General features: G+C 40.9%; 2 protein-coding genes across 2 annotated transcripts; one reads left to right on the plus strand and one right to left on the minus strand.

Moving 5' to 3' along the window:
- The first annotated feature begins 34,750 nt into the window (after positions 1 to 34,750).
- On the plus strand, positions 34,751 to 35,692 carry Olfr403 (olfactory receptor 403). The gene has a single exon (NM_207622.1). The coding sequence runs from the start codon at positions 34,751 to 34,753 to the stop codon at positions 35,690 to 35,692; it is 942 nt and encodes a 313-aa protein (NP_997505.1).
- Positions 35,693 to 45,443: 9,751 nt separating this feature from the next.
- Positions 45,444 to 46,535, minus strand: Olfr43 (olfactory receptor 43). Its single transcript, NM_146711.2, has one exon. The coding sequence runs from the start codon at positions 46,458 to 46,460 to the stop codon at positions 45,519 to 45,521; it is 942 nt and encodes a 313-aa protein (NP_666922.2). The 5' UTR covers positions 46,461 to 46,535; the 3' UTR covers positions 45,444 to 45,518.
- Between the last annotated feature and the right edge of the window lie 25,420 nt (positions 46,536 to 71,955).

Raw genomic sequence — 71,955 nt, forward strand, 5'->3', positions numbered from 1 at the left:
TGTCTTTGAGTTTGTTTATATAGAAGATTATGTTGATGGATTTCCATATATTAAACCATCCCTGAATCCCTGGGATGAAGCCTACTTGGCCATGATGGATGATCGTTTCGATTTGTTCTTGTATTCTTTTTGGGAACATTTTATTGAGTATTTTTGCATTGATATTCATAAGGGAAACTGGTCTGAAGTTCTCGTTCTTTGTTGGATCTTTGTGTGGTTTAGGTATCAGAGTAATTTTGGCTTCATAGAATGAATTGGGTAAAGTACCTTCTGTTTCTATTTTGTGGAATAGTTTGAGGAAAGTTGGAATTAGGTCTTCTTTGAAGTTCTGATAGAACTCTGCACTAAACCCATTTGGTCCTGGGCTTTTTTTGGTTTGGAGACTATTAATGACTGCTTCTATTTCTTTAAGGGAAATGGGACTGTTAAATTGTTTAATCTGATCCTGATTTAACTTTGGTACCTGGTATCTGTCTAGGAAGTTGTCATTTCAAAATGGTTTTCCAGTTTTGTTGAGTATAATCATTTGTAAGAGGATCTGATGATGTTTTGGATTTCTTCAGGTTCTGATGTTATGTCTCCATTTTAATTTCTGATTTTGTTAATTAGGATACTGTCCCTGTACCCTCTAGTTAGTTTGGCTAAGGGTTTATCTATCCTGTTGATTTTCTCAAAGAACCAGCTCCTGGTTTGGTTGATTTTTTGAATAGTTCTTTTTGTTTCTACTTGGTTGATTTCTGCCCTAAGTTTGATTATTTCCTGCCATCTACTCCTCTTGAGTGAATTTGTTTCTTTTCGTTCTAAAGCTTCTAGGTGTTCTATCAGGCTGCTAGTGTATGTGCTCTCTAGTTTCTTTTTGGAGGCACTCAGGGCAATGAGTTTTCCTCTTAGGACTACTTTCATTGTGTCCCATAAGTTTGGGTATGTTGTGGCTTCATTTTCATTAAACTCTAAAAAGTCTTTAATTTCTTTCTTTATTTCTTCCTTGACCAAGTTATCATTGAGTAGACTGTTGTTCAGTTTCCATGTGAATGTTGGCTTTCTATTATTTATGCTGTTACTGAAGATCAGCCTTAGTACATGGTGATCTGATAGGATGCATGGAATAATTTCAATATTTTTGTATCTGTTGAGGCCTGTTTTGTGACCAATTATATGGTCAATTTTGGAGAAGGTACCATGAGGTGCTGAGAAGAAGGTATATCCTTTTGTTCAAGGATAAAAAGTTCTGTTCATATCTGTTAAATCCATTTGTTTCATAACTTCTGTTAATTTCACTGTGTCTCTCTTTAGTTTCTGTTTCCAAGATCTGTCCATTGGTGAGAGTGGGGTGTTGAAGTCTCCCACTATTATTGTGTGAGGTGCAATGTATGCTTTGAGCTTTACTAAAGTTTCTTTGATGAATGTGGCTGCCCTTGTATTTGGAGCACAGATATTTAGAATTGAGAGTTCATCTTGGTAGATTTTTACCTTTGATGAGTATAAAGTGCCCCTCCTTGTCTTTTTTGTAACTTTGGGTTGGAAGTCAATTTTATTCAATATTAGAATGGCTACTCCATCTTGTTTCTTTGGACCATTTGCTTGGAAAATTGTTTTCCAGCCCTTTACTCTGAAGTAGTGTCTGTCTTTGTCCCTGAGATGGTTTCCTCTAAGCAGCAAAATTTTGGGTCCTGTTTGTGTAGCCAATTTATTAGTCTATGTTTTTTTATTGGGGAATTGAGTCCATTGATGTTAAGAGAAGTCAAACAAAAGTAATTGTTGCTTCCTGTCACTTTTGTTGTTAAAGTTGGGATTCTGTTCTTGTGGCTGTCTTCTTTCAGGATTGTTGAAGGATTACTTTCTTGCTTTTTCTAGGGTGCAGTTTCCATCTTTGTGTTGGTGTTTTCTCTTTATTATCCTTTAAAGGGCCGGATTCATGGTAAGATAATGTGTGATTTTGGTTTTGTCATGAAATATTTTGGTTTCTCCACCTATGGTAATTGAGAGTTTTTCTGGGTGTAGTAGCCTGAGCTGGCATTTGTGTTCTCTTAGGGTCTGTATAACATCTCTCCAGGCTCTTCTGGCTTTCATAGTCTCTGGTGAGAAGTCTGAAGGCCTGCCTTTATATGTTACTTGACCTTTTTCCCTTACTGCTTTTAATATTCTGTCTTTATTTTGTGCATTTGTTGTTCAGATTATTATGTGTCAGGAGGAATTTCTTTTCTGGTCCAGTCTATTTGGAGTTCTGTAGGCTTCTTGTATGTTCATGGGCATCTCTTTCTTTAGGTTTGGGAAGTTTTCTTCTATAATTTTGTTGAAGATATTTGCTGGCCCTTTAAGTTGAAAATCTTCATTCTCATTGACTCCTATTATCCGTAGGTTTGGTCTTCTCATTGTGTCCTGGATTTCCTGGATGTTTTGAGTTAGGATCTTTTTACATTTTCCATTTTCTTTGATCGTTGTGCCAATGTTCTCTATGGAATCTTCTGCACCTGAGATTCTCTCTTCCATCTCTTGCATTCTGTTGCTGATGCTCGCGTCTATGGTTCCAGATTTCTTTCCTAGGATTTCTATCTCCAGAGTTGTCTCCCTTTCAGTTTTTTTTCTACTTTTCTTTTTAGATCTTGGATGGCTTTTTCAATTCCATCACCTGTTTGGTTGTGTTTTCCTGTAATTCTTTAAGGGATTTTTGTGTTTCCTCTTTAAGGACTTCTACTTATTTAGCAGTGTTTTCCTGTAATTCTTTAAGGCCTTCTACCTGTTTAGCAATGTTCTCCGGTAATTCTTTAAGGCCTTCTACCTGTTTAGCAAAATGTTCTCCTTTATTTCTTTAAATGAGCTATTAATACCCTTCTTAAAATCTTCTACCACCATCATGAGATGCGATTTTAAATCCAAGTCTTGCTTTTCAGGTGTGTTGGGGTATCTGGGTCTCACTGTGGTGGGCATGCTGGGTTCTGATGATGCCCAGTGGTCTTGGTTTCTGTTAGTAAGATTCTTACATTTGCCATTCACTATCTGGTAATCTTTGGTATCAATGTTCTAGCTGTCTCTGGCTGGACCTTGTTCCTCCTGTGATTCTGTTAGCCTCTGTCAGCACTCTTGGGAGTTCAACTCTCACCTGAGTCCCAGTGGTCAGAGCATTCTCTGCAGGCAATATCTCCTCTTACAAGGCAGGTGTCCAGAAGTCTGGAGCTCTGATCCACCTCCTGAGTCCTGTGGTCAGAGCCCTCCCTATAGACCGACTCTCCTCTGGCAAGGAAGGTGCCAGGGGTCTGAGTCGCAGCTTCACCTCCTGGCTGAGAATGAAGGCCCGAAAGGACCCCCTCCAAGAAGCTCTGTTGCTTCTGTCGCCCATGTGCTCTCCCATGATCTGAAGTCCTGGGTGTGCTAGGGGTCCTGCAGCATGGAGAGTCGTGGAGAGTCCTCTGTGGCCCTCAAAGCCCTTGGCTGGATTCACAAGGAAGACCACAGGGCTGGCCCCAACCAGAAAGGATCCCAGCCTCTGGTTGTGCAGGATTCCTTTGACCCTGTTACTGCTGGCACAAGACCCTCCTCAATTCTTTGGAGCTGATGTTGTGTTCCACTCACCCGAGATCCCAAGGTGATTCCGAGGTCCTGAGACACAGAGAGTACTCTGCAGACCTTGGTGGCCTCCCCCAGGTTCAGGTGGAAGATCCAAAGAAGCACTTCTAGCATTGAACTTACTTCTCTGTTTACAAAAAAAGATTGTGGGGGTTCTTGAACAATTTGGAATCCTTTTCCTTTTAAATCTATGTCCTGTTTATTTTTATTCCAAACTAGAAATCTCTTCACAATTTAAATTTGTTAATAGCCATGAAATATATTCTGTTGTAAAAGTTCAATTGGTGCAGAATGTCACCACTGCCTTTCTACACAAGGACAATGTTCCATACACACGAACTCGAAAACAATCAAAACATCACATAGGTTTGCAAAGAACTTTCCTCTTTTACATTATACAGTTCCTGAAACCAGCATACAAGCCCTTCTTATCCATTTTTAAATGTACAAAATATTCTACTTTATATATTAACTGTGATCTACTTTACCAGCTCATTTATACTTTTCCTTTTGTATATGTTAATAACCCTAAGATAATATTTATCTGTGTTTTCATACTACCACCAATGGTAAAATTCCTACAGGTAATGTATAAGTGTGGTTGCTCCCAGCAAATATGTAACAGACGAATGCCTTTTCTGGCCACAGTTAGAGAGGATGTGCCTAATCCTGTAGAGACTTGATGCCCCAGGGAAGAAGGCAGCCTGTGGGGCACCCTCTCAGAGGCAAAGGGAAGGGGTAATTGGATGAAGAATTCAAAAAGAGAGAGAAATATCTGGAATATAAATAAATACAACAATTAATGATTATAAAATACTTTGAGAAACAAAAGCAAATATAAACTTTGATAAGTATTTTGTATTTCTTATGAAATTCCTAGGCCAATGGATGGACCTGGAGGGCATCATCCTGAGGTAACCCAATCACAAAAGAACTCACATGATATGTACTAACTGATAAGTGGATATTAGCCCAGAAACTTAGAATACCCAAGATATAAGATACAATGTGCAAAACACATGAAACTCAAGAAGAACGAAGACCAAAGTGTGGACACTTTGCCCCTTCTTGGAATTGGGAACAAAACACCCATGGGAGGAGTTACAGAGACAAAGTTTGGAGCTGAGACGAAACGATGGACCATCTAGAGACTGCCATACTCAGGGATCCATCCCATAATCAGCCTCCAAATGCTGACACCATTACATACACTAGCAAGATTTTGCTGAAAGGACCCAGATATAGCTGTCTCTTGTGAGGTTATGCCCGGACCTAGCAAACACCGAAATGGATGCTCACAGTCAGCTATTGGATGGATCACAAGGCCCCCAATGGAGGAGCTAGAGAAAGTACCCAAGGAGCTAAAGGGGTCTGCAACCCTATAGGTGGAACAACAATATGAACTAACCAGTAGCCCCCAGAGCTCGTGTGTCTAGCTGCATATGTACCAGAAGATGGCTTAGTCGGCCATCATTGGAAAGGGGGGCCCATTTGTCTTGCAAACTTTATATGCCTCAGTATAGGGGAATGCCAGGGCCAAGAAGTGGGAGTGGGGGGGTAGGGGAGTGGGGGGGGGTATGGGGGACTTTTGGGATAGCATTTGAAATGTAAATGAAGAAAATACCTAATAAATAAAAAATATTTAAACCAAAAATCAACCAACTAACAAACAAACCCAAACAACCACACAACCAACCAAACAAACAAACAAACAAAAGAAATGAGTAAACCCAAGCCATGTCCTCTCTGGAACACACTCTCATGGCCAAACCCTCATTGGGTCAAGGTTATCCTTAATTTCACTGATCCCTCCTTTAGTGCCACCCAATGCTTCCTTTGCACCTCTCTCCAACACCATCTGTTAGCTACAGTCCCTCTTACCACTGATACCCCATTTGCTAGTGTCCTACCCCCACTACCAACCACTTGTTCTATTAACCATCCAACTCCCCCTTTGGAAACCAAAGCCAAGTTCTCTCAACCTTTCTACACTAATCCCCAAAATCCTGTTAGAGATTGTCCCTCTTACAATTTGCTAAAGGCCATCCCAATCATCTATATTCCTAAAATGTTTCAATTTCAGAACCCACCTGAACACTCTAGGAAAGACTATTCTAGTATGACAGAAGCTTTTCAAATTTTAGTCTCCTCAACACAACCAGACTCTGCTTTCAGATTATATCTGTTCCCCAGTTATCCTTATAAAACTAATTTAAGTTTCCCAGACTCCTCTAAAGAACTTTCAAACAAACTTCAAACTAGTACTCCTGCCAAACAACAGCTTAAGTTTTCATGCTCATAGCCTATTCTTAGGGGTGTGATCTCTCCCCACTTCCCTGGTCTTGGGGTTCCTCTTCTCCTAATGTCCAATTTCCCCCCTGTATTGGCTAGTTTTGTGTCAACTTAACACAGATGGAGTTATCACAGAAAAAGGAGCTTCATTTGAGGAAATGACTCCATGAGATGCAACTGTAAGGCATTTTCTCAATTAGTGATTGTACTGGCTAGTTTTGTGTCAACTTGACACAGCTGGAGTTATCACAAAGAAAGGAGCTTCAGTTGAGGAAATGCCTCCATGAGATCCAACTGTAAGGCATTTTCTCAATTAGTGATGAAGGGGGAAAGGCCCCTTGTGGGTGGGACCATCTCTGGGCTGGTAGTATTAGTTCTATAAGAGAGCAGGCTGAGCAAGCCAGGGTAGGCAAGCCAATAAAGAACATCACTCTATGGCCTCTGCATCAGCTCCTGCTTCCTGACCTGCTTGAGTTCCAGTCCTTTGATAAACAGCAGTATGGAATTTAAGCTGAATATATTCTTTTCTCCACAACTTGCTTCTTGGTCATGATGTTTGTGCAGGAATAGGCAGGAATAGTAACCCTGACTAAGACAGTGATCAAGGGGGAAAGGCTCCTTGTGGGTGGGACCATCTCTGGGCTGGTAATCTTGGTTCTATAAGAGAGCAGGATGAGAAAGCCAGAGGAAGCAAGCCAGTAAAGAGCAAGCCAGTAACAAGCATCCCTCCATGGCCTCTGCATCAGCTCCTGCTTCCTGACCTGCTTGAGTTCCAGTCCTGACTTCCTTGGTGATGAACAGCAGTATGGAAGTGTAAGCCAAATAAACCCTTACCTCCCCAACTTGCTTCTTGGTCATGATGTTTGTGCATGAATAGAAACCCTGACTAAGACAAATTCATACCAGACGTGGGGTATTCATGTGACAACCTGACCATGTCTTGGGGAAGACTGTGGAAGGACTTTGGAACTTTGGGCTAGAAGATCCATTCGGTGTCAAGAGCTTTGTCAGATGTTGTGTAGGAGCTTGAAAGATAATGTCGAGAACAGTGCAGAAGATGGAGGCCTGGCTTGTGAAATTTCAGAGGGAAGATTAAAGACTATTTTAAGGGCAATTGCTAGTTTGATTGTGAAGGATTAGTGGTTCTGGTTAGCTAGGGCTGAAGAATCAGCTGTGATTAACAAGATACCAGAACCTGAAATAAATACCTAATAAAATAATAGCCAATATCTTTTAAAATCCAAAGTCTTTTTACAATTAAAAGTCTCTTAACTGTGGGCTCCACTAAAATAGTTTCTTCCTTCAAGAAGGAAAATATCAGGGCACAGTCACAATCAAAAGCAAAAATCAATCTCTAACCATCCAATGTCTGGGATTCAACTCACGATCTTCTGGGCTCCTCCAAGGGCTTGGTTCACTTCTCCAGGCATGCCATTTGTAGCACATGCATCGTCCTCTAGACTCCAGATGCCTGTACTCTACTGCTGCTGCTCTTGGTGGTCATCTCATGGTACTGGCATCTCCAAAACATTGCTTAATCCTTTCATTCCTGGGCCATCAATTGCAACTGGGGCTGCACCTTCACCAATGGCCTTCCATGGCCTCTCATAGTGCTGAGCCTCAGCTGCTCTTCATGACACCTTCAAGCCTTCAAAGCCAGTACCACCAGAGGTTCTTTTATTATTGATAAGAGTTTTTGCTATCCTAGGTTTTTTGTTATTCCAGATGAATTTGCAGATTGCCCTTTCTAATTTGTTGAAGAATTGAGTTGGAATTTTGATGGGGATTGCATTGAATCTGTAGATTGCTTTTGGCAAGATAGACATTTTTACTATATTGATCCTGCCAATCCATGAGCACAGAAGATCTTTCCATCTTCTGAGATCTTCTTTAATTTCTTTCTTCAGAGACTTGAAGTTCTTATCATACAGATCTTTCACTTCCTTAGTTAGAGTCATGCCAAGGTATTTTATATTATTTGTGACTATTGTGAAGGGTGTCATTTCTTATGTGGGTGTAGGATTTGTTCTGGATGTTTTATGTCTGGGGATATCTGGACAGTTATTGAATTAAGGGGAGTCAGTTGGTCCTGGATGTTTAGCAATCCTTTGGCAGAAGAAAAGTCAGAGTGTGAGAAGAGAGATTGGATTTATGGGGAATGGGTGATCTTGGGGTAATAGGAACTGGAGAGTATGAATATAGAAATGTATCAGATGCTGTCTCATTTCTGATTGTTTGTAATGGAAATCAGAAGGCCAACAGCTAGGGCAGGAAGGAGGAAGGCAGAACTTCTAGGAAGAAAGAGAGAGGGAGGGAAGAGTGGAGGGAGGGAGGGAGGGAGAGAGAGGGAGAGAGAGAGGTAGAGAGAGAGAGAGAGAGAGAGAGAGAGAGAGAGAAAGAGAGAGAGAGGTGTGATTAGAGAGTGACATGACATGGAATGGAACAGACATGGATCTGAGCAATGCATGGGGAGGTATAGAGCTAGCCATGTGGCAAGTTGTAGAGCAGATAGTTGGGATAAGTTACATAAGCTAGCTAAGAGATTGTCCCAGTCAGAGGCCTGAACTTTAATTTATAACAGAAGGCTTCTTGTCTTATTCATTCCCCTGGTGGGTCCAAAAAAGTCCCACTGTAAGTCTCTGTTGCTTTAATTGACACAAAGCACATTTAAATGGTAATTCCTACTAAAATTTGTCTTTCTCAGATCTCTGAGGACATTTATGGCTACCTGTGGCTTCAACACCAGTAAAAACTTGCCTCTTACTGTGATACAAACACAAAATAAGAACAATGTATGGACACTGGAGTTCATTGTAATAAGGATGTAATTCAAGTCCCTCACATCACCAAAGGATTTTACCTCCATAGTAGATAAGCTAAGAGTTGACAGTTCTGTTGCGGCAAGGAATAAATTGTAGGCACAATTTTTGGATACAGATTTCCTGGTATGGTCAAAGCTATTTGACTTGAGTGGTTGTCGTCATTCTCAGCCCTCAAGGAACAGGTTACATTGATTTAAGAAATAGTGTGAGTATTAAGATGCTCTATCCAATGAAGTCATTAATCAACTGTGTCAATGAAGAATGGTTCTGCTTGGAGGGTGGCACAGATGTTAGGTGAGGGTAAGATTCTGGTGCACTGGCTGTGATGATTTTAAAAAGCATTCATCTCAGAATAAGAGTAACTTATAAAGTCCTCTTCTTCAAATTGAAACAATAATTATTAATATCAAGCAAAGCCTTCGTTCTCACTCTTTGCAGTTCTCTTACAAACTACCTCCCAAATTAATTGTCTACGTTTCTTTGGCTGTATAAATAATGTTGAAATATGTAAGCTGGTCTCTTGTGAGACTATGCCGGGGCCTAGCAAACACAGAAGTGGATGCTCACAGTTAGCTAATGGATGGATCATAGGGCTCCCAATGGAGGAGCTAGAGAAAGTAGCCAAGGAGCTAAAGGGATCTGCAACCCTATAGGTGGAACAACATTATGAACTAACCAGTACCCCGGAGCTCTTGACTCTAGCTGCATATATATCAAAAGATGGCCTAGTCGGCCATCACTGGAAAGAGAGGCCCATTGGACTTGCAAACTTTATATGCCCCAGTACAGGGGAACACCAGGGCCAAAAAGGGGGAGTGGGTGGGCAGGGGAGTGGGGGTGGGTGGATATGGGGGACTTTTGGTATAGCATTGGAAATGTAAATGAGCTAAATACCTAATAAAAAATGGGAAAAAAAAGAAATATGTAAGCTGTTCTGAAAACCATAGTATAGTGTAAAAACATCAAATAAACAATCCTACTAATAGAGAGGCTGAGATAGGAGAAGCATGATTGCAAGACCATAATGTGGCACACAAGACCCTGTCATGTAAAAACAAGCAGAAAATATATATGGATTGTACAACGTTGGACCTATTTCTCCCATTACCAAAATAGAGAGACCACACTTGACAGCTGACAAATTTCTAATTCCTCATATTTTTGAATTTCAATGTATTAGGATATGTTGATAATATTAATTTTCATATTAAAAGATATTAAGGAAAAGTGATTGTTACTTCCTGTTAATTTACTTGTTAGAGGTAGAATTATGTTTGGGTGGGTTTATTGAAAGATTACTTTCTTGCTTCTTCTAGGGTGTAGTTTCACTCCTTGTGTTGGTGTTTTCCATCTATTATCCTTTGTAAGGCTGGATTTGTGGAAAGATGTTGCATAAATTTGGTTTTTTCATGGTATATCTTGTTTTCTCTGTCTATGGTGATTGAAAGTTTTGCTGGGTGTAGTAGCCTAGGCTGGCATTTGTGTTCTCTTAGGGTCTGTATGACATCTGCCCAGGATCTTCTAGCTTTCACAGTCTCTGGTGAGAAGTCTGGAGTAATTCTGATAGGTCTGTCTTTATATGTTACTTAACCATTTTCCCTTACTACTTTTAATATTCTTTCTTTGTTTAGTGCATTTGGTGTTTTATTATGTGGCAGGAGGAATTTTTTGGAGGGGTCGAGTCTATTTGGACTTCTGTAGGCTTCTTGTATGTTCATGGGCATCTCTTTCTTTAGGTTAGGGAAGTTTCCTTCTATAATTTTGTTGAAGATATTTAGCGATCCTTTAAGTTGGGGATCTTCACTCTCTTCTATACCTATTATCCTTAGCTTTGGTCTTCTCATTGTGTCCTGGATTTCCTGGATATTTTGGGTTAGGAGCTTTTTGGTTTTTGCATTTTTTTTCACTGTTGTGTCAATGTTTTCTATGGTATCTTCTGCATCTGAAATTCTCTCATCTACCTCTTTTTTTATTTAAATATTTTATTATTACGTATTTTCCTCAATTACATTTCCAATGCTATCCCAAAAGAACCCCATAACCTCCCCCCTCCACTCCCCTACCCACCCATTCCCACTTTTGGCCCTGGCATTCCCCTGTACTGGGGCATATAAAGTTAGCATGTCCAATGGGCCTCTCTTTCCAGTGATGGCCTACTAGGTGAACTTTTAATACATATGCAGCTAGAGTCAAGAGCTCCGGGGTAATGGTTAGTTAAAAATGTTGTTGCACCTACAGGGTTGCAGATCTCTTTAGCTCCTTGGATACTTTCTCTAGCTCCTCCATTGGGGGGGCCCTGTGCTCCATCCAATAGCTGATTGTGAGCATCCACTTATGTGTTTGCTAAGCCCCGGCCTAGTCTCACTAGAGACAGCTATATCAGGGTCCTTTCAGCCAACGCTTGCTAGTGTATGCAATGGTGTCATCGTTTGGAGACTAATTATGGGATGGATCACTGGATATGGCAGTCTCTAGATGGTCCATCCTTTTGTCTCAGCTCCAAACTATGTCTCTGTAACTCCTTCCATGGGTTATTGTTTCCAGTTCTAAGAAGGGGCAAAGTGTCCACACTTTGGTCTTCGTTCTTCTTCAGTTTCATGTGTTTTAAAATTCTTTCTTATATCTCGGGTATACTAAGTTTCTGGGCTAATATCCACTTATCAGTGAGTACATATCACTTGAGTTCTTTTGTGATTGTGTTACCTACCTCAAGATGATGGCCTCCAGGTCCATACATTTGCCTAGGAATTTCATAAATTCGTTCTTTTTAATAGCTGAGTAGTACTCCATTGTATAAATGTACCACATTGTCTGTATCCATTCCTCTATTGAGGGAAATCTGGGTTCTTTACAGCTTCTGGCTATTATAAATAAGGCTGCGATTAACATAGTGGAGCATGTGTCCTTCTTACCGGTTGGGGCATCTTCTGGATATATGCCCAGGAGAGGTATTACAGGATCCTCCGGTAGTACTATGTCCAATTTTCTGAGAAACCACCAGACTGATTTCCAGAGTGGTTGGACAAGCTTGCAATCCCACCAACAATGGAGGAGTGTTCCTATTTCTCCACATCCTGGCCAGCATCTGCTGTCACCTGAATTTTTAATCTTAGCCATTCTGACTGGTGTGAGATGGAATCTCAGGGTTGTTTTGATTTGCATTTCCCTGATGATTAAGGATGTTGAACATTTTTTCAGGTTTTTCTCAGCCATTTGGTATTCCTCAGGTGAGAATTCTTTGTTTAGTTCTGAGCCCCATTTTTAATGGGGTTATTTCATTTTCCGGAGTCCACCCCTTTGAGTTCTTTATATATATTGGATATTAGTCCCCTATCTGATTTAGGATAGGTAAAGATCCTTTCCCAATCTGTTGGTGGCCTTTTTGTCTTATTGACGGTGTATTTTGCCTTGCACAAGCTTTGCAGTTTCATGAGGTCCCATTTGTCAATTCTCAATCTTACAGCACAAGCCATTGCTGTTCTATTCAGGAATTTTTCCCCTGTGCCCATATCTTCGAGGCTTTTCCCCACTTTCTCCTCTAAAAATTTCAGTGTCTCTGGTTTTATGTGGAGTTCCTTAATCCACTTAGATTTGACCTTAGTACAAGGAGATAGGAATGAATCAATTTGCATTCTTCTACATGATAATCACCAGTTGTGCCAGCACCATTTGTTGAAAATGCTGTCTTTCTTACACTGGATGGTTTTAGCTCCCTTGTCTAAGATCAAGTGACCATAGGTGTGTGGGTTCATTTCTGGGTCTTCAATTCTATTCCATTGGTCTACCTGTCTGTCACTATACCAGTACCATGCAGTTTTTCTCACAATTGCTCTGTAGTACAGCTTTAGGTCAGGCATGGTGATTCCACCAGAGGTTCTTTTATCCTTGAGAAGAGATTTTGCTATCCTAGGTTTTTTATTATTCCAGATAAATTTGCAGATTGCCCTTTCAAATTCATTGAAGAATTGAGTTGGAATTTTGATGGGGATTGCATTGAATCTATAGATTGCTTTTGGCAAGTTAACCATTTTTACAATGTTGATCCTGCCAATCCATGAGCATGAGAGATCTTTCCATCTTCTGAGATCTTCTTTAATTTCTTTCTTCAGAGACTTGAAGTTCTTATCATACAGATCTTTCACTTCCTTACTTAGAGTCACGCCGAGATATTTTATATTATTTGTGACTATTGAGAAGGGTGTTGTTTCCCTAATTCCTTTCTCAGCCTGTTTATTCTTTGTGTAGAGAAAGGCCATTGACTTGAGTTAATTTTATATCCAGCTACATCACCGAAGCTGTTTATCAGGTTTAGGAGTTCTCTGGTGGAATTTTTAGGGCCACTTATATATACTATCATATCATCTGCAAAAAGTGATATTTTGACTTCATCTTTTCCTATTTATATCCCCTTGATCTCCTATTGTTGGCTAAATACTCTGGCTAGGACTTCAAGTATTATATTGAATAAGTAGGGAGAAAGTGGGCAGCCTTGTCTAGTCCCTGATTTTAGTGGGATTTCTTCAAGCTTCTCACCATTTACTTTGATGTTGGCTACTGGTTTGCTGTAGATTACTTTTATCATAGTTAGTTATGGGCCTTGAATTCCTGATCTTTCCAAGACTTTTATCATGAATGGGTGTTGGATCTTGTTGAATGCTTTTTCCACATCTAATGAGATGATCATGTGGTTTTTGTCTTTGAGTTTGTTTATATAATGGATTACGTTGATGGATTTCCGTATATTAAATCATCCCTGCATCCCTAGAATAAAACCTACTTGGTCAGGATGGATGATTGCTTTAATGTGTTCTTGGATTCAGTTAGTGAGAATTTTATTGGGTATTTTTGCATCGATATTCATAAGGGAAATTGGTCTGAAGTTTTCTATCTTTGTTGGATCTTTCTCTGGTTTAGGTATCAGAGTAATTGTGGCTTCATAGAATGAGTTGGGTAGTGTACCTTCTACTTCTATTTTGTGGAATAGTTTGTGCAGAAGTGGAATTAGATCTTCTTTGAAGGTCTGATAGAACTCTGCACTAAACCCATCTGGTCCTGGGCTTTTTTTGGCTGGGAGACTATTAATGACTGCTTCTATTGCTTTAGGGGATATGGGACTGATTAGATCGTTAACTTGATCCTGATTTAACTTTGGTACCTGGTAGCTGTCTAGAAATTTGTCCATTTTGTCCATGTTTTCCAATTTTGTTGAGTATAGCCTTTTGTAGAAGGATCTGATGGTGTTTTGGATTTCTTCAGGATCTGTTGCTATGTCTCCCTTTTCATTTCTGATTTTGTTAATTAGGATGCTGTCCCTGTGCCCTCCAGTGAGTCTAGCTGAGGGTTTATCTATCTTGTTGATTTTCTCAAAGAACCAGCTCCTCGATTGGTTGATTCTTTGAATAGTTCTTCTTGTTTCCACTTGGTTGATTTCGCCCATGAGTTTAATTATTTCCTGCCTTCTACTCCTCTTGGGTGAATTTTCTACCTTTTTTTCTAGAGCTTTTAGGTGTGTTGTCAAGCTGCTAGTGTGTGCTCTCTCTAGTTTCTTTTTGGAGGCACTCAAAGCTATGAGTTTCCCTCTTAGAAATGCTTTCATTGTGTCCCATAAGTTTGGGTATGTTGTGGCTTCATTTTCATTAAACTCTAAAAAGTCTTTAATTTCTTTATTTATTCCATCCTTGACCAAGGTATTATTGAGAAGAGTGTTGTTCAGTTTCCACGTGAATGTTGGCTTTCCATTATTTATGTTGTTATTGAAGATCAGCCTTAGTCCAGGTGGTCTGATAGGATGCATGGGACAATTTCAATATTTTTGTATCTTTTGAGGCCTGTTTTGTGACCAATTACATGGTCAATTTTGGAGAAGGTCCTGTGAGCTGCTGAGAAGAAGGTATATTCTTTTGTTTTAGGATAAATTTTTCTGTAGCTATCTGTTAAGTCCATTTGTTTCATAACTTCTGTTAGTTTCACTGTGTCCCTGTTTAGTTTCTGTTTCCACGATCTGTCCATTGATGAAAGTGGTGTGTTGAAGTCTCCCACTATTATTGTGTGAGTTGCAATATCTGCTTTGAGCTTTACTAAAGTGTCTTTAATGAATGTGGCTGCCCTTGCATTTGGAGCATAGATATTCAGAATTAAGAGTTCCTCTTGGAGAATTTTACCTTTAATGAGTAAGAAGTGTCCCTCCTTGTCTTTTTTGATAACTTTGGGTTGGAAGCCCATTTTATCCGATATTAGAATGGCTACTCCAGCTTGTTTCTTCAGGCCATTTGCTTGGAAAATTTTTTTCCAGAATTTCACTCTGAGGTGGTGTCTGTCTTTTTCCCTGAGATGGGTTTCCTGTAAGCAGCAGAATGTTGGGTCCTGTTTGTATAGCCATTCTGTTAGTCTATGTCTTTTTATTGGTGAATTGAGTCCATTGATATTAAGAGTTATTAATGAAAAGTAATTGTTGCTTCCTTTTATTTTTGTTGTTAGAGTTGGCATTCTGTTCTTGTGGCTGTCTTCTTTTTGGTTTTTGAGGGATTACTTTCTTGCTTTGTATAGGGAGTGATTTCCATCCTTGTATTGTTTTTTTTCTGTTATTATCCTTTCAAATGCTGGATTCGTGGAAAGATAGTGTGTAAATTTGGTTTTGTAGTGGAATACTTTGGTTTCTCCATCTATGGTAATTGAGAGTTTGGCCAGGTATAGTAGCCTGGGCTGGCATTTGTGTTCTCTTAGTGTCTGTAAAACATCTGTCCAGGCTCTTCTGGCTTTCATAGTCTCTGGTGAAAAGTCTGGTGTAATTCTGATAGGCCTGCGTTTATATGTTACTTGACCTTTCTCCCTTACTGCCTTTAATATTCTCTCTTTATTTAATGAATTTGTTGTTCTGATTATTATGTGTCGGGGGGGAATTTCTTTTCTGGTCCAGTCTATTTGGAGTTCTGTAGGCTTCTTGTATGTTCATGGGCATGTCATTCTTTAAGTTTGGGAAGTTTTCTTCTATAATTTTGTTGAAGATATTTGCTGGCCCTTTAAGTTGAAAATCTTCATTCTCATCAACTCCTATTATCCGTAGGTTTGGTCTTCCTATTGTGTCCTGGATTTCCTGGATGTTTTGAGTTAGGATCTTTTTGTGTTTTGTATTTTCTTTGATTGTTGTGCCGATGTTCTCTATGGAATCTTCTGCACCTGAGATTCTCTCTTCCATCTCTTGTATTCTTTTGCTGATGCTCACATTTATGGTTCCATATTTCTTTCCTAGGGTTTCTATCTCCAGCATTGCCTCACTTTGGGTTTTCTTTATTGTGTCTACTTTCCTATTTAGGTCTCGGATGGTTTTATTCAATTCCATCACCTGTTTGGTCGTGTTTTCCTGCAATTCTTTAAGAGATTTTTGTGTTTCTTCTTTAAGGTCTTCTACCTGTTTAGCTGTGTTCTCCTGTATTTCAAGTGAGTTATTAAAGTCCTTCTTGATGTCCTCTACCATCATCATGAGATATGCTTTTAAATCTGGGTCTAGCTTTTCGGGTGTGTTCGGGTGCCCAGGACTAGGTGGGGTGGGAGTGCTGCGTTCTGATGATGGTGAATGGTCTTGATTTCTGTTAGTAGGATTTTTACGTTTACCTTTCGCCATCTGGTTATCTCTGGAGCTAGTTGTTATAGTTGTCTCTGGTTAGAGCTTGTTCCTCAGGTGATTATGTTAGCCTCTATCAGCAGACCTGGGAGACTAGCTCTCTCTTTAGTTTCAGTGGTCAGAGTACTCTCTGCAGGCAAGCTCTCCTCTTGCAGGGAAGGTGCCCAGATATCTGGTGTTTGAACCTGCCTCCTGGCAGAAGTTGTGTTCCACTCACCAGAGGTCTTAAGATCCCATGGAGGGTCCTGTGGGGGACCTTGTGGGTGTCTGGAGACTCTGCGTGCAAGGAACCCCAGTGCTGGCATGGACCGAAAGGGACTTGTGACCCTGATCAGGCCGGGTTATCTGCTTCCCTAATTAATGAAGTCTCAGGTGCCATGCAATTGGATTGGAGCAGATGCTGTGTTCCACTCACCAGAGGTCTTAAGATCCCGTGGAGGATCCTGTGGGGTTCCTTGCTGTTGTCCGGGGACTCCGCGGGCAAGGAACCCCGGTGCTGGCGTGGACCGGAAGGGCTCTCATCTATCTCTTGTATTTTGTTGGTGATGCTTGTATCTATGACTCCTGATCTCTTTCCTAGATTTTCTAACTCCAGGGTTGTCTCCCTTTGTGAATTCTTTATTGTTTCTAGTTCCATTTTTAGATCTTAGATGGTTTTGTTCCTTTCCTTTGCCTATTTGATTGTGTTTTCCAGTATGTCTTTAAGGGAGTTTTGTGTTTCTTCTTTCAGGACTTCTAGTTGTTTACCTGTGTTCTCCTGTATTTCTTTAAGGGCATTATTTATGTCCTTCTTAATGTCTGATCTGGCAGAGTTCCTGTGTGCCTGGGTTCAACGGGTCCCAGTTACTCCCGATGTTGGGACAGATGTTGTTGTCCTCCTCACCTCTGATCCTCTGATCCTGGGCATTTGGAGTGCCTGGGAGTGGAGCTGCCTCACGGTGTTGTAGGGCTGTATGTTCCCAAGGTCTGCTCAGGGCACCGGCCCAGACAAACTGGTGAAAATTATTGTTTTTAAACCTCTGCTATTTACAGAATGCTTTCTATGAAGATTTGAAGTTCCTAATGTATTGCCAATTAATAATTGATCTATATCCTCATTTCCTAGTGCCAATGGTCCTGGCAAATCTGTATGAGATTGAATGTGGTTTATTTATAATAGATTATCTCTGTTTCTAATTTCCTGTTATCGTTATATAAATAACAAAGTTAAGTTTGAATCATCTGGATTAAATTCAGCAGTTTCTATATGCAAAACAACTCTTAAAACTAATGCCTCTGGAAATTTAAACAGCATTAGTACTTTATGAATTGATTGTATTTGATTTTGCACTAGAATTTTAGCTTGCCCAATGTTTTTTTCACCCATGAAGGAATCATTGATGATGAATTATTTCCCCTACTAGGAAATGAAAAATGAAAGGGACCTTGAATATTGAGTTATTCCCACTAACAAAGAAAAACAAAAACATTTAAACAAAAACCAAGCAAAGAAACAAGAACATTGTAAGTTCTGTGCCAGCTGTGGTATCTCATGCTGCTGCAGCAGGGCCCTGCCCATCACACTTTGAATTCAGGTGTTGTTGCTCCATGGTAGTGAGCCCTTAGGAGAAGTTGCTGACAGGCACCTTATACCCAGAGAGCTCTGAGTTCCAGCTACCATCAATTCTACTTTTTTCTATGAGGAAGAGCATTTTTCTTTTATCTCTTCCTACGACTTGCAATTTAGCACTCCCTCTCTGTTCTCTCCTTAGCTATGCTTGCTTGAGTCTGATCTTTCTTAGAGAGGGCATAGAAAACTGCAATCATTACTGAACATATTATACCTAGTTCCATGACAGCAACAACTAAAATGAAGCTATATGGAGTCGAAGTATCTTCTTCCAAAGTGTTTCCATTTTTTAACATGGAAAGTATTTTTTATCATTATTATTATTAATCATTCCATTTATTTACATCTCATATGATATGCCCCTTCATGGTTACCCCTCCTCAACCCCCTCATTCCATATCTGCCCTTTGCCCCCTCCCCTTTGCCCCTATGAGGGTGCTCTCCCACCCACCCACTCCTGCCACACCTACTCTGGGGCATCAGTCCTCTATGGGATCAAGGGCCTCCCCCCCCATTGATGTCAGACAAGGTCATCCTTTGCTACATATGTATCTAGAGCCATGGATCCCTCCCTGTACACTCCTTGGTTGGTGGGCTAGAGAGATGGTTCAGCAGTTTAGAGCACTGACTGCTCTTCCAGGGGTCCTGAGTTAAATTCCCAGCAACCACGTGGTGGCTCACAATCATCTGAAATGGAATCTGATGTCCTCTTCTGGTGTGTCTGAAGACAGCTACAGTGTACTCACATATATAGAATAAACAAACAAATCTTTTTTTTTAAGTATTTTCTTTTTTAACATCTCTCTTTTCTTTGTTTGGAGATTTTACTTTATTATTTAAAGTTAACATTTCTTTCTACAGCTGTCCACAAGAGATTTCTTTCCTTTCTTCAGTGTCTACATACATACATAAAAAAATTTACCCATTTCTCTTTCTCTCCTTCTTTTGGATATTTAATATCCAAACTTTAATATTTATTTCTGTACCTAAATCTCTCTACACTCTGTCCTCTGATAATTACTCACTCCAACATACATTACTGGTTCAGAAGTCCTCTACTGGTGTCTTTGCTGAAGATTTCTGGGCTTCTAAATTCTGTCTCTTGTGTACCTGCAGCTCACATTAAGTTCCAGCAGCCAGCTATAGGGCCTGCCAAAGAGAGAGGTACTGAGACTCCAGTGCCTGCCCACTGTGATGGCTGTTCAGAGGCATAACTCTCCCATGGGCATTGCCTGTGGCCATCAGGTTCTTGGCTTCTTGTTGCATGTTGGTATGCTTATGGTTTCTGCAAAACAGCCTGTCAGATAGCTCGTCTAACTTAGCCTGAGTATCTAGCCTATGACCCACCACATGACTAACTCTATCCCTTCCTCTGCTCTTCTCTGATCCATGCCTGTCCCTTTCTGTGTTCCTCTCTGAACCTCTCACTTCTGCTTCCTTCTCCTTAGGTCACTCTCTTCCCCAGAAATTTTGCCCCCTTTTTCCTGCCCTAGTTTTTGACCATCAGATTTCATTACAACCAATTAGCAGCAAGACAATATCCGATTCACTTCTAAATTGCCTTTAGATGGTGAGGAAGGATGAATATTCACAAAATAAAAAACCGAGTGATTGACTATAGAAATGATAATACCAAAAATCCTGCCAGCACTTAGCTCTCTGCCAGAATTAATAATGGAAAATACAGAGACACACTTTCACACAATGTGATGAATTGTTACCCCAACAGACTTAGTTGACACTTATGTATGTCATTGAAGAAGCAGTTGGTCTTCAACTGTCACCCAAGAGAAGCAATTAATCTTCAGTTGTTGCATATATCAGTGGACAGTTGCTTGGCTATCAGACTCACATCTGAGGAATTTTTTTTCCTGTGGGGGAAGAACTTAGAACAAGTGACATTACTTTGATGTGGCCAAATACACCAGTCCAAATTTTGTGTAGGTTCCCAGTGGCAGGTGTAGTGTAGTGGGCAGTTTTCCCAGTGGTCACACCCAGATGAAATCACCAGTGAGATGTACCATCTGTCTGCTTTGGAAAAAACTTCTTAAGGTTTTAGTTAGGATATTTAGTGGCACTATGAACCCCAAGTGTTATTTACTGAAAAAGATCTGTTTTTAGTTTGTAGTATAACTATACCTTTAATCCAAGAGTTTTCTGCTTGAATATTGTAAATAGGATTAAGTAAAGTCAACTGTAGATCAAGAAGCTGAGCAAGTAACCAGTTGACAAGAGGTGAACATAGGATTATTAAGATTAAAACCATAGAGAGTAAGGGGAAGTCAGGAGGAAGGATAAAGAGAGCCACAGGAATTAGAAAGTGCAAGGGAGGGGGACATTCAGATTGAAGGATTTTTTTTTTGAGACAGTGTGAGAAAGGGGATTTATGGTGGGATGTTGGCTGAGGAGGAAGGTCAGCTGGCTGCTTCTTCTGCCTCTCTGAGCTGTCAGGCTTTCACCCCAGCATCTGGTTCCCAAGTCTTCATGGGAAAATTGAGTGATTGAGATTTTGTTAAAGGGAAGTTTCTTATTGAACATTTTAAATGCCATATGCAGCAGATCTCTGAGGAGTTTGAGAATCAAGTATTTATTAAGCATACCTGATTAGGCCCAACCTTGAAAATATATAGAGAAGCAAAATAAAGCTTATTTCTGTAAACCATGAATATAGTGAACTTTTACCATTACAGAATATACAAAATATAACAGGTTTGCTTTTAGTTTTGTTTGTTTGTCTGGGTTTTGGGGGAAGGGTTGGTTTGGATTGGTTTTTGTTTGATTAGATTTAAGCTGAAAGTGTAATATCCATAAATTCAAGACTACCCTGTACCGTCTCCCTTCAAAAGAACTTTCCAAACTGTACTAGCAGCCCAAGTACAGAGCCAGATAAAAAGCTGGCTGACTAAACAAATATAGAAACATAGTTTTAACGGTCAAAAACAAGATCAACAATTTCCCTGCCCTTCCTCACTCTAAAAAAAAAAAAAAAAAAAAAGACAAAGACAGACAAAATAAAAGTCACCCTATAGAAAGCAACCAATGTCTAAAAAGGTTATTGGCTATACCAATTAAAATAAGGCAAACTACCCTGGTGCCTATAACCGGCCCTTACAAAAGTATAAAAAGTATGTTCTTTCTTTGTTCTGGGTCTCTCCTCTGGCCTGCATGCTGAGAGGGGATTCCCCAACATGCTGGATAAGTAAAATCCTCATGCATTTTGCAACTATGGCAGTCTCTGTGCTCTTTTTGGTTGAGGGTTTTTTGACAAGCTATTACAAAAGCACTGTAACTATAGGGAATAGCTATGTTGGAAAAGTTGTTGTGGAATAAGGTTGAGAGATGCAGGGTTGTAGAGAATCTGGCTTCCAGAAGAAAGGAGGAAGAGATGCCAATGATGGCCTCAGCCTTAACAGTTCCGGTAGAACCAGTCTGACATAAAGAAACCATATCTCAAAACAAACGAACAAGAAAGATGTGAATTATGGAATAAAAATGTATCCTTGTATAGGGTGAAGGACAAATAATCTGATCCAGTGGCCCCAACTTCACCTCAGGGGTACTGATGTGAGCTTTAGTTTAAAAAGATGAACCGAGTTAGAAAAAGAAGAGGTTGTGTAGTTTACCAATCAGGGGTACTGATGTGAGCTTTAGTTTAAAAAGATGAACTGAGATAGAAAAAGAAGAGGTTGTGTAATTTAGCAATCCTGGACAAGAGATGGTCTTACTCTTCACTTGTTCATCTCTGGTTTTCCATGGTGATGCAATAAATGGTCCATCAGCTGTCCTTACCCAAGAGGAGCAGTTTTGTTCCTGTAAGATTATCTTTGATCTTCATGCCACAATTGATAACATCAAGAATAAAACAATAACTTGTGGGGCATTGGGCTATACATAGACAGCCTGGTCTCCAGTCGAGCTGAGATCTGAGCCCTGGGACCCGGTGGTGATAATTCACCTACATGGAACAGTAGGCATTCCCTCATGTCTCCTGGAACTCAAGGCTTCGGTCAAAGTTACCGCCCCCACAGCCCCCACAGCCCCCACAGCCCCCACAGCCCCCATAGCCCCCACAGCCCCCACAGCCCCCACAGCCCCCACAGTCCCCACAGCCCCTACAGCCCCCACAGGAGAAGCATGGCTAGTAGTCACGTAGACAATGTCCAAAGCATCTGACCTTCAGGCTAGAATCCTCCCAGTTACCTAGCAACAGTAAAGATAACATTCCACCATAAGAGGGGCTGCTTGGCCCCACCCTACTCTTTAATCCTCTTACTCTCTTCTCTCCTCTTGCTCTCCTCACTCTATCCTCTCACTCTCTCTTCCTCTTGTTCTCTCCCTCTTACTCTAGCCTTTCTTCTCTCTCTCCTTTTCCCCTTTCTCTCTTCTTGGTAATGGCTGGTCTCTCTTTTACCTTCTCTCTTTTTCCCTGCCTTTCTACAATAAAGCTCTAAAATCATAGACAGTCTCTGTTCACCAAGGCCCACTGCACTTAGACAATGGGATATGCTTTCCTCTAATGAGCTGCATCTAATCTCCTGTCATAAAGCCTTCCTGTGCTCCGGTCAAGGACTCTGGCCTGTGTAGAAACCTCTCTCCCTCAGCCCTTTCTCCCATAACCCTGGGACCGAGGGTGTTACCCTGGGACCCCTGGTTTCAGAGGCTGCCCCTTGTCCACCCCCTGCTGAGTGGAGTCAGTGGCTTAGATGTCCACCCAGGGCTGAGTGGAAAGCAGCCAAGTGGAAAGCGTCTTGCAGCCCTCCCACGTCTGCCTGCCCAGAGCATATGAGGAACTCTAGCCAGATGTGGGCTCCTCCTTTCCCCCTCTTTCCCCTGCCCCCCTTTAGTTCCTAACAATAACTTAAATGAAATAACTTTAATGAAACTCATTGAGTCTCCAAGAGGAGACAAGAAAGTAGAAGGAAGATTAGTCAGGAAGAGGGAGATGAGCAGGAGTGGGACGGCGGGGAAAAAGAAAGTAAATGCATGCTGTATACATGTATGTGTGGAAATGTCATTTCTGACACAGGGCCAGAGTGAGAATGAAAATGTGTAACATAGAAACAAAAATACTAGGCCTTTAGGCCCAGGCTTGAGAATGTGACCTTTGTGACTCAATGCTCCAAGGCATGCTAATCATAAAACAAATAGTGACATTCTTCCACCCACCCGTTTCCTTGGTTCAGAGAGTGTTTGCTCAAAAAAGAGGTTACCCTGACCATTGCTGGAACCTGCTATGCAAATGTGTTATTGTTAGAGGCTCATAGAAACTGTCTTGGGAAATAACCACACAATTACCAGGTATTTTTCCTTGTGACTCCCACTTCCTCATGACTCTTGATTGGTATTTTCGGTATTTTCCAATAACGCCCTCCCCACCCCCTTGAGTTGTGTTTTTTCCTTTAAACACCCCCTTCTCAGCTACTCAGGGTTCCACGGCTCTCTACCCCTGTGTGGTGTATTATTGTGGGCCCCAGAGCATGCCTGAAATAAAAAGTCCTCTCACGGTTTGCATCAAGGCCATTTCTTGTGAGCGATTTGGGGTGTCACCTCTCCTGAGTCAAAACGTGGTGGGAGGGGTCCTCACTTTGTGGGTCTTTCAAGAACTAGTATCAAAACACAATAATAAACAATAAAAATAAACTAAAACCTAATATTGTGTGATTACTATATGAAAACAAATAAGCATTTTAAAGAGAACCAAGTTGGATGGCTCCTGAGTAACAAAGAGCAGATGGCCAAGTGTGGTCCATGAGAGTTCCTTAAAACACAGACCTTTGCACTATGTCCAGTAACACACAAAGAACACTGAGGCTTTAAACTATCACCACAGGCTTTTAGTGTCTATAATGTTATTCTACTCTCAGCCTATTATTGGGTTCCTTTCTGTGGAACTACTGTTCTGTTAAAGCTGCATTTTCCCTCTCAGCATTTCTTGTTGGTGTGAGTCTCTGTTTTTTAGTATTCCTTTCAGAAATAAATCTGATGTCTATCTTGTGTGTTCATTTATTTTGTGGAGTGTAAATTCTAACCACATTACTTATTTAAGTCATTTCTATGCTTATTAAATGCAGTCTGCTGTTTCATTTTCATCTATATTTCTTCATGATGTTATCATTCTTTTCAAGGTCAGCTCATTTTTTGTTGCTCTTGGTAACTTATTTTTGACTGGACTCAGAGTTAGAAGTAGAAGCTCTTGGGAGGACACTGAAAATACATAAAACATTAAAACTTCTAAACATTAGAAGACTAAAGCACTATTTCTTCTATGCCACTAAATAATTCCTTCCTTTTCATAGATACTCAGGAGATACAAACACAGAAGAGTTACTGAGAAGGATATCAAAACTCCTAAATGTATTAATATTTAGGATACCATGATATCTGTGTCTGATGATCCATGGGCCTGACATGAGACCACAATCTAGATAGAGAACAGCTAGTAACAGAGCCAGAAGTATGGTGTGATCTCTGATATATCTAGAAAAATACCATTTAAAATATTTCAATATTTATTATATACACAGATAAAGGAAGTAGAGATCTGTCACATGACAATCCATAAAATAGGAGGTGAATATGTAGTAAATCCTATATAGATTTATACAGAAATAATAGAATAATAAGGGAGTTGAGAATTTGGCTCAGTGTTAGAGTACTTCTCAAGCAAGTACAAAGCCTCCAGTTTAGTCCTGACCTCTGAAAAAAATACAAGTGGTAAAATGAATTGATATATCCTAACTGTTAATTATGTGCTATGCACTATTTTAATACATATAATTTTAAAGTTCATACTATTTTAGGAATTACATACAATTCATTCAATCATGATGGTGTGTTAATTCTTATTACTGTTTTCATTTCAATGGTATATAAAATAAGTAAGCAAATATTGGCCCAAGGCAAGTACAACTAATATTCATCAAAGTCAGCAAGTGGTAAGCCAATCTGGGCTCACAGGCATTCACCACCACTTTCTGTAGAAGGCTGTGAGCTCTCTGCCACAAGAGGTACAAAAATCACAGGACAACATCAATCATTAGAGTTGCTGTAAAGGTAGCATATGCATGCAATGCTCTGATGACTTAGACTCTTTCCATCTCTCAGAATCTAGAAAATATGGATACCTGCTCTCAGCATGCTACATTAAAGAAAGCATAGATTGTATAAATCTACATTATAGAAAGCACTCTAATGCTTCTCTGGCCAACTCCTAGTGAAAGATGCATTGTTATTCTCTTTCTTAGAGACACTAGACAGCAGAAAGACCTATGAATACCTATGCAGAAATACCAAGATCTCAATGCCAGGCTCCTTACAACTCCCACATGGTGGTTCCTAATAGAGTCTGAACAACAGAGGTAAGGAGATCCCAACAGAGAGGGTGGAATAGGTCAGCCTAGAGCTTGAACCTTGGAGACAAGCTCTCCAGGAAACTCCAAATCACTCTTGAGAGCCAGTGTTCCCTAAAGGCACATGAGGAGGAATTTCCATGGGCATCAACAATTACTGTGACTTGAATTTGAATGAAGACCTGGGAGAATGGTGTTTCAAGAGAATATATAACCTGCTGGCAAATTCCCAATCTTCTCTCTGCTAAGGTCTATCCAGCTGTAATTTGAGAGATCCTTCCTTTTCAGACTCCAGCCAGGACATCACTTTTTGTTCCTTCTGCTCATGGGCCAGAAACTAGAACCCATCTAAAACACAGCACTACTATGCTTCTCTGCATCATGCCTCTCCCCCAAAAGGAATGCTAGTAGGTGCTAGATCAGCTGCTGGGACACTTTACAGTAATACCTGATCAGGTAGAACTGAGTACTCTGAAGCTCGTATCTGTGACTGTGGCTTTAAGCAACAGAGCACCAATGAGTGCATCATTGTCATTGTTTCCTATTACTCCCACAAAGTTCCCACAAGGTAAGTTAAATTATCACATTTTTTTTTCTCTTAGAGGTCTGTCATCAGGTGAAATGAAGTGCCAAAGTCACAAAGTAGCAAGTACTGGGCACAAATATTACACACACACACACACACACACACACACACATCACATCACAGAGAGAGGGGAGGGAGATGGAAGGAGGTATGTGCACATAGATAAGAAAGAAAGAGGGAATTCTAAAGTAAATATACAAAAAAGTAACAGAAGAAGACGTTTAAAACAAAAACAACAAAAACCTTCCTGGAATTAAAAAATAATAATAAGGGAAGCAGAAGTCAGGTATGACAAGGGTCACCTTTATTCTCAGCACTGGGAAGACAGAGGCAAGTCCTCTGTGCAGCTCCTGAGCACTGGGATTACAGGCATGGGCCAGCACTCTCACTTTAGGGAGTACTGAAAAGATGGAGCCTAGGGCTTTGGGAACCCTAGGCCATCAGTCTCACCCTAGAATATGCATTCTCAAGACATGTCAGACAAAAGGCAGTGTAAGAGAATCTCATCTGACCACATTTTTCCTAGCTCCAGCCATTTATACAGGACCAAGCAAGAGCATCTGTGCTCTTGCAAGTAATATTGTCTGTTCTCTGTCGTGTGGATAGGCACTCATACAAGCATATGGTTTCAGGGAAGAGCTACAAAGACACCTTCTGCCCCACACACATCACAGAAAGGATATGTGTGTCATAGTAGGTAGAGGACAACTTTCAGAAGTCAGTTCTCTTTCTAACATGTAGATGCATGACTGAATCAAGTTATAAGTCCTGGAATCAGACACCTTTACCAATTGATCCATCTCACCAGTACTTCTCTAGATTCTACCTATGAGGTCAGGTCTGTCCTTGCTTATAATTTTCTCTTCTTTTATTTTATATATTTCAATTGTATGTCTATTGATGTTTGGCTATGTGTATGTCTGTGTGAAGGTGTCAGATCCCCTGGAATTGGAGTTACAGACATCTGTGAGTTGCCATGTAGATGCTGGAAATTGAACTCTTGTCCTCTGGAATAGCAGCTAGTGCCCTTAACCAGTGAGTCATCTCTCCAGCTCCTCAAACTTTATTTTTTATTGTAACTGATTGCAAATCACATGTTGCCACATTCCTTAGACACTTCACAGATTTCCAGTGTTTGCATTAAGCAAGGACTTGGCACTTCTGTCTCCAGACATATGAGTGGAATCTGCATCCACTCTAATAATTCCTAGTATCTAATTAGAAACAACACTTGCATGGGACCAAAGTCATACATATTGCCTAACCCACTCAAGTCTAGGCTTTTTCCTGTTCCCTAGCCAGTGCTATATCCTCTTCCCTAGATGAAGGTACAGAGCATATTTTGCCTGATGTGTTACTTCAGTGATTTGCCTGATGCACTTGCTACAGTTGCCTGGAAAAGGCATCACATTTCCTACCTCAGTAACTATTATCCCCAACTCTTGCCTAAGCACTCAATCCATGTTTTCCCTTGCACACTTCTAAACCAGCCTATGCCATCTATCGCCGCTAATGGATACTATTAATTGTCATGCAAAACGCATCAAGCAACTGAACACCAGGCAAGTTACTGATACTAACATTCATGACTTACACTCATTCTTCACCAAAGCCCTTCTAGGGCTTCAGCATTTTATCTGTGAAGATTGATCCACACTAAAGACATCATCTAATACCTTTTTGTGTTGAATGATACAATGGTTTGATATTTGCACAATCTCATCTAAACATTACAAACATGTGTCTTCAGTCTTGAGAAAGTCTCTCTCTCTAAAGTAGGTTGGTTCAGAAAGGAAGAATAGACATAAGAAAAAAGAGTAGTTGTGAGAGATGGGCATGAGACTGAGTGGCTGGAAGGACTGCAGAGTAATTGCCAGTCTGCAGGAGACAGCTGATGTTCAGCTGCAGAGATAAGGGAGAACTGGGAGTTCATGGAGCAAAGTATCTGAGAAGATACTCAAGAATAGGAGGACTGACCTGACACGTAGGTGCTGTTTTATGAGTAATAAGACAGATATAGACACATGGAAATTATATGGACCAGAAAGTATTGAGAAATGCTCATTTTATGGGTTTAGGGTTCTCAATGAACAGGAAAGTAAGGTCCAACCCTCTGGAACAGTGCTCAGATGGCTGTCACAGAGAGTTGGAAGAGGGTGGGAACGTTTTGGGAGGATATCCATGGACAACTGGGAATTTGGTGAAGAGTGTGAAGGGTCCAAGTGAAATCAGGTATCAAGAGTTCTAGTTCTGACTTTTCATGATTTCTCCACTTTGTAGGTGTGAGAGAGAAGAGTGAATGAATGAAATGTTGCCCTAGGATGGCATTTTTGGGGAACAGTCATAACCATCACATTGTTTATAAGGGATATGTGAAGGTGCTGAAACTGGACTGTTTCTGAAATGCACCAAAAACGTGACAAACTAGATTATGTGTTGAAGACCAGGTTTATAGGAAATTCATAACCTGGAGAGGAACTCCTGGTAATTAAATAATGGTACAAAAGATCATCTAAGCTATTCTGCTTCTTCTTGCCTATGTCTTTCTTCCATTAGTCCTGTCTCACTTGAGGTGGAGAGCTCTGGATCCAACACCCACTGTGGCTCGATCCATCTCTTCATCCTTCACCTCTCTACAAGGAATACTTCCTCTATTACCTCTGAGAGATATGGTTGAACCACTAGATTCCTGGTCATACTCAGAACTGAATCATTCCCAAACCTGTAGTCTCTTTATTTCAAGTGCATTTATGTTATAAGGATGGTATTTAAAATACCAGAACAACCAGATAATGATATGATAAAAATCTAACATATAGACTTAATACATAGGATATGAATTTGTTTGACCAAATTTTGAGTAAATATTGAAGACACATTTGTCATTTTCTTTCTGTGCAAAATCCTCTTTTTCTGCTGAGATAGGAGAAGCATAATTTCAAGACAACTATGTGGCACACAACAAAACCCTGTCATGTAAAAACAAGCAGAAAATGTATATGGATTGTGCAATGTTGAACCTATTTCTCCCATTACCAAATGAGAGAGACCACTAGATGACAGCTGACCAATTTCTAATTCCTCATATTTTTGAATTTCAATGGATTAGAATATGTTGATAATATTAATTTTCATATTAAAAAATATTAAGGAAAAGTGATTGTTACTTCCTGTTAATTTACTTGTTAGAGGTAGAATTATGTTTGGGTGGGTTTATTGAAAGATTACTTTCTTGCTTCTTCTAGGGTGGTTTCACTCCTTGTGTTGGTGTTTTCCATCTATTATCCTTTGTAGGGCTGGATTTGTGGAAAGATGTTGCATAAATTTGGTTTTGTCATGGAATATCTTGTTTTCTCTGTCTATGGTGATTGAGAGTTTTGCTGGGTATAGTAGCCTGGGCTGGCATTTGTGTTCTCTTAGGGTCTGTATGACATCTGCCCAGGATCTTCTAGCTTTCACAGTCTCTGGTGAGAAGTCTAGTGTAATTCTGATAGGTCTGCATTTATATGTTACTTGACCTTTTCCCTTACTGCTTTTAATATTCTTTCTTTGTTTAGTGTGTTTGGTGTTTTGATTATTATGTGGCAGGAGGAATTTTGGGGGGGTCGAGTCTATTTGGACTTCTGTAGGCTTCTTGTATGTTCATGGGCATCCCTTTCTTTAGGTTAGGGAAGTTTCCCTCTATAATTTTGTTGAGGATATTTATTGACCCTTTAAGTTGGGGATCTTCACTCTCTTCTATACCTATTATCCTTAGCTTTGGTCTTCTCATTGTGTCCTGTATTTCCTGGATGTTTTGGGTTAGGAGCTTTTTGGTTTTTGCATTTTCTTTCACTGTTATGTCAATGTTTTCTATGGTATTTTCTGCATCTGAGATTCTCTGGTCTATCTCTTGTATTTTGTTGGTGATGCTTGTATCTATGACTCCTGATCTCTTTCCTTGATTTTCTAACTCCAGGATTATCTCCCTTTATGATTTTTTTATACTTTCTAGTTCTATTTTTAGATCTTAGATGGTTTTGTTCCTTTCCTTTGCCTGTTTGATTGTGTTTTCCTGTATGTCTTCAAGGGATTTTTGTGTGTGCCTATTTAAGGGCTTCTAGCTGTTTACTTGTGTTCTCCTCTATTTCTTAAAGAGAGTTATTTATGTCCTTCTTAATATCCTCTATCATCATCATGAGAAGTGGTTTTAAATATGAATCTTGCCTTTCTGGTGTGTTGGGGTATCCAGGACTTGCTATGGTGGGAGAATTGGGTTCTGATGATGCCAAGTAACCTTGGTTTTTGTTGCTTATGTTCTTATGCTTGCCTCCTGCAATCTAGTTATCTCTAGTGATACCTGCCCTGACTATATCTGACTGGAGACTGTCCTTCCTGAGATCCTGGTTATGTCGGAAGACAGAGCCTGTAGCAGACTGAAAGGCAATTTTCTTATTTATTAATCCTCCTTTTTTATTGGATAATTTCTTTATTTACATTTCAAGTGTTATCCCTTTCCCCGATTTCCCTCTTTCCTGGAATCACCCTATCCCATCCTCCATCCCTCTGCTTCTATGAGGGTGTTCATCCACCCACCCACCCAATTCCACCTCCCATCCTTTATTCCTCTACACTGGGGCATCTATTGAGCCTTCACAGGACCAAGGAACTCTCTTCCCATTGATGCATGCCATTCTCTGCTACATATGCAGCTGGAGCCATGTGTACTCCTTTGTTGATGGCTTAGTCCCTGAGAGTTTTGGGAGGTCTGGTTGGTTGATATGGTTGTTCTTCTTATGGGGTTGCAAACCACTTCGACTCCTTCCTTTCCAGGTTTCCTATATAACAGTCATGTCCCAGTTCGTTTTTCTTGGATGCATGCACTGGAGTTTCTCTAGAAGCCAATTAGGAGGCACATTTGCTGAGCTGAGGATATGTGATTTAGGGCTTCCTTACATATGGGCTCATTACATAAATGCCAGTGTTCATTTTTCATTTCTTTGCAATACTTGAAACTCTCAGAGTTTATTTATCTGCTCCATTTAGTTAACTTTTAGCTTTTAACCATCTAGTTAACTATCATTTTTCCATTTTGCTTACTAATTACACTAGTTTCTGCTTTGTAGTTTGCCTAGACAACAATATAGAACCAAGACACTGAATAGTGCCTGTTGGGTGGTGGTAGATGGCCTGGGTTGATTTAGAAGTGAGCAAGGGAAAGCATGGACTGGGTGCTTAGGTGAGAGCTGGAGGCTAATGGTTACTGAAGTAGGAAAAGTGATGACTTTTCCAGGTTTCCTGCTCTGTTTGGGGTTCTGTTCTAAAAATGCATAGGATCCCACAGTTTGTCAACTATTAATATTTTGTGGAAATGTGTATGACAGATTCCTTTAGTTAACCCAGGGTATGCCTTTCCCTTTTATTTTTACGTACAGAGGTTTCAAAACGGTCAAAGTTTATGATAAGTTTTCTTGGCTTTGTGTGTGTGTGTGTGTGTGTGTGTGTGTGTGTGTGTGTATGTGTGTATACAATTTGACCTATTTGAAGATGGTAGCTACTACCTTAATTTCATAGATATTTTCTGTATTTTTCACAGTTTGCCATTCACTATTAATATTTTATGGATTCTCTCTAAAATTTACTTTTAATATCTAGGTAGTAAACTTTCTTATGATTAGCTGCATATCATATGCCTCTCTCTCTCTCTCTCTCTCTCTCTCTCTCTCTCTCTCTCTCTCTCCCAGTCAACTAGGCAATTCTGCTTGTCACCTCTCTGCCAATACTCAGCCAGTATGCTGAAAGAGCACCCAGTGCTCTTAACTGCAGGGCCATGTCTCCAGTCCACAAGATAGTTTCTTTATGAGCCAAACATGAGAGCCATGGTCATGAAACATAGATTTAGGTTGTTACAAATAACATGTTTCACCATAGAAAAAGCTACATAAACTTTTATTAATTGCAGAACAAAAATAACATAAGTTAATGTATTTACCAAGTGTACTAATGGGGAGTATAGGTAAGCATATCGCAGCAAAGCACAGAAAACCCTGTTCTAGGTTTCACATGACAATCTCTGCTTTTGAATTCATGGAAAGGAGTCTCTTGAGAATGTATTTCAGATGTGTTCTTTTTATCAAAAAAATATGTCAAACATAGGATTCTTTAGCTAGTTTTAAATGTCTTTTGTTGCAATAACTTCTCAATTCCTCAACACTCTCCATGACTATTTTAAATGAGGACTTTTTCATGAAACTATATTTTCTAATATACTTTTGTAGAAGTATAAAAACAAGATTTTTAAGTACTAGTTTAGAACAAACCAACAAACAATAAAACCTGAATGTGATGTCTTACAGTACAAGAGTTTCTCTTGGGCCCTCTTGGTAAACAATCATTGTTTTCTGTGGATTTTATCCTTTTGATACTTTATTCCTAAACTCATGTCTACATTGACAAATTTTTGTTCTCTTTTCATACTTAGGGAACTATTTCAAGTGTTTAAGGCATAGACAATGAATCCCTATGCTTCATGTGGATCTGTGGATATGTCCTTTGAGCCTAAGATCATAAAGACCTACATCTCAGCCAATGGGTCCAACCCCAATTGTGACTATGATCCCGAGGGGGTGATACTGCACAGACAACAGCTTAAAGTTTTGTTCTGAGCACTCTTTTGGTTATCACATTAAGGTATTCCCCTGATCTTTTAAATATTCCCATGCATTTTAATGCGCTTTTCGTTTTTACAATAATCTACAACTTCTGTGTGCTTTCATGGAAATGAGACAGGTCAACATCAACTTAGTCCACCATGTTGCCCAAGCCTCCCTCTGAAGTCTTACCCTTCCATGCCACATAAGCTATCCACATTCTCAGGCCTCTGTGTTAACTAAACTTTTTGAAACATGAGGCACCATGAAGAAGAGGAAGGGAGTCTTAAGAGATCAAGCTAAGCTGCTTTTGGTGCAGTGATGAAAAGGAACATTGTCATTAGCTACAAAAAGGATGGTTAGACCTACATCCCCATGTCCACGCTATAATTCATGTAAGAGATACTGAAAATTGGTGATTGAATTAATCACATATTCATTTAATTTTAATAAAAATCACTTTGGAAAGATTAGTGAGCTACAAATGTCTCAATTACTATAGCAAACTTATCATAGGCTGTCAATGACTTAAACAAGAATAAAATACTATTTTCCACAAGGTAAATGTAAAAGATAATATTTTTGTTTGGGGTATCATTCCTGTATGTGGGAAGCTCTTGATATAAGTTCATCCCACAACATGACCCCATCATTCCATTCAATTTCTTCAACACTTCTAGTCAGCAATAGAGTGTGAAAGAAGCCCAAAACTAGAACACCTAATTGGATTGGCTAGAACTCAGTCACATAGCTGCACCTCCCTACAACAGAGACTGGGAAATGTAGTTTAAATTTGTTTCTCAAAAAGTCCAAAGTAGCACACTTGGCTAAGCAGTTAGTAGACTTAATCATAGTTAGTATAAGAGCACAAGATAGGGAAGATAGGAGGAGACTAGAGAACCAGCTAAGAAAATATTGTAACACTTCAGGTACTAAACCGTGGTGGTCAAACATACTAAAGCATCGAGATAGAAAGCAGAAAGGCTGAATTGTGCAATAACTTTTTATATAAACAATAAACACTATCACATGTACATTCAAGAGAAGATAAACTGGACACTTCCAAAAATGAAACACTAGTCAGCTAAACAAACATGGAATGTGGGTTGATTGTTGTACACTATGAATGACAATCTACTGGGAGTTAGAGTAAACAATATGGGCCTGATGAGATATCTCAGTGGGTAAGAGCAGTTGTTGTGAAAGCATGAGAACCTAATTTTAAGTCTCCAGCACCCTGATACACATCTGGGCATGACTGTGCATACCTGTAACTCCAACATTGGTGGACAGAGACAAGCAGATTATGAGGGTGTTTTTAGCCACCATCCTAATCCAGTCAACACGCTACAGACTCAGTGAAAGATCTAATACACATATGCTTCACACACTGAACTATGTGTCGTTTTTTTCCACAAACCATGGCTATTTCTTCTTAGCCTGTAATATGCTAAAGGAAGTTTAGCCAGACATGTGGGCAAGATGCCTGAACATGGAAATGTGGAAGAAAATTGAAACCTTTGTAAACAAACCTAAGAGTTAACTAATCTGTAGATATAACCATGATGTGGTTCTGTGACACTTCAAAAGAAATATGAAGAGGAAAGGCTGGAGAAAGACACACCATGGTGGTGTACACTAGAGCATTTGTCACCAAGAAAAAGTCTATGAAATCTATTTTTGTCAGTGGGGATTCTGAGAACATTCACTGGACTAATACCAGTGAGCATCATGGTTAAAACCCTCCAGTGACCACTGTAGACACAGCTACCTCTTGGTGCTATAGTGCCTGCTCGGTGCAGCAACTCCACATTTCCAGGCTATCATTAATACTAACAGGCTGGTTGCAGTGAAATATTTCATTACCCCAAAATGTCCTTACCTTTATACTAAATTTTTAATTCAGAACTCTCCACAAAAGGAAAAACTGCTTTACATGCAGAATGAACAATTAATATTTCCCCTTAACTATGAGACAAGAAAATATAGGTTATTTACATTTTAATTATGAAATAATCAAATCTTAGATGGATGTGTGAAAGTGTTGACAGGAAAACTGTAAGTCAGAGGTGCTCACTTGCTACTTAGATGTGCGTTTAGAGTAAATGACTACTTTTGCCATGGACCAACAGGAAATTCCCCAAATTATATGGCTCTAATTTCATAGATCTGGGTGTACATAGAGCTGATCCCTTGAGTAAACTGTTATATGTGCTAACATAGATCATAATTGCACTAATGGTTCTGGGTTCATGTCTACTTTCATGTTGAAGGAGCCATGAGAGAAGAAAATGAGTCTTCTACCATAGATTTCACTCTCCTGGGAGTTACAAGGCAGCGGGAGCAGGAATATTTCTTCTTCATCCTCTTCCTGTTCATTTACCCCATCACAGTGTTTGGGAACATGCTCATCATCCTAGCCATTCACTCTGACACTCGCCTCCATAACCCTATGTACTTTTTCCTGGCCAACCTCTCCCTTGTTGACATCTTCTTCTCCTCTGTAACTATTCCCAAGATGCTGGCCAACCATCTCCTAGGTAGCAAGGCCATCTCCTTTGGGGGATGTATGGCACAGATGTACTTCATGATATCATTGGGAAACACAGACAGTTATATACTAGCTGCAATGGCATATGACCGAGCTGTGGCTATCAGTCGCCCGCTTCATTATGCAACAATTATGAGTCCACAACTTTGTGTCCTGCTGGTTGCTGGGTCCTGGGTGATTGCAAATGCTAATGCACTGCCCCACACCCTACTCACAGCTAGATTGTCCTTCTGTGGCAATAAGGATGTGGCCAACTTCTACTGTGACATTACACCTTTGCTCCAGCTGTCCTGTTCTGACATCCGCTTCAATGTGAAGATGATGTACCTTGGGGTGGGGGTCTTCTCTGTGCCACTGCTGTGCATCATCATCTCCTATGTCCGGGTCTTTTCCACAGTCTTGCGGGTTCCATCTACCAAGGGCTTCCTGAAGGCCTTGTCCACCTGTGGCTCTCACCTGACAGTGGTGTCCTTGTATTATGGGACAGTCATGGGCATGTATTTCCGGCCCCTGACCAGTTACAGTCTGAAGCATGCATTGATAACTGTGATGTACACGGCAGTGACCCCAATGCTGAACCCTTTCATCTACAGCCTGAGGAACCGGGACATGAAGGCTGCTCTGAAGAAACTCTTCCACTGCCACTCTTCCTCTTCTTCCCTCATGTGAGACCATGCCCAGCTGATACTGTGGTCCCAAGTCAGAAGCACTAGGAAACTCAGCTTCAATGTCACCCCTGCAAGAAGCTGCTTGTCATCTTTCCAGGTTGAAATTCCTTCCCTCAAGAGCATTTTTTGATAGTCTGAGGAGGCAATTCATGCAATGCACTAATATCAATGTATTTCTGCTCCCTTGGGCAGAAGGCTCTGGGCTCAGTTCTCACCAGCCTACTGAGCAACTTTGACTTTAATGTGTCAAAATCAGACTAATATTATCTGTGCTGCCTATGTCACAGGCTGTGATCAGAGTACCATATGAGTCAAAGACTGTTGTTCATTGTGTGATGATTTTTTTCTAACAACTGTATTTATCACAATGGCTAGCCTGCAAGTCTATGTGTACAAGACCTGTCCTAACATCTGGCTGTACCTTCACAATCTTGGTTATTTAACCTGCATCCAAAAAATGTGAATAGGAGTGATATGAGCTAATTTTAAAAAAATTTTTGGTTTTTCAAGACAGGGTTTCTCTGTATAACCCTGACTGTCCTGGAACTCACTTTGTAGACCAGGCTGGCCTCGAACTCAGAAAACCACCTGCCTCTGCCTACCAAGTGCTGGGATTAAAGGCGTGTGCCACCATGCCCAGCAAATTTTTGGGACTAATTAAAATATTAATTTCTGAAGTTTAATCTAATCGTGATCAGAGATTACTAGACTGGACACGGTTTACTTAGCTTCTGTCTTTTTCATTTTGTTTTGTGTCTTCAGGCATGCTTTCATAAGTAACACAGGCTGGATTTGAACTCTCAGTATTCTTCTCCTATCTGTTAATTGAAGAGACTGCAAAATATTTCCATTTTATCAAGTTTTCCATCCTTAAATGCTTAAAAAAAAAACTTTGTCAGGGGTGCATTTCTATGCTGCCTTCATGTTTAACTAAAGTACACTGTCTCTTAAGATACTCTTATCAAAGTCTTACTCAGATGATGATAACTAACAGAATTGTTATCATTTAAGCAACAAAATTGTTACATGTTTAAAATAAGAAAATGCTAGTTTAGTTCAGTATAATATGAAATGTAGTGAGCAAACACTTGGGTTCAATGTAAATGAGGAGACAAAAACAATATAGAAAATAATGTGGCCATCTTCCTCCAATGTGTCCCAGAGAAAGTGAGGCTGTGATCTATCTGTCCTGATCACACTGGATGTTCCTCCCAAAATAGGGGAGTTAATTCAGAGGTCACTGAAGAACCATGGTGCTTCATGATGCTCTTTTTAAGAAAATGGGAATTTTTTTTCAAAATATTAGTAACTATTTATCAGTCTCATCTCCGAACATGGTGAGACCATGAAGAAATAGCATACACCTAACAGCACGCAAGCTTCTTTGCAAAAACGTATAAAATTATCATCTTCTGTGGGTGATTCACACTATCAAAACCTTGTTCATGGATAAAGAGAGATGATGCTTCTCGTTTTTCAGGCCTCTAATGCACTGAAGCCAGGAGCTTCCATGGTGACCTAAGGCTATGGCTATGAATGACTACAAATGTGAGTGAATGATCGATTGATGGAAAAGGAAAGGGATTTTATTTAGAGAATTTCAGGACAAGATGATGAAAATGCTTCCCAAGCAGGAGGGTCTTCATTTGGATTCTCAGCACTCATGTAAAAAAGCTAGATATATAGCCACACTCTTCTATAATGCCAGAAGAGAGATGCTGTGGGCTATCAGGATCCCTGGGAATGGCTGGCCAATCAGTCTAGCAAACTGATGAGCTCCAGGTTCAATGAGAGAGCTTGTCTTAGAAAATAAGATAGTGATTGAAGAAATCATCAGACTTTGACCTCTGGCTTCACATGCACTCGCATATGATTGAGTATGTACCTAAACTCAAGTGTGACATAAATTCATAAACACCCAACATTATATTATCAATACATTTCAAAGTTTTTAATTATTTTATTTATTTACATTCCAATGTTGCCCCCTCCTTCCCATTGCTCCCCTCGCAGAGTTCTTCCCTCATCTCTTCTCCCCTTTGCCTCTGAGAAGGTGACCCCAGGGGGGGGCACCAAGTCTCTACAGGATTAGACACATCCTCTGCAACTGAGCCCTGACAAGGCAGTCTTCTGCTACATATGTGCCATGCCATTAGACCACCTTGTGTATGCTCTTTGGTTGGTGGCTTAGTCTCTGGGAGCTCCCAGGGGTCTGTGTTAGTTGATATTGTTGGTCTTCCTATGGAGTTGCCATCCCCTTCAGCTCCTTCAATCCTTCCCCCAACTCTTCCACAGGGGTCCCTAACCTCAGTGCAATGGTTGACTGTAAGTATCTGCTTCTGTCATAGTCAGCTGCTAGTAGAGCCTCTCAAAGGACAGCCATGATAGGTTCCTGTCTGCAAGTACAACATGACATCAGTAATAGTGTCAGGGTTTGGTGCCCACCCATGGGATGAATCCCAAGTTGGGCTGGTCACTGCATGACCTTTTCTTTAATCTCTGCTTCATTTTTATCTCAGCATTTCTTTTAAACAGGAACAATTCTGGGTCAAAAATTTTGAAGGTAGTTTAGTGACCCCCCATCCCTGCACTGGGAGCCCAGTCTATCTACTGAAGGTGGTCCCTTCAGGCTCCATCTCCACATTGATGGGCATGTTGGCTAAGGTCATCTCCATTGAGTCCTGGTACACTCTCACATCCCAGGTCTCTAGGACTTTCTAGAGATTCACCCTGCCTGCCCCCACCTCCAACCCCCACAGCTGCATATTTTCATTCATTCTCCTAACCCTCTGGGCTTCCCTCCTGTCTCTGCCCCCATACCTGATCCTGCCCCCCTTCTCCCTCCTCCTCGACTCTCTCACCCATGTTCCCCCTCCTTTGCCTTTCAGGATTACTTTATACCCCCTTCTAGGTGGTATTGAAGCATCCTCACTTGGGTATTCTTTCTTGTTAAACTTCTTAAGGAAGTATTTGTTTCCCTGCCTTTTCAACCAAGGCTTTTTCTAATACATGAATCTTTTATCTAAGTTTGTATTTTGTGCTCAAAGTTGGATGCCATTTGTAACCACGGGGTTTTCCACCTATGCCTCAGTTCTCCAAATAATGACTCTGAGACTTCATTATATATGAATATCTGCCTAGGACAGAAGCTTGGGATGTTCCCCAACTAGCTTGCAACTTAATTAACCCACTCATTCTAGTCTATAAGTTCCATATGGTTGGCTACCTCTTCTCGTTTAATACATTTGTCTCCTCTTCCTGTGCACCACTATATCCAGAATTCTTCCTTTCATACTGGAACTCCCACTTCCTATTTCCTGCCTCAGCTCATTGTATAGTCAACTTTTTTTTTCTTTTCCATTTTTATTAGGTATTTAGCTCATTTACATTTCCAATGCTATACCAAAAGCCCCCCATAGCCATCCACCCCCACTCCCCTACCCACCCACTCCCCCTTTTTGCCCTGGCGTTCCCCTGTACTGGGGCATATAAAGTTTGCGTGTCCAATGGGCCTCTCTTTCCAGTGATGGCTGACTAGGCCATCTTTTGATACATATGCAGCTAGAGTCAAGAGCTCCGGGGTACTGGTTAGTTCATAATGTTGTTCCACCTATAGGGTTGCAGATCCCTTTAGCTCCTTGGCTACTTTCTCTAGCTCCTCCATTGGGAGCCCTGAGATCCATCCAGTAGCTGACTGTGAGCATCCACTTCTGTGTTTGCTAGGCCCCGGCATAGTCTCACAAGAGACAGCTACATCTGGGTCCTTTCAATAAAATCTTGCTAGTGTATGCAATGGTGTCAGCGTTTGGATGCTGATTATGGGGTGGATCCCTGGATATGGCAGTCTCTACATGGTCCATCCTTTCATCTCAGCTCCAAACTTTGTCTCTGTAACTCCTTCCAAGGGTGTTTTGTTCCCACTTCTAAGGAGGGGCATAGTGTCCACACTTCAGTCTTCATTCTTCTTGAGTTTCATGTGTTTAGCAAATTGTATCTTATATCTTGGGTATCCTAGGTTTTGGGCTAATATCCACTTATCAGTGAGTACATATTGTGTGAGTTCCTTTGTGAATGTGTTACCTCACTCAGGATGATGCCCTCCAGGTCCATCCATTTGGCTAGGAATTTCATAAATTCATTCTTTTTAATAGCTGAGTAGTACTCCATTGTGTAGATGTACCACATTTTCTGTATCCATTCCTCTGTTGAGAGGCATCTGGGTTCTTTCCAGCTTCTGGCTATTATAAATAAGGCTGCTATGAACTTAGTGGAGCATGTGTCCTTCTTACCAGTTGGGGCATCTTCTGGATATATGCCCAGGAGAGGTATTGCTGGATCCTCCGGTAGTACTATGTCCAATTTTCTGAGGAACCGCCAGACTGATTTCCAGAGTGGTTGTACAAGCCTGCAATCCCACCAACAATGGAAGAGTGTTCCTCTTTCTCCACATCCACGCCAGCATCTGCTGTCACCTGAATTTTTGATCTTAGCCATTCTGACTGGTGTGAGGTGGAATCTCAGGGTTGTTTTGATTTGCATTTCCCTGATGATTAAGGATGTTGAACATTTTTTCAGGTGCTTCTCTGCCATTCGGTATTCCTCAGGTGAGAATTCATTGTTCAGTTCTGAGCCCCATTTTTTAATGGGGTTATTTGATTTTCTGAAGTCCACCTTCTTGAGTTCTTTATATATGTTGAATATTAGTCCCCTATCTGATTTAAGATAGGTAAAGATCCTTTCCCAATCTGTTGGTGGTCTTTTTGTCTTATTGACGATGTCTTTTGCCTTGCACAAGCTTTGCAGTTTCATGAGGTCCCATTTGTCAATTCTCAATCTTACAGCACAAGCCATTGCTGTTCTGTTCAGGAATTTTTCCCCTGTGCCCATATCTTCGAGGCTTTTCCCCACTTTCTCCTCTATAAGTTTCAGTGTCTCTGGTTTTATGTGAAGTTCCTTGATCCACTTAGATTTGACCTTAGTACAAGGAGATAAGTATGGATCAATTCGCATTCTTCTACATGATAACAACCAGTTGTGCCAGCACCAATTGTTGAAAATGCTGTCTTTCTTCCACTGGATGGTTTTAGCTCCCTTCTCAAAAAGCAAATGACCATAAGTGTGTGGATTCATTTCTGGGTCTTCAACTCTATTCCATTGATCTACCTGTCTGTCACTGTACCAGTACCATGCAGTTTTTATCACAATTGCTCTGTAGTACAGCTTTAGGGCAAGCATTGTGATTCCACCAGATGTTCTCTTATCCTTGAGAATAGTTTTTGCTATGCTAGGTTTTTTATTATTCCAGATGAATTTGCAAATTGCCCATTCTAACAAAGTGAATAATTGAGTTGGAATTTTGATGGGGATTGCATAGAATCTGAAGATTGCTTTCAGAAAGATAGCCATTTTTACTATATTACTCCTGCCAATCCATGAGCATGGGAGATCTTTCCATCTTCTGAGATCGTCTTTAATTTCTTTCTTCAGAGACTTGAAGTTTTTATCATACAGATCTTTCACTTCCTTAGTTAGAGTCACGCCTAGGTATTTTATATTATTTGTGACTATTGAGAAGGGTGTTGTTTCCCTAATTTCTTTCTTCTCTTGTGTAGAGAAAGGCCATTGACTTGTTTGAGTTAATTTTATATCCAGCTACTTCACCGAAGCTGTTTATAAGGTTTAGGAGTTCTCTGGTGGAATTTTTAGGGTCACTTATATATACTATCATATCATCTGCAAAAAGTGATATTTTGACTTCCTCTTTTCCAATTTGTATCCCCTTGATCTCCTTTTGTTGTCGAATTGCTCTGGCTAATACTTCAAGTACTATGTTGAAAAGGTAGGGAGAAAGTTATAATCAGCTTTTTATTGACAGGTGATACTGGACTACTTCTGTTCTCCCTTGTGACCAAGTATAACTCATACACAATAAATCCTCTTGCTGTTAAATGAAGAAAAAAAAATCCACTGTCTGTTGGCATATATTTTTACTATTTTATTGGGTCCTTATGCATCTACCTCCCTTCCAACATTTATTTTACCCTAATCTCCCCCAACACTAGGTAACAGAGAAAAAAAGGTTAGAGGGAGAAAGGGATGTAGACCTCTGAAAGCTGCTTTCTGCTGATTAGAGGCATTAGGTTTCTTGGAGTAAGTCCAGTCTTTGTTGTCAGAATTTCCAGCAGTCCAGCAAACCAGCAATGGCAAATGCAACAGCAAAAACATCAGCAAGATGAACCAGCAGCAGCAGAGGCAGCAGCAAAGGGGAGCAGCAGCTACCACAGGCCCTCTCAGGACTCTCACATTCATACCCTCTCGAGAGTCACTAGAATTAAACTAACTGCATATGGTAAAAAATCACACCCCTGCTATTGCACAAGGCAAATCATAGTCACCTGCTGTGAAGCAACCTATTATTCCATACCTGGGATTAAAACTAAAACATATTCACATAACATATCTGGGTTTTTTAAGAAACCAAAAGTCTCACTATACCTGTCTTCCCTTTTGGCAGCAATTCTCATATTGTCAAAGTAAACTGTTACCACAAAGTTGCTTTGAATAAACTTTTTTTTTTAATTCAAGTTTCATCTAGTAATCTTCTTGGTGGCCTTGAACTCTATAACAACATAAAAGTTAAAAATAAATATTTTTAAAAAGTAAATTTTAAACCAATTATCACCAATACCCTTTATATAACTAAAATAACCAAAGTATATACTTTTCAGGAATTACACATTTTAAAAGGCCATGCATGTGACAGTTTCCTTGGATATTGAAGCATTCCATCCCTCAGGAAAGCTCCTTAAATAGGAAGGTAACTGTGGGAACAACACAGAGGATGGGTTGGGGGGGGAGATGTGATGGAGTGACATGATGAATCCCCAGAATCTGACTCCAGAGACCAGTGTCATGGGTGCAGATTCTTGTTTATTGCCCAACACATAAGCTTATATACAGTGTTTGAGCCAATCCAATTCCCTTAAATCCTTGGCCAATCATATCTCGACTCATTGTCACCATGTTCCAATTAAAACACTGCCTGATGAGGTAACTCAGAAGGAGTTGGACAGGGTCTGGAGGAGTATCATCACCTGTGAAGACCTGGGCTTGGTTCCTTTTTGCTGTCTCCCCGATGATCTGGGAGCCATCTTAGATCAAATGCCTGTAGATAAGGACTTTTTGAGGAATCGCAGGAGCCTGTGGCACCTCATTCATTCTCCTTCCCACTTTTTTCTTCACAGTATTGACTTCCACATCCCCCACAGTAAAAATTTACCAACCCTCCACAGAAGCAAAGAGCCTCCCCTCCCATTGATGCTAGATAAGGACATCCTCTGCTACAATTGCAGCTGGAGCCCTGGGTCCCTCCATGTATACTCTTTGGTTGGTGGTTTTGTCCCTGGGAACTCCAGTTAGTTTATATTGTTGTTCTTCCTATGGAGTTGCAATCCCCTTCAGATCCTTCAGTCCTTCCCCCAACTTTTCCATTGGAGTTGCTATGCTCAGCCTGATGGATGGATACAAGCATCCGCATCAGTATTGCTGAGGTGCTGGCAGAGCCTCTCAGGAGACAGCTATACCAGACTACTGTGAGAAAACACATCTTGGCATCAGCAATAGTGTCTGGGTTTGGTGTCTATAGATGGGATGGATCCCTAGGTGGGGCTGTCTCTGCTCCACTCTTTTTCCCTGCATTTCCTTTACAAGGGAAAAATTCTGAGTTAAGATTTTTGAGATGGATGGGTGTCCCCATCCCTCAACTGAAGGCCATGCCTATTCACTGGATAGATTCTCTACAGGTTCTATCTCCCCTTTGTTGGGTATTTCAGCTAATATCATCTCCATTGGTTCCTGGGAACCTCTTGCTTCCCTGGCATCTGGGACTTTCTAACAGCTACCTCCAGTTCCCCATCCCCGACTGCTACACACCTCTACTCAATTTCATGACCATCTGTACTTTTCCCCCATTTCCTCCCACCCCTAGTACTTCCCCCCGTTTTTCCCTACCCCTCCACACTCCCTCCCAGGTCCCTACTAGCAGAGTTTTTAAAAGTGTGTGTTACTATACCATACCAAATTAACTAATGTGTATTATGGTATAGAAAAGAATAAAGATCTATGTAGTTTTAAGTTTAAAGAGATTTACCAGCATCAAATACTAATTTTTCTGTTAAATACAAATAGTGCTATTTTGAATGCTATAGGAACTTTAGGAGGTGGGGCTCAGCTGGCAAAAGTACGGGTACTTCTCTGAAGATTGAACTCAGTTCTTGTTCCAGCCTGATTCTCTGCTTCTTCTTCCACACCAGTGAGCTACCCATATACTCCCAGCCACTAATGGAGCCAGTCATGCCGTCACACATTCTGAAGTCATGAGCCAAATGAAAGTTTTCCCTCCATAATTTATTCTATCCGGGGTTTACTCATGACAGTGAGGAAAGTAACTTAGGTCCACTCTTCTATCTCCACCACCCCTAAGTTTTAGAAAGCTATCCATGTAGACTCAACAATAGGCTGCCATGTTCTCTGGCTTCTGATTGGGCACAAAATGCAGAGTAGCAGAAGAGCTTGAGCAGAGGGAAGAAAGCAAGGTAAATTCATTCTCTAACTAATTGTAGGTTGCTTCATATTTAACTAAATTTTTGTCCCCTGCCAGACAATTGGGGTGGGACAGCTGTCCATTGCTATCCATCTCTGTCTCTCTCCCTGGCTGTGTGTTTTAATTGTCCTCATTCCCGACCGAGTAGGTCCTAAGGCTTCTTGCTGCTAGCCTCAAGTTGTGACTGTATGGTCTTTATATATATATATTTCCTAACATTCTAAGTTGTAAAATTTGATTGATTCATTGGTATTGTGTTCATTACATATCTGATTTTTAAGACAGGATCTTACTAAGTATCTTGGGCTATCCTCACCCAAGTTATCAGTTTAGACTACAGTAATCTTCTTGTCTAGCCTTAGTAGTGCTGGAGATATAAGTATGTGCCACCACCTCAAGCTTTCTCACTTCTTACAAGATACCCAAGTGCTTAGTCAGACTATGTTTCTGTAATATTATAATTAATCAAAACTTCCAATAAAATAATCAAAACACATAATAGTCATTATTAAAATCAATATATCTGATTAGTATCATTTATTCAATTTTTATGGAATTTTTCACTCTAAAATAAATATTTTAGAGGTATATTAAATGTGAAGTTGGCAGAAAAACACTTACCCAGGTTAGGTTCTTCAAAGATTTATTTAGATAGGCAAATAATGCCTGGTCTAGTTATCTCTAACCATAATCACAAACTAGTATTTTCATCCACTTTTTTCACATTTATTAAGTGTTATTGATGCACTTAATAAATGCAATTATGTCCAAAATTGAAGAGAAATGCAATATATAGTCACATGAGCCTTACTCATACATGCTTATAAACCTGACAGAGTGATCAAATATAGTAAATAAAATGCTCATGCAAACAGTAATCTAGTCTTTAAAGCATGAGCTACTGTGATCACATCCTGTGACATGGGTAAAACAGATATCAGTCCAACCTTCTACATGATGAAGTCAACACTTAGACTCCCAACTTCCTTGTCAGTCTGCCTGTGGGAACTGAATCCAGAGCAGTGTGCTGTACTCTGACCACGGGAGCAGAAATGTGTTTTGAAATCAGTAGAGTCCATAAGTTACCTCCATAAACTATCAGAAGGCTCCCAAGGAAAGGGATTTCAACCTGGAAAGATGACAAGCAGCTCCTTGCAGGGGTGACATTGAAGCTGAGTTTCCTAGTGCTTCTGACTTGGGACCACAGTATCAGCTGGGCATGGTCTCACATGAGGGAGGAAGAGGAAGAGGGGCAGTGGAAGAGTTTCTTCAGAGCAGCCTTCATGTCCCGGTTCCTCAGGCTGTAGATGAAAGGGTTCAGCATTGGGGTCACTGCCGTGTACATCACAGTTATCAATGCATGCTTCAGACTGTAACTGGTCAGGGGCCGGAAATACATGCCCATGACTGTCCCATAATACAAGGACACCACTGTCAGGTGAGAGCCACAGGTGGACAAGGCCTTCAGGAAGCCCTTGGTAGATGGAACCCGCAAGACTGTGGAAAAGACCCGGACGTAGGAGATGATGATGCACAGCAGTGGCACAGAGAAGACCCCCACCCCAAGGTACATCATCTTCACATTGAAGCGGATGTCAGAACAGGACAGCTGGAGCAAAGGTGTAATGTCACAGTAGAAGTTGGCCACATCCTTATTGCCACAGAAGGACAGTCTAGCTGTGAGTAGGGTGTGGGGCAGTGCATTAGCATTTGCAATCACCCAGGACCCAGCAACCAGCAGGACACAAAGTTGTGGACTCATAATTGTTGCATAATGAAGTGGGCGACTGATAGCCACAGCTCGGTCATATGCCATTGCAGCTAGTATATAACTGTCTGTATTTGCCAAGCCTATCATGAAGTACATCTGTGCCATACATCCCCCAAAGGAGATGGCCTTGCTACCTAGGAGATGGTTGGCCAGCATCTTGGGAATAGTTACAGAGGAGAAGAAGATGTCAACAAGGGAGAGGTTGGCCAGGAAAAAGTACATAGGGTTATGGAGGCGAGTGTCAGAGTGAATGGCTAGGATGATGAGCATGTTCCCAAACACTGTGATGGGGTAAATGAACAGGAAGAGGATGAAGAAGAAATATTCCTGCTCCCGCTGCCTTGTAACTCCCAGGAGAGTGAAATCTGTGGTAGAAGACTCGTTTTCTTCTCTCATGGCTCCTTCAACATGAAATCAGACATGAACCCAGAACCATTAGTGTGATTATTATCTATAGGCTGCCAGTCCCCCCAATCTAACAGGTGACTCTCTCTACACATGAGTCCATAAAAATTTAGTCACATATTTGGAGAAGTCCCATCAGTGGTACAGATGATCATTTATCTGTCAAAACTAATCAAGTTTACAAAATAAGGGATCTGTAAGCAACAATATTCATTTTTCCCTACAAAAAATGCCATTTAATATTTCATTATTTCATTCTTAAAGTTTATATTGCATGATCTTTATTCATAGTTTGACCTCAGAGAAAAATCACAAACAATGGACAGTTATGACTAATTATTGTTTGTTCAACATGTAGGGCATAGTCTCTTCTCCTAAAAGACTTAAAGTTTCAGGGAGAAGCCAGGATCACACTTGCCTCACTAGCCATCATATGGAAATCAGCCTTTTGAAATACTCTATCATGTACTATAATTCCAAGTCCTCTAGGAAAAACTAACCTAGAATTTGTCATTGTTTCTTTGACCAAACACAAAGTGATCTCATAGTATATAGAGTGTACACAGTGAAATGGGAAGACTGTAAGTTATAAGGATCACTGAATTCAAGTCCTACTAGCTAAAACCCAGTGAATGTTCCTCCCAGGTGTCCCATTCACAAAGTAGACATTTTCTGTCTCCTCTGGTTTCCCTTTGGTAGCCTTTCAATTACACACAACATTGTACTTTCTCTCTTCTCTGCCTATTCTTATTTATTTTGCTACCACCACTGCTTCATAAACTCTCCACTCTATTTCTGTAGTCTCAATTGTCTTATAACATAAAACATAGGCTAGGCCATCATGTTTTTCTACTGGTAATGTTGTAATATTTCTTTAACTTATTCACCAGTCTCTTCCAATTTCCCTTATCTTTTGCTCTCAGACATTAATTATAGTAGAGACTACTAGCTACTTGGTGATATTCATGCCATCCTCTTCTTAATCATCAACTTCAACTACATTTACTCATCTCCTTTGCAGAGAGGTGCAGTGAGGTGCAGTCATGTGACAGAGTTCTAGCAAATCCAACTATGTGTTCTACTTGGGAGCTTTCATCACACTACAGTACTAATAGTTTGAAAATATTGAAGAAGTTGAATGAGATGATATTGTTACATAATGAGATTATCCTATGTCAATAGGAGAGGGAGAGGGGGAGGGGGAGGGAGAGAGAAGGAGAGGGAGGGAGATGCATAAACCTGCTTGGGCTACACAATAAGAAAACAAATAAAACAGAAAAACTGGAACAAATATGAAATAATATTCTAGCCACCAAACACACATGGATCTTTGTTGTGGTGCTTTCTGGATGTTCTTGCATTTTAGCATCAGCTGTGTAATAATAAATAGGATTTCAAATAAGGATATTACCTGTTGATGATGATTTAATTCAGAGAATTGCCACGGAGCTGGTGGCTCAAGACAATATTTCATGGAAGCTAAGAAACAGAGATAGGATTCATTGTTGAGAAGTTGAAAGTGACTGGTTTGTCTTCACAGCTGGAGAGGGGTCCAGGACCCTGTATCATGTCAAGTGAACATGATCAGTGCAAGAAAGACTCAATTGAAAGGAATCAGAAGAGCTTGTATGATCTTTGACTAACATTTACTTATCTAGTGTTCTTCACCCAGGTTAATAAATTTCCTATGTTAAAAACCTCATCTTCAACTCAATTCATGGTGATTTTCTGTCTTTGTTCCATTACAGATAACCATCCAGTTATTCCACCTTCACATCTGCCTTCCAGACACTGGGTTGATTGTCCTCTTCCCCAAATATGCCACCCTCAGACAGCATTCCATTCTCCCACTTTCTTCTCTCAGAGCTGCCAAAGGGTAGTGGAGAAATCACACAGACTTGAGATTAGAGCTCTTGAGCCCAGATCCCAAGCAGACCTATCACTCCTCATCGAGTATTGCTATTACCTATTGAAGTCCATCTACAACTCTTCTACTCCCACAGCTCACCCCAATACCCACATGAGCAATGGGCCTAAATCCTGGACTCACCATTGAGTATCTTACTCCATAAAAGACCATTTCTTAATATGTTTTTGATGCATGTCATTCTTTGTGTTTTTCTCTGTAGTGTCCCTTTGCTCCCAAGGAAAAAAAATGTATCCATGTATCAAGCATAATCTCATGCTGATTTTCTTCTGTTTCCTGAGCTATCTCACTCCATCAACTTCTTTGCTGGCTCCATAGTGTTATAGCTATGTGCTCTAACTGCTGACTAACAAGCACACTGTAGCCTCTTCAGTCCTTCAGTGAACCCTCCTTGGTCTAGTAACCCATTCTAGCAACCATTCCTTTTAAAAAATGTATTCTCCTCTTCTAAATCAGGCTTGTTTACAAAGGTTGCTCTTCATAGAACTAAAAATATGCTTATAAACTCAGGTATGACACATGGCAGAGTTTTCCCAACTCACTCACTCTAACCATTAACTCATAGATGAAGTCCAAGTTTCTTATTGTGGAGAAAGCCTCAAGGACAGAAATTCAGACAGTAACATCAGTCCATCAAAGCAGAGGGGTACAGACAAGGCTGAGGACTAAGAAGGAATCAGCATGGAAAAGAAGGTTGTGTTTGTCTTGTGGAGGGTTGTTAGCCAATACAAGGGCTTTATTCAATATCCTGCTATTTACACATATTAGCACAGTGAATGTAGTTTCCACTAACCCTTTATGAAAAGATATGCTCACCCCTTTGTTTAATACACGTTGTGAATAGTGAATGTGGTAACAAGTTGATGGACAGTCCACTGCAAAAATTACATGATTATATTAAAAAAAAGTGTGGAGTTCAAGAACATGATGAAAAGATGCAACTCAAAGGGGGAAGTGATTGGTATAATCAACAGAGAAACAGAAAATACAAGAAGTAAGAGGAGAGTGGTTTGTTGTGTGTAAGGACTAAGGCATGGAGGTCCATGGTGCCAGATGTTAGAGAGATGCCAGGAGGGAGAGATGATTTCTGTATAAACCCATGCAAGAAGCAAAATGAACCTTGTACTGTTGGGGAGAAAAGACAAAGAGGCATCAACAAGAACATGTCTGAGTTCCCTGAAAGGTATCAATCTCACACAGAGCTCACCACTACTATTTATACCCCTGAAGAGTGATCTGGCTTTGACGTGAGCTATGCTACTGAGGAAAATTTTTGCAAGGACAGGTAAGACCAATGGTTTGCCCTTGTCATCTGGTTGCAAGAAACAAGTCAAAAAAGAATATGCTTCAAATATTTTTCAGATTTCTGTAGTAATTCCACTCCTTAAGACTTTGACTCTGCAAAGGGTCCACTGTTTAGCCCCAAAGTGTGGGAGCAGAGACATCTTTGTAGTTCCTCTCTTAAGACCTTACATTTCTGCATTTGCATGGCTGTACTCCACATGCCTGTAACACACAGCAAACATATAACACATTTCAGGGGTAGACATTGCTTCAATGGGATAACAGAAGCACAACTGCCCCTTCCCAGCTCTGTATTCATGGACAAAGTCCCAGGAGACCTGTAGTCAGAGCAGGAATTCTGTCTATCTGCCTTTTTGTCTATTGGATCTTCAAAACTTAGGTCAGACTATGATTTGTATCCATCTAACCTCTCTGTGTGAGTGTTAGTGACTCACTTCACCTAGTAAATGATTTGAGAAAAGGGCATGATGATTCTACTTACCTTGTGGAGCGTTTGTGAGGGTCTAGGAACAGCATGCTGGTGATATGGCTGCTTCTGCCGTGTGTCTAGATCATGCTGTCATAAGTGCTCTCTCTCCAATGTCCTCAGACCTACCTGGATGTCAGTAGACATTGCCATAAGATATCCTGTTCCCATAGGTTTAACTCCTGTTACATAAATGAAACTTTGCAAGCAGCTAGACTAGGACCTGTGCCCAGGCACACTCAGAGCAGCATCCTGGGGCTGTGTTTAGATGAACATGAGAATGGGATGGTTTGAAACAATGAGCTCTCCGTTTCCAACCCATGAGCGGAAGCAACAAAAAGTGCTGTCCTGGATTGAGCCTGAGGAGGAGCAATCTCCCAAACTGCAGCCCAATAGATCTTAGCATAAAGGCTGGGGACTTACCAGCAGCTTTTAAAGTCTCCTGAAACATCACTCTCCCAGATAGTCACTCAGGTTCAACTCCTAATAACTGTTGATATTGATGGACATGCCTCTTCCTATAGCCTTAGGGGACACAGTGGCTGCCAACAGTAATTTGCAGTTTCCTAGGGAGAGTGTCTCCGAGGTTCAATCTCTAGGCTGACCTAGTGCATCCTCTCTGTTGGTATCTCCTTACCTCTGCTGCTCAGACTCTATGAGGAACCACCACTTGGGAGTTGCAAGGACCCTAATATGACTGAGATCTTGGTATTTCTGCAAGCTTGTACATATGTCTTTCTGCTGTTTAGTGGCTCAAAGAAAGAAAATAACATTGCACCTTTTCGCTAAGATTTGATCAGGGAAGCATTAGAGTGCAAGCTATGCTGTCTTTAATGTAGTATGCTCAGAGCAGATGTCCAGATTTTCTAGATTCTGAGAGATGAAAAGAACTTACAGACATCAGAGCACTATATGTATGTGTCACCTGTATTGTAACCCTAATGATGAATGTTGCCCTGTGATTTAGTACCTCCTGTGGCAGAGAGCTTACAGCCTTCCACAGAAAATGGTGGTGAATGCTTGTGAGCCCAAGCTGGCCCATCAGTTGCTGACTTTGAAGCATATTAGCTGTACCTATCTTGGGTCAAGATTTGCTTACTTATATACCACTGAAATGAAAACAGTAATAAGAATAAACACATCCTCATGAAGTTAAAATGACTGAATGAACTATATATAATTCTTAAAATAAAACATATTTTTAAATTATATGTATTCTTGACATAGTGCATGACACATAACTAACAGTGTATATTAACTTCTTTTATTGCTTTTATTCCCTTCAGAGGTGCGGACTGAGCTGGAGGCCTTGTACTTGCTAGAGAAGTACTCTTAACACTGAGCCAAAGTCCCAACACTCTTACTGTTCTATTGTTTCTATATAAACCTGTATAGAATTTACTACATACTCACTATTTTACTGATAGTCATGTTACAAGTCTCTATACCCTATATCAAACTGCATATATAATCAATATTGAAACATTTTGAAACATATTTTTGGCAGATATATCAGAGACTGCACCATGCTTGTGGCTCTTCTATAGCTGTTCTTTATATAGATTTTGGTCTCAAGTCTGGTCCATGGACTATCAGACAGAAATATCATGGTATCCTAATGATTAATGTCTTTTTTCTTGGTAAACACATTTAAGGGTGTTGCTCTTCTGTGTTTTATCTCCTGGGTGCCCATAAAAGGAAAGGAATTATTTAGTGGCATAGAAGAAAATGGTGCTTTAATTTTGTAATATATATGAGAGTTTTCTGTGAGCACTGAAAATGGATGTTAATTGGCTCATGCAAAAGAATCTGATTGTTCTCTCCTCCCAAAATAGAAATAATGATCGTGGGAGTTTTCCTCTAGGTAAGGGGGATGACCTGAGATTGTCTCTAGGAAGATTTATCTTGGCTCTTTTTCCTGTCATTGAATACTTTTTAGAAACAGGAATGATTGTGCAACACGCCTTCAGAAAGAGAGTGGTAATGATACATGAAGTAATTTGGTGATGTCTAGGCTGTAGAGTATAGCACTGAGAAGTTCCTAGTCTTAGACTTGCTTCAGTCACTTTACAGCTTCTTTGCTGTTTTGAGCATCATACTCACTGTTGGGGAGAAGTAGTCTGCTTTGAAGAAATGTCTTCAGTTAAGTGCTCACAAATATGGTGATTCACCTTGACACCCATCCCATTACCATTCTTTTCCTCTGGCCCACTGAAATGGGAGATACTGGCTGTATTAATGTATAGGGATTTTCTATATCCACACTTGCTCTTAAATAATAACAGAGAAACCTGGTATTTTGTTAAAAATCTTCTTCCACTGTAACTGGCCAGATACTGAGCTATTTTAACCTAACAATGCTGGACTGGTGTACTTTACCTGACATCTTGTCTTACCCTACCCCATCAGTGTCCTCCCATGGTGACTTTCTCAGAACCACCTGTTCATGGCAAATCCTCACGGCAAATTGCCCCTTTCTCTGATCCCTGACAGAGACCCTCTTACTGGGATCAGAAGTCCTACCTTATCCTGTCCTATGCAGATATTGGCTGATCAGCTCTTTATTAACCAATCAGAGGTGAAGTAAAACAATTTTTACACAACACTGGGACAGGAGACACTTCACAATGCCAATGTCCAGCCTGTAACCAGGTCTCTGGACACAGTTGTCAGCACCTGAATATACAAGGCACAAAGCCATGCCCCAATAGGGCTGCTTTTGGGGAAAAGTCCATACTCTACACACAAATAGTGTCACAGTCTGTCTTCACTGGACAAAAGAAGGAACATGTGTAAGTGGAATTTCTACCAGTAGGTTGTTAGGTCATTGTTGTTATTGGGGAGCAAGGGCTGAACCTCCTAGAACAACATCTTTTACACGTCATTCTACAATGTGTTTTATTGATTTTGGTCACTGTGTTATCACTATGTTTGGGACTTTGACCAGGAATCCACATGAGCTACTTTTATTTTTTTGTACCACAACATATTGGAAGACACGTGATTTCTTCAAGTGTAGGCATGTAGTTTTGATTATTTGGGAAGGGTAACATATACAGAGAAGAGTATCAATAGAGTTTACTTTTCTGTAATCACTATAATTTGCTTGAAGAATTGCTGTGGTATTAAACCAGTATTGATTTTTCAATTTTAAATTTTACTAGTTAAATTGTATCCTAAGAATGAGCATTCTTTCTTGCTTTGTCTTTCTATTTCTTCCGTTAGCTTCCCCTACACTCATTCATTCATCCATCATCCATCGACTCATTCATCTACATATACCAGTGTGATATACTTATTTTTATTTTATTCACTTACTTATGATCCATTAGTATCACTCTTTTGTTGTTCTACCATCCAAGATTCAGCCAATAAGAACTCTACAATATAGCTTGTCTCTTGGTCTGTTCCCATCAATCGTGGAGCCTTATTCTCTTATCTCTAAAAGCACTAAAGTATTATTGGGGTGACAATAATCAAGACTGAGGTAATATCCACAACAAAAAGGGGATGTTAATGAATATATATGTATACATATATATATATACATATATATATACATATATATATGCATTTAAACAAATACACTATATATAAAATCTTAAGAAACCTACACAATGAAACATTTTAAGAGAACATCGTTATTTACATTAAAGGGAGTTTTATATAATGTCAGAGGCCAAAGAAGATTTTATTTGGTTGAGTAGTGTAGCTTTCTCTAGTTCAGTACAAGAAACAGACAGTTAATGAATTTTCTTGGAAGAAATCCAACGCTAGTGGACCACATACTTCTCTCTTTCAATAAATTGCTCCTTAGGGAATATGTGGGACCTAAGACAATTGCTAGGCTCCAAGATCCCATAAGAGATACAATCTCACATTGGCTCTTCTGGGAAATAGATAGGTAAGTGCTCTGGTAGCCCAAGCCTGGAACACTCAAGTATTACTGGGGTTCTGATGTTGAGAAACAGTTCACTCTGCAGTCCTGCTACATGACATGTATAGGACTTCTATAGCTACCAAAGAAGGAACCTGCCTGTGATCTTATTAGACTCCACTGGAAAGACAAACAGCATCAGAGTCTCAGGGAAAACTTCAGGTTATATTAATCAACATAGAGGATGAAAGAAGAGGCACCAGGTCATTGTGATGGTGGCTGAGACAGACACAGGCAATGTGGTGAGCTCAAAATTGTGGTGGGACAAAGTCCTTAATGTAAATAATGTTTGTTTTCCAGCTCCAAAGAGCAAGGAGAGGAGGGCAGATAAGATCACTGGACAGTGAAAGTGCAACCAAGTCCTGGCAACTGCAGTGCCTGGAAAGAAAGACAATAGACATCTCAAAGTCTTTCCAGCCAAAAGGCAGGATTCCAAGGAAGTCAGTGCAGTCTACAAATTCTTTTAGTGAGGGGGGTCCAAAGACAGGCTGCAGGGAGAGCTGATTGAGAAGCCTCTGAAAGCTTTGAGAACAAGGAGCACAGCATGAGGCAGAGCCATCCCTATGGGTAGGAAGACAGGCAATGAAAGAAATCTTATCCTTCATGTGGACAAATTCCTGGGTTCATCCTTTAGGGTGTCATACTCCCATCCTAAGGCACACATTCAGAAAGGACAGTAATCTGGATGGGGGAGAGTATATGCTTTGCCAAAGAAGTTTCTTCCTGTGGGATAGATCCTATATACTAGGGCCTGCAATAAGACAAGTATGTACTTGGCCCATAGAGCACAAGTGAAGACAGAAAAGGAGTTTTAATTTATTGGTTCTTTGGTCAATACTTTCCACATAAAGTCAGGGTGACTGGATTTTTGTTTCATTCACTTCCATGTGCCCCAGTTTCTGAGGCACAGCTCATCCATTCTGAGCTATGGATGTCCACTGTTCATGCCTTCCTGGCTCAGGAGTCATATGTAATACTGTACCTCACTTCGTTCCTGATATTAGCTCAGACACTGTAGAATCACCCTGGTGGAAAAAGGCTTGGCCTTTCATGTGGTGATGAAGCTGGGTTTATCAACCATTTTTACATCTAAATCACTGTGGCAAATTATTATGTGTTAAAAAACAGACAGTGAAATTTAATTTCAGGCTATCTATCCAGTTCTGGAAAAGCTTAAGAGTCTTTGGGAACTAAGAGGAATTTAATGAAGAAATGGGATATAGGTTGCTAAAGAGACATCCCATATACGAGAAAGAGTATCAATATCCAGACATGAAGTCTAGGTAAGGGTTAGCAGAAAAATCTTCATAGCTAAGGAATCAAAAACTATTGCATTTGGCTAAGAGAGCAGACACAATAAAGATGGGACTGTTGTGGAAAAGACAGGGGGCAGGTCCCTGGATCACCTGGACTGAGCTATCTCTTAAAGACAAATTAAGGAGGTACAGAGCAACGTCTGTTAGACCACCAGTAAGAAAATAACCCTGTCAGTGCACAATAGCTATCAGGAGGAAATGCTCTGGGTCCAAACATGGGCTCTGAAAGGTTATTTCTGTCTAAAGTACTCCACATTACAGTATGCCATTTGGAACCAAAAAGAGTAAAGATCACACCAAGGTTTTGCTGTTTTCTGGTGTGTGACTTTGAGGCAACTCACAGACCTTAACTTCCATACTCAGCACAGGTTTACAGAAAGGTCAACTAATCACTCTGAGGGGATTTAAGATTTAGGGGTTTGGGCATCAGAGTCCATAAAGAGAACCAGTGGATTCAGGTGGGCATCAGGGTCCATAAAGGGAACCAGTGGATTCAGGTCTGTTGTTCTTCCTATCTCAACTGGAGGTGCAGGCAGGAACACATAACTCAATATTCCCAGACTGAAGTTTACTTAAAATATGGAAGTATCTATCTAGTTTAAAGCTGTTAGCCTATTGCTAGCACACTCTCTCAGCCAGATAATAATTTACCCTGATTTATGTACCATTGCATCTGTCTCTCCCTGTTCCTCTCACTGCCTGACGCCAGCTCCGTCCATTCCACCTCCTTCAAGCCTGTTTGTTTCTGCCTGCTTCTCCTGTGTCTCTCTCTGTGTCTCTGCCAGCATCTGCCTGCCTGTAAGTCCCATGCCCACACTTCCTGCACCAGCTCCAGCTGTCAACTCTTTATTATATAAAAAGCCATGGCCCAGTCTGAACCAATCAGCAGCAGGACAAGAGCTGATCCATCTCTTATAAGTTACCATTTGTCATTGAGATCTGTTTGACTTCACCAGGGCACCTTGCATATTAAAATATGATAATCTTATAGAATCATCTTTTGGGCAGTTGAAGAACAAGCATTGACATATAAAAAACTGGTGATGGGTTACAGAAATGACAATACCAAAATGCTGCCAGCACTTAGCTCTCTGCCCCACAGCAATACAGAGATACACCTTCATATAATGTGAAGGAAAATCATGCCAACAGCTCATTTTACAAAAAGTGTCTCCTTCCTCAGGATAGGGTGATGCTTTTTGGATCCTGAAATCTCAGATCTGGCAGAGCCAGGCTTTCAGTGTAGTATAATCCAATGGAGGAACTGTTCTCCCAGGTCCCCAGCACCCTGATGTCTCTCCTTAGCTGTTCAGATGCTTGGTTGTCCCTCTTAGCTGTTTCTGCCCTTGTCCTTTACTGCTCCAATGAGTGCACTACATTGTATGCATATTCCCTTGTACACAGATGAATTGTAATATTCTACCTGCATTAGCATCCTATGTTCCAGAGGCCTACTTTGTTTCTCTCAGACACAGCATGTTACAAGTATATGTTGTGTTTTCAGTCTGGACAATACACAGTTGTGAACAAGAAATAGGACTTTATCAAGAAAATAGAAGGCAACATGACTGCCTAGGCATGAACTGAACTAGGATAAAGATAGACATGATAAGATGGATGTGTGTGAGAGAGAGACAGACAGACAGACAGAGACAGAAAGAGACAGAGAGAGACAGAGAGACAGAGAGAGACAGAGAGACAGAGAACTAATGAAAAAAGACACCAGGGATCTGAAACAGAACAATAATTTATGTTGGAGGGTTTGGAGGAAAGGGAAATTATGTAATTATATTAATATCACAAAAGATAAAATAAATAATTTTAGTAAGGCATTAGAACAAAGAAAACAAAAAATCTTAGCATATAGACAGTGTCATGAAATTTCAAGTGAGAAACTGGCTCTTTTTTTATTAGATATTTTCTTTATATACATTTCAAATGCTATCCCGTAAGTTCCCTATACCCTCGCCCTGCCCTGCTCCCCTATCCACACACTCCCACTTCTAGGCCCTGGCATTCCCCTGTACTGGGGCAAATTAAGTTTGCAATACCAAGGGGCCTCTCTTCCCAGTGATGGCCAACTAGGCCATTTTCTGCTACATGCACAGTTAGAGACACAAGCTCTGGGAGTACTGGTTAGTTCGTATTGTTTTCCACCTATAGGGTTGCAAACCCCTTCAGCTCCTTGTGTGTCTTCTCTAGCTTCTCTATTGAGGACCCTGTGTTCCATCTTATATATGACTCTTATAGAGCATCCACTTCTGTATTTGCCAGGCACTGGCATAGCCTCATATGAGTCAGCTATACCAGGGTCCCTTCAGGAAAATCTTGCTGGCATATGCAATAGTGTGTGGGATTGGTGGCTGATTATGGGATGGATCCCTGGGTGGGGTAGTCTCTGCATAGTCCACCTTTTCGTCTTAGCTCCAATCTTTGTCTCTGTAACTCCTTTCATGGGTATTTTGTTCCCTATTCTAACGAGGAATGAAGTATCACCCGTTGGTCTTCCCTCTTCTTGATTTTCTTGTGTTTTGCAAATTGTATCTTGGGTATTCTAAGTTTCTGGGCTAATATCCACTTATCAGTGAGTGCATATCATGTGTGTTCTTTTGTGAATGGAATACCTCACTCAGGATGATATCCTGCAGATACATCCTTTTGTTCAAGAATTTCTTAAATTCATTCTTTTTAATTCTGACTAGAATGCCATTGTGTAAATGTACTACATTTTCTGTATTCATTCCTCTGTTGAGGGACATTTGGGTTCTTTCCAGCTTCTGACTATTATAAATAAGGCTGCTATGAACATAGTGGAGCATGTGTTCATATTACCAGTTGAAACATCTTCTGGGTATATGCCCAGGAGAGGTATTGCTGGATCTTACATTACTATTATGTACAATTTTCTGAGGAACCAGCAGACTGACTTCCAGAGTGGTTGTACAAGCTTGCAATCCCACCAACAATGGAAGAGTGTTTCTCTTCCTCCACATCCTCGCCAGCATCTGCTGTCACATGAATTTTTTATTTTAGCCATTCTGACTGGTGTGAGGTGGAATCTCAAGGTTGTTTTGATTTGCATTCCCCTAATGATTAAGGATGTTGAACATTTTTGAGGTGCTTCTCAGCCATTCAATATATCTCAGTTGAGAATTCTTTGTTTAGCTCTGTACCCCATTTTTAATGGGGTTATTTGATTTTCTGAAGACCAGCTTCTTGAGCTCTTTGTATATATTAGATATTATTCCCCTATCAGATTTAGGATTGGTAAAAATCCTTTCCCAATCTGTTGGTGGCCTTTTTGTCTTATTGACAATGAATGTCTTTTGACTTACAGAAGTTTTGCAATTTTATGAGGTCCCATTTGTAAATTCTTGATCATACAGCACAAGCCATTTCTCTTCTGTTTAGGAATTTTCCCCTGTGCCCATATCTTTGAGGAATTTCCCCACTTTCTCCTCTATTAATTTCAGTGTTTCTGGTTTTATGTGGAGGTCTTTGATCCACTTAGACTTGAGTGTTATTAGACGCGTTCTCACGACCGGCCAGGAAGAACACCACAGACCAGAATCTTCTGCGGCAAAGCTTTATTTCTTACATCTTCAGGAGCAAGAGTGTAAGAAGCAAGAGAGCAAGAAGAAAGAGAGAGAGAAAACGAAACCCCGTCCCTTTTTTAGGAGAATTCTCCTTCGCCTCGGACGTGTCACTCCCTGATTGGCTGCAGCCCATCGGCCGAGTTGACGTCACGGGGAAGGCAGAGCACAAGTAGTCATAAGATACCCTTGGCACATGCGCAGATTATTTGTTTACCACTTAGAACACAGCTGTCAGCGCCATCTTGTAACGGCGAATGTGGGCGCGGCTCCCAACATCTCCCCCTATCCTTTTAATAAGAGCAAATAGGCCACCCATATTAATGAGAGTGGAGATAGAGGTCAAATCCCCAGTGTGTAGGTAAAGGAGCCATGTACAGGATTAGCTCTTAGGCTCACAGGCTTTTACCCAGAGCAACCCTGACCTGTTCCCGTGTCGTTTTGCCTGGGGGAAGGGAACTAGGACACTGAACCTTCATGAAAGATGACATGTCTCCCTAGAATAGGCTCATATATGCCGCAGAGCCTTTCCATTGCAGTGCTTAGCCTTGCAACTCTCTCGGGCTGCTGAAGCACACTCACTCTATCCCGTGCAATGAGTCTAGCCTCGTGAGATGTAAGAGCTGAGTGGCCAGCGACCTATTGCCTAAGCATAGATAACCATATATCAGGGGGAGCTCCATGTTCTAGTCCTGCAAGCGCCTGGGCAATAACCACCTTGTCTCTCCTAGTTTGGGCCTTAAGCTTACAGACCAATCAAAGAAGCAACACTAATCCACAGCAAAGTGTATCTCCAAATAATATTAATCCCACCCATTTTTTAAAGAAAGAAAATGCTGAGGAGATCCAATTGGGTAATCCTTTGGTCAGCGACAGGTCCAAGCGCGTGGAGTTGACCTGAAGTCTCAATTCCCGAAGGATCTGTTCAAATTCAGCCATCCAATTCTGTAACATATACTGAAAAAGACTTTTTGACAATTTAGCTGTCCTAGTAAATTTAACATACTGAATGGAAATAACACACAATCCCAGAAACTTTTGTTCACATCCCTGCTGAGTTATTTGTCATAATACATCTAGTTGTATCTGGACAAGATCTATGAGTTGATTAACCAGCATGAGACCTCTCTGTATCTTGACATTAGCTGAGGCCTGTTCATCTATGACTGTAGTCACTGAGGCTGACAAAGTGTTAATGGTGTCAGTTGTCTGGACCTGTCCAGACAGAGCCAAGGCTGTCTGAATTAAGGCTAAACCCAGTTCCCAGTTAGTGGTAAAAAAGCAGGAGAATACTTGAGCATTATACATCACCGTCATTGGGAGTGGAAATGTCGACATTATCCCCCAACGCTGCTCTCTCTTTATTATTGACGCCCTGGACATCACCAAGACGAGGGACATTAGTATTCCCTTGGTCAGTCTGGATTTTTCGGGTGAGTCTTTCTGGTACCCAAAATGGGTTGTCTTCATTCTGTGGGAAAACACAGATAGCTCCCCTGGATCTTATCAAAATAGGATCCGGGCCATACCATTTATTATCAAGGACATTTTTCCATTTAACCATCTCATTGGGCCTATCTGGCTCTGAACAATGACGTTCAGCCGCAGTATGGCCATGAACATCAATATTTAAAAAATTGAGTGTAAAGAGTGCCAAAGACACCGACACTCTTGGTGCTCGGGGTACAGTCTCCTCAAAAGTTCCCCTCTTCTGTTTTATAAGATAGGCTTTGAGGGTGCGATGCGCACGCTCAACAATACCCTGTCCTTGAGGGTTGTATGGAAGTCCAGTCAGGTGGGTTACGTCCATCTGACGGCAGAACTGCTGGAATTTTTGAGACGTATAAGCTGGTCCATTATCAGTCTTAAGGAGTCTGGGTTTCCCCCAAGCACTCCATGCCTCAAGACAATGTTGAATCACATGTGAGGCTTTTTCTCCGGTTAACGGAGAAGCAAACATGATGCCAGAACATGTGTCAATGGACACATGGAGATATTGAAGTTTTCCAAAGGAAGAAACATGTGTAACATCCATTTGCCAGACCTGTAGAGGTCGAATACCGCGTGGGTTAATTCCCACATGAGGAACTGGCAAGAACTCACAGCAGCTTTGACATTGAGTAACAATGTCACGGGCTTCTTTTCTTGTCAAGGAGAAACGACTGCGTAATGTTTCAGCCGTCACATGAAAATTGTTATGAAAATTTCTTGCAGCCTCTACCGGGGATGATAGGGCAGCAGCCACCACTTTAGTGGCCTTATCTGCCAAATCGTTTCCCAGAGCCATGGGGCCAGGTAGGCCTGAATGGGCTCTAACATGAGTAATATAAACAGGAGATCTTCTAGATAACAAAACTAATTGTATCTGCTGAAAAATATTGGCAACTCTACTGGAAGGCTTAATCACTCCAGCCACTTCTAAAAGATTTACTGCATTTACCACATAACAGGAATCTGACACAATATTAAGGGGTTCTAAAAAGGTTTTTAAAACTTCTAAGACCACTAAACATTCTACCACTTGAGGTGAATTTTCATTATATTGTTTGGATACCACTTTACCATTAGCCACATAGGCACCTATGCCAGTTTTTGATCCATCAGTATATACCACAATCCCATTTTTAAGTGGGTTTCTTACTGTTATTTGTGGAAACACAACAGATTGATTTTGGGCAAACTGTAAGATTGGATGTTTTGGATAATGGTTATCTATTTTTCCTGAAAAGGAGGTAACTAAAACTGCCCAATCATTAGATGCGGCTGCCAAGGTTTGAACCTGTGCAGCGGTATAAGGTACAATTAAAAGATATGGACTTTGCCCAAAGTGGGTGATTGCTGCTTTTAGGCCTTTAAGGGCAAGCTGTGCAATTGCATCAGGATACCAATCTATTATTTTAGCTGGGGATACGTTTGGATGGATCCACAACAATGGCCCATTCTGCCACAAAACTGCAGTTGGCAATTGTGCTGTCTTAAAGACACACAAACTGAAAGGTTGCGAATCCTCAATACGTTGTAATTGTGCATTCTGTAAGGCCTTTTCCACCTTTTGTAAGGCCTGGTTAGCAGCTAGAGTAAGAGTCCTAGGGGAGGAGATATGAGGATCTCCTTCTAAAATACTAAACAAAGGCCTTAACTCAGCGGAAGGAATCTTTAAAAAAGGTCTGAGCCAATTAATATCTCCCAACAGCTTTTGAAAATCATTTAAGGTATGGAGGTGATCTCTTCTTATCTCTACCTTTTGGGGCACAATCTTATCTGGGGACACCACAGAGCCCAAGAATTGTCCTGTATCAGAAATTTGGACCTTTTCTGTGGCTATCTGTAAACCCCACTGACTTAAAGTTTTAAGTAGAAGAGGATATGCCTTTTGTAGCATGGTAAGGTCTTTATGGCACAGGAGGATGTCATCCATGTAAAGGAGCAAAATTAAAGAGGGGAATTGTTCCCTCACTGGCAAAAGAGCTTCTTGTACATAAAGTTGACACATAGTAGGACTATTGGACATTCCCTGTGGTAAGACCTTCCATTGATACCTCTTATCAGGTTCCATGTGATTAATAGAGGGGATGGTAAAGGCAAATCTGGGCCTATCTCTTGGACACAAAGGTATAGAAAAGAAACAATCTTTAATATCTATAATAATTAAATTCCAGCCACGTGGTAAGGCGGAAAGTACAGGGAGACCCCTCTGTACTGGGCCAAATAAGTTCATTTGCTCATTAATGGCTCTGAGGTCATGGAGCAGTCTCCACTTTCCTGACTTTTTCTTAATTACAAAAATTGGAGTATTCCAAGGTGAGGTAGAGGGTTCAATATGGCCTAATTTTAATTGTTCCTCTACCAGTTGAATCACAGCTTCTAGTTTTTCAGAGGATAGGTGCCATTGAGGAACCCACACTGGGTCCCCTGTTTTCCATGGTATGGGTCGTGCTGCCCCAATGGCCGCTAAGGAAAACCCAGACCCTGTCTGTCTTGGTTTCCATTAGGTGAGATGGGCTCTATCCTTCCCTGTTCTTGATGTCCTAACCCTTTTCCTTCTTTATAACCCATCTTTGCCATGATATTTTTTGCTTTAGCTGAATACCCTCCTGATGGGGCGTTTTCATTGGACAAAATAAGGCCCAAATGCTGCATAATATCCCTTCCCCAGAGGTTAACCGGGAGTGGGAGCACATAAGGTATGAATTTCCCTTGCTGCCCTTCAGAGGATTCCCACGTCAAGGCAACGGAGCTTATAGTGGGACATGATTGATAACCTAGGCCCTGTAATGAATGAGATGACTCTGTGGTGGGCCATGCTTTGGGCCACCAATGTGTAGAGATTATACTTTTATCTGCTCCGGTATCAAGGATGCCTTCAAACTCTTTTCCATTAATCTTAAGGCGGAGCTTAGGTCTATCATTTAAAGATACAACCAAATAGGCAGAATCATTTCCTGAGGAGCCCATTTTCTTTATCTCAGGTCCTGCAGATTTTTCCCTGGTATACTAATAGAAAAAACGCCTTTAGGGCTTGAGCACAGGACCTGTATTTCAGGGGAATGTTGACAATCCATAACTCCAGGGTGGACTACTAAGCCCTGCAAGGTGAGTGAACCTCGGCCGAGAATAAGGCCCATGGTTCCCGGGGGCAAGGATGGTATAGGCTCCACCGGCACCGGCTGAATACTCATTTGAGGCATTAATAGGAAGTCGGAGGCGGCACGCAGGTCCACCCTTGTGGGTCTTCCTGGGTCGCCTCTCTGACTGCTTCCTGGGTCCTGACAAACCGGTTCCCATATCTTTGAGGGCCCTGGGACCGAGGGCCCGATGACCCGTTTTTTGGCACATAAGCTGATTGATTATCAGGTGGGGGAAGGATTCTGCCCTTTATATCCCTCACAGAGCGACACTGGTCGGCTCTATGATAACCCTTGCCACACTTAGAGCAAAGAGTGAGAGTCCCTCCCTGTTTATCTGGAGCTCTGCAATCTTTCTTAAAATGCCCAGGCTTTCCGCAATTAAAACATGTCCTCTGATCATTTCTGCTCATGGAGCGGTTCTGAGATTGGAGGATGGCGGCCGCTAAGCCTGCATTGGTGAGAGGTCCCCCAAGCTCTCGACAGACCCTGAGCCAGTCTTGTAAGCCTTTGTTCTTTCTTGGGGCTATGGCCGCTCGGCACTCCTTTGTGGCTTGCTCGTAGATTAGCTGTTCTATGAGAGGCGCAGCTTGCTCTGACTCTCCAAAAATACGCTCTGCTGCCTCTGTCATTCTGGCCACAAAATCTGAGAAGGATTCCTGAGGTCCCTGGATTATCTTTGTTAACTGCCCAGTGGTTTCACCTGCTCGAGAGAGCGCCTTCCAGGCCCTAATAGCCGTGGAAGAAATCTGGGCATAAGCTCCCCAATGGTAGTTTGTCTGATCAGCAGAATAAGCTCCCTGACCCGTTAACAAGTCAAAAGTCCAATCTCTCTGCTCTGGAGTCAAAGCAGCTGCGTTTGCTCGGGCCTGCGCTTGTGCAGCTTCGTGCCAAAGCGCTCTCCATTCCATATATTTGCCCATACTAGGGAGAGCGGCTTTTACAACCGTTTGCCAGTCGGCAGGAGTTAGTGCCATGCCAGCGAGCCTGTCTAACTGCACCAAGGTAAAATTAGCATTGGTTCCGTATTTACGAACCGACTCGGCAATTTCCTTAATTTGTAAGTATTCTACCGGAGCGTGGACACGCCCACCCTCGGCTCCTTCAAAGACCGGAAATGCCTGTTGTATTTTCCTTTGTTCCTCTCTGGGAATGAATGAGTCTGCGCACTGCCTCTCTGCGCACTGCCTCTCTGCGCATTGCTGACGCACTACGCAGGGCGGGGACTCCGCATAGGGCGGACCTTGAAGCCGACTGCCCTGAGGCCAATCAGCAAACTGGCCTTCGCCAGCCGCTTTTGGCTTTTTTCTTGACCAATTAGCTGGCTGGTAATGGGCTGCTTCTTCCTCCCAGTCTGTTTCCTCAGAGGAGGATTCTTCACCTGCTTCAGAGCTACTAAGAGCTGGCTCCCCGAGCCCATCCAGCGATGAGCACAGGCTCCTTTTCCTAGAGACCTCCGCTAATTGATCTTTCTTCTTTTCCCTTTTTCCTCTTTTTCTTCTAATCTCTCTCCAGGTATTCCTACCTAACCTTAACTTTTCCTCGGGTTCAAGACCCTTGGAAAGGCCTGTATACTTATTTTGTGTACCATATTTTCTCTTTGCTCCTACTCTCTCTCCCCGCTTTACTTCTGATAGCTTGTCCTGAATTTCCTCTAGAATTTTCAGCCCTATCTTAATCACTTGATAACATGTGAAAAGGAACAAAAGGGCTCCTAACACCAGAAAAAATTCAAGGCCAAACATTTTCCACTTTACTTCTGATAGACTGTCTTGAATTTCGTTAGAAAGTTCAAGATCAGACTTACCTCGTAAAGCTGTACTCACTGGTACTCTCGTTCCCCAGCTGAAAAGTTCTGAATTCATACAGTTGAATCCTTCTTAACAGTCTGCTTTACGGGAACCTTTATTACCGCGACCCGCAGTTCTGGTTCTGGAATGAGGGATCTTCCTTGCGCCAGTCCCGAGTTTTTTCTCGTCCCGGAATTCGGCACCAATTGTTATTAGACGCGTTCTCACGACCGGCCAGGAAGAACACCACAGACCAGAATCTTCTGCGGCAAAGCTTTATTTCTTACATCTTCAGGAGCAAGAGTGTAAGAAGCAAGAGAGCAAGAAGAAAGAGAGAGAGAAAACGAAACCCCGTCCCTTTTTTAGGAGAATTCTCCTTCGCCTCGGACGTGTCACTCCCTGATTGGCTGCAGCCCATCGGCCGAGTTGACGTCACGGGGAAGGCAGAGCACAAGTAGTCATAAGATACCCTTGGCACATGCGCAGATTATTTGTTTACCACTTAGAACACAGCTGTCAGCGCCATCTTGTAACGGCGAATGTGGGCGCGGCTCCCAACACTTGAGCTTTGTACAAGGAGGTAACAATGGATCAATTGGCATTCTTCTACATGATAACCGCCAGTTGTGCCAGCACCATATGTTGAAAATGCTGTCCTTTTTCCACTGGATGGTTTTAACTCACTTCTCAAAGTGCAAGTGACCATAAGTGTGAATTCATTTCTGGGTCTTCAACTCTATTCCATTGATCTACCTGTCTGTCACTGTACCAGTACCATGCAGTTTTTATCACAATTGCTCTGTAGTACAGCTTTAGGGCAAGCATTGTGATTCCACCAGAGGTTCTCTTATCCTTGAGAATAGTTTTTGCTATGCTAAGTTTTTTATTATTCCAGATGAATTTGCAAATTGCCCATTCTAACAAAGTGAATAATTGAGTTGGAATTTTGATGGGGATTGCATAGAATCTGAAGATTGCTTTCAGAAGGATAGCCATTTTTACTATATTACTCCTGCCAATCCATGAGGATGGGAGATCTTTCCATCGTCTGAAATCTTCTTCAGTTTCTTTCTTCAGAGACTTGAAGTTCTTATCATACAAATCTTTCACTTCCTTTGTTACAGTCACACCAAGTTATTTTTTTTCCATTTTTTATTAGGTATTTAGCTCATTTACATTTCCAATGCTATACCAAAAGTCCCCCATACCCACCCACCCCCACTCCCCTACCCACCCACTCCCCCTTTTTGGCCCTGGCGTTCCCCTGTACTGGGGCATACAAAGTTTACATGTCCAATGGGCCTCTCTTTCCAGTGATGGCCGATTAGGCCATCTTTTGTTACATATGCAGCTAGAGTCAAGAGCTCCGGGGTACTGGTTAGTTCATAATGTTGTTCCACCTATAGGGTTGCAGATCCCTTTACCTCCTTGGGTTCTTTCTCTAGCTCCTCCATTGGGAGCCCTGTGATCCATCCATTAGCTGACTGTGAGCATCCACTTCTGTGTTTGCTAGGCCCCGGCATAGTCTCACAACAGATAGCTACATCTGGGTCCTTTCAATAAAATCTTGCTAGGGTATGCAATGGTGTCAGCGTTTGGATGCTGATTATACACCAAGTTATTTTATATTACTTATGACTATTGTGAAGGGTGTTGTTTCCCTAATTTCTTTCTCAGACGGTTTATCCTTTGTGTAGAGAAAGGCCATTGATTTGTTTGAGTTATTTTTATATCCAGCTACTGCATGTAAGCTATTTATCAGGTTTAGGAGTTCTCTGGTGGAATTTTTAGGGTCACTTATACTCTCACTTCATCTGCAAATATTGATATTTTGACTTCTTCCTTTACAGTTTGTATCCCCTTGATCTCATTGTCTCCATTTGTTGTCGAATTGCTATGGCTAGAACTTTAAGTACTTTGTTGAATGGTTAGGGAGAAAGTGGGCAGGCTTGTCTAGTTCCTGATTTTAATGGGATTGCTTTGAGTTTCTCTCCATATAGTTTGATGTTAGCTACTGGTTTGCTGTATATTGCTTTTATTATGTTTAGGTATGGGCCTAAATTCCTGATCTTTCTAAGACTTTTATCGTGAAGGGGTATTGAATTTTGTCAAATCCTTTCTCAGCATCTAACGAGATGACCATGAGGCTCTTGTCTTTGAGATTGTTTATATAGTGGATTTCATTGATGGATCTCCTTATATTAAACCATCCCTGAATCCCTGGGATGAAACCTACCTGGTCATGATGGATGCTTGTTTTGATGTATTCTTGGATTCCGTTAGCAAGATTTTTTTTTTAATTTTTTTATTAGGTATTTTCCTCGTTTACATTTTCAATGCTATCCCAAAGGTCCCCCATACCCACCCCCCCAATCCCCTACCCACCCACTCCCCCTTTTTGGCCCTGGCGTTCCCCTGTACTGGGGCATCTAAAGTTGGCGAGTCCAATGGGCCTCTCTTTGCAGTGATGGCTGACTAGGCCATCTTTTGATGGTTAGCAAGAATTTTATTGAGTATTTTTGCATCGATATTAATAAGGAAAATTGGTCTGATGTTCTCTTTCTTTGTTGGATCTTTGTGTGGTTTAGGTATCAGAGTAATTGTGGCCTCATAGAATGAATTGTGTAGAGTAACTTCTGTTTTTACTTTGTGGAATAGTTTGAGAAAAGTTGGAATTATGTCTTCTTTGAAGGTCTGATAGAACTCTCCACTAAACCCATCTGGTCCTGGGCTTTTTTTGGTTGGGACACTATTGGTGACTACTTCTATTTCTTTAGGGGAAATGGGACTGTTTAGATCGTTAATCTGATCCTGATTTAATTTTTGGTACCTGGTATCTGTCTAGGAAGTTGTCCATTTCATCCATGTTTTCTAGTTTTGTTGAGTATAGTTTGTTAGTAGGATCTGATGATGTTTTGGATTTCTTCACGTTTTGTTGGTATGTCTCCTTTTTCATTTTTGATTTTGTTAATTAGGATACTGTTCCTGTGCCCTCTAGTTAGTCAGGCTAAGGATTTATCTATCTTGTTGATTTTCTCAAAGAACCAGCTGCTGGTTTGATTGATTCTTTGAATAGTTCTTTTTGTTTCCACTTGGTTGATTTCAGCCCCAAGTTTGATTATTTTCTGCACTCTACTCCTCTTGGGTGAATTTGCTTCCCTTAATTCTAGAGCTTCTAGGTATGCAGTCAGGCTGCTAGTGTATGCTCTCTGTAGTTTCTTTTTGGAGGCACTCAGGGCTATGAGTTTTCCTCTTAGGACTGCCTTCATTGTGTCCCATATGTTTGGGTATGTTGTGGCTTCGTTTTCATTAAACTCTAAAAAGTCTTTAATTTCTTTCTTTATTTCATCCTTGACCAAGGAATCATTGACTAGAGTGCTGTTCAGTTTCCAGGTGAATGTTGGCTTTCTATTATTTATGTTTTTATTGAAAATCAGCCTTAGTCCGTGGTGATCAGATAGGATGCATGGGATAATTTCAATATTTTTGTATTTGTTGAGGCCTGTTTTGTGACCAATTATATGGTCAGTTTTGGAAAAGGCACCATGAGGTGCTGAGAAGAATGTATATCATTCTGTTTTAGGATAAAATGTTCTGTAGATATCAGTTAAATGCATTTGTTTCATAACTTCTGTTAGTGTCCATGTCTCTCTGTTAAGTTTCTGCCTTCAGATTCTGTCCATTGGTGAGGGTGGGGTGTTAAAGTCTCCCACTATTATTGTGTGAGGTGCAATGTGTGATTTGAGCTTTACGAAAGTTTCTTTAATGAATGTGGCTGCCCTTGCATTTGGAACATAGATATTCATGATTGAGAATTCATCTTCATAGATTTTACCTTTGATGAGTATGAAGTGCCCCCCTTGTTTTTTTTGATAACTTTGGGTTGGAAGTTGATATTTGTTTTGTTTTGTTTTCTTTTGTTTTGTTTATTAGGTATTTATTTCATTTACATTTCCAATGCTATCCCAAAAGTCCCCCACCTGCTCCCCCACCCACCCACTCCCACTTCTTGGCCCTGGCATTCCCCTGTACTGAGGCATATAAAGTTTGCACAACCAATGGGCCTCTCTTTCCAGTGATGGCCAACTAGGCCATCTTCTGATACATATGCAGCTAGAGACACGAGCTCTGGGGGGTACTGGGTAGTTCATATTGTTGTTCCACCTATAGTGTTGCAGATCCCTTTAGCTCCTTGGTTACTTTCTCTAGCTCTTCCATTGGGGGCCCTGTGATCCATCCAATAACTGACTGTGAGCATCCACTTCTGTGTTTGCTAGGCCCCAGCCTAGTCTCACAAGAAACAGCACTATATGGGTCTTTTCAGGAAAATCTTGCTAGTGTATGCAATGGTGTCAGCTTTTAGAGACTGATTATGGGATGGATCCCTGGATATGGCGGTCTCTAGATGGTTCATCCTTTTGTCTCAGCTCCAAACTGTTTCTCTGTAACTCCTTCCTGGGTCTTCTGTTCCCAATTCTAAGAAGGGGCAAAGTGTCCACACTTTGGTCTTCGTTCTTCTTGAGTTTCATGTGTTTAGCAAATTGTATCTTATATCTTGGGTATTCTAAGTTTCTGGGCTAATATCCAATTATCAGTGAGTACATATTGTGTGAGTTCTTTTGTGATTGGGTTACCTCACTCAGGATGATGGCCTCCAGGTCTATCCATTTACCTAGGAACTTCACAAATTCATTCTTTTTAATAGCTGAGTAGTACTCCATTGTGTAAATGTACCACATTTTCTGTATCCATTCCTCTGTTGAAGGGGAACTGGGTTCTTTCCAGATTCTGGCTATTATGAATAAGGATACTATGGACATAGTGGAGCATGTGTCTTTCTTACCAGTTGGAACCTCTTCTGGATATATGCCTAGGAGAGGTATTGAGGGATCCTTCAGTAGTACTATGCAATTTTCTGAGGAACTGCCAGACTGCTTTCCAGAGTGGTTGTACAAGCTTGCAATCCCACCAACAATGGAGGAGTGTTCCTCTTTCTCCACATCCTTGCCAGCATCTGCTCTCACATGAATTTTTGATTTTAGCCATTCTGACTGGTGTGAGGTGGAATCTCAGGATTGTTTTGATTTGCATTTCCCTGATGATTAAGGATGTTGAACATTTTTTCAGGTGCTTCTCAAACATTCTGTATTCCTCAGGTGAGAATTCTTTGTTTAGCTCTGAGCCCAATTTTTTAATGGGGTTATTTGATTTTCTGAAGTCCACCTTCTTGAATTCTTTATATATATTTGATATTAGTCCCCTATCTGATTTAGGACAGGTAAAGGTCTTGTTGGTGTCCTTTTTGTCTTATTGACGGTGTCTTTTGCCTTGCAGAATCTTAGCAATTTTATGAGGTCCCATTTGTTGATTCTTGATCTTAAAGCACAAGCCATTGCTGTTCTATTCAGGAATTTTTCCTCTGTACCCATATCTTCGAGGCTTTTCCTACTTTCTCCTCTATAAGTTTCAGTGTCTCTGGATTTATGCGGAGTTCCTTAATCCACTTAGATTTGACCTTAGTATTTGGAGATTGGAATGGATCAATTCAAATTCTTCTACATGATAACTGCCAGTTGTGCCAGCACCATTTGTTGAAAATGCTGTCTTTCTTCCACTGGATAGTTTTTGCTCCCTTGTCAAAGATCAAGTGACCATAGGTGTGTGGGTTCATCTCTGGGTCTTCAATTCTGTTCCATTGGTCTACTTGTCTGTCGCTACACCAGTACCATGCAATTTTTATCACAATTGCTCTGTAGTACAGCTTTAGGTCAGGCATGGTGAGTCCACCAGAGGTTCTTTTATACTTGGAAGAGTTTTTGCTATCCTAGGTTTTTTGTTATTCCAGAGGAATTTGCAGATTGCCCTTTCTAATTCGTTGAAGAATTGAGTTGGAATTTTGATGGGGATTGCATTGAATCTGTAGATTGCTTTTGGCAAGATACCCATTTTTACTATATTGATCCTGCTAATACATGGGTTTGGGATATCTTTCTATCTTCTGAGATCTTATCCAGAAGATGCCCCAACGGATAAGAAGGACACATGCCCAACTATGTTCATAGCAGCCTTATTTATAATAGCCAGAAGCTGGAAAGAACCCAGATGCCCCTCAACAGAGGAATGGATACAGAAAATGTGGTACATCTACACAATGGAGTACTACTCAGCTATTAAAAGAATGAATTTATGAAATTCCTAGCCAAATGGATGGACCTGGAGGGCATCATCCTGAGTGAGGTAACACATTCACAAAGAAACTCACACAATATGTACTCACTGATAAGTGGATATTAGCCCCAAACCTAGGATACCCAAGATATAAGATACAATTTGCTAAACACATGAAACTCAAGAAGAATGAAGACTGAAGTGTGGACACTATGCCCCTCCTTAGAATTGGGAACAAAACACCCATGGAAGGAGTTACAGAGACAAAGTTTGGAGCTGAGATGAAAGGATGGACCATGTAGAGACTGCCATATCCAGGGATCCACCCCATAATCAGCATCCAAACGCTGACACCATTG

The sequence above is a fragment of the Mus musculus genome, chromosome 11 (genome assembly GCF_000001635.26).
Source record: "Mus musculus strain C57BL/6J chromosome 11, GRCm38.p6 C57BL/6J".
Classification (NCBI taxonomy): domain Eukaryota; kingdom Metazoa; phylum Chordata; class Mammalia; order Rodentia; family Muridae; genus Mus; species Mus musculus.

Excerpts from the sequence above, each read along its gene's own strand:
- Olfr403 (NM_207622.1), top strand. The coding sequence starts at position 34,751 with ATGAGAGAAGAAAATGAGTCTTCTACCATAGATTTCACTCTCCTGGGA.
- Olfr43 (NM_146711.2), bottom strand. The coding sequence starts at position 46,460 with ATGAGAGAAGAAAACGAGTCTTCTACCACAGATTTCACTCTCCTGGGA.